The sequence below is a fragment of the Acomys minous genome, assembly GCF_964271855.1.
Source record: "Acomys minous genome assembly, chromosome: 13".
In the NCBI taxonomy this organism is placed as follows: domain Eukaryota; kingdom Metazoa; phylum Chordata; class Mammalia; order Rodentia; family Muridae; genus Acomys; species Acomys minous.
The window spans coordinates 54839039-54889874 of record NC_140495.1 but is presented as its reverse complement, the minus strand read 5'-3'; the positions used below and the strand labels follow the sequence as shown (position 1 = coordinate 54889874).

Genomic DNA, 50836 nt, shown 5'->3' with positions numbered 1-50836 from the left:
GGGACAGCCAGGCGGGGGCTTCAGCAGCTGCGCGGAGGACCTTGACGATGATGGAAGACAAGGGCAACCCAAGGAAGGGGAGAGCAAGACTCACTTCGGTCCTTTCTGGACTCCCCAAGGCAGGGCCATAAAGGGCAGAGGTGAGTGAAGGTGGGGCTTAGTATTTGCTTAGCTGGAAGACATGGACTGTGACATCACTGACCCTCAGGGGTCCCCGTGTGGACACAGGGTGAATTCACAAAGGGAGAGGGCGGTTGTGTCTGCTCTAAGAACAGGCTATTGAAAGTAAAGTTCCCCTGATCAGTCACCAGGTGGCGAAGTAATTCTTTGCCTCTTACGTCCTGCAGTCCTGCAAGATCTCCAGGTTTGGAAACCCCTGCAAGTTCCTTAGAAACCCCGAGAAGGCCAGCTATTTATCTAGACATGGCCGGGAGACTGTGAAACCACCGCGAGACACGGAGCAGGCAGAGAAGGTCAAAGCAAGAGGAGAAACCATCCCTTCCCCAAAACCTCCCATCTTGCCGGGAGGATCTGCCAGTAGACAATCGGCCTCTGTGGGACGTGAAAGCGAGGGATGCCATGGCACAGCCAATTCTCTAACCCCATGGTGAGCCAAGCATGCTTTGGAATTATCCAGTTCTACATGGGAGGAAACAGAGGTAAAAACCAACCCCTCATCCTCGTAAGGAGGAGAAGCAGTGACTCGAACCAACTCCATCTCCAAGGCAATGTTAAGACTCTAGAATGGGGGAAGTTGTCATTTTACTGACTGGAGTAGGTGTTCCAGCGCGTAGAGAAGCGGGTGGTCTGGCAGAGAACGGTGCCCAGGGAAGGAGCAAACAAGGAGCAAGAAGCTAAATGGTGCTTCCAGCTTGGACCAATAACAGAAGAACTGGCCGCTGCCCGCCAGCTCATTTCATCACCATTTCTGGGGATAAACCTTAAGGTAGAACGAAGTTTAGTACCACACCAATTGAAACCAGTCTCTCTGATCTCTCTTCGGCATCAGTCACAGTTGTGTGGCTGTGACCACAACGTCTGGGGAGAACCCCTATGGGAGGAAAGAGCAATTGTAGCTCACAGTGGTGATGGAGAAGGCATGGTGGGGTAGGCGGCCTGTGGCGAGGTGTGGCGTCAGGCTGTTCTCATCACTGCAGAACAAGGAGCAGGGAACAGGCAGGAGTGACTTCCAAGGCCACCCCCAGTGATCGGGGCTTCTGCAGCTAAGCCCCACCCCCGAAGTTTCAGTACCTCTGTCAAATCACACCAACAGCTGGGGGTCCCCAGGCTATGAGCATGTGGGAGACATTTCTTTTTAAACCATAATACTCCCAAAGCCTGATTCTTCAGTTATATTAGTACTCTTGTTTCAACATGCTGGCATAGCACTTTAGCATTTGTGACTCCATCTCAATTTTTATTCTGTTTTTTTTTTGGGGGGGGGGGTCCAGCGTAGGAGCTCAGTCCAAAACAATAGCTCCCAGTAGTTTTTATTTGATAGTTCTTTTGTTTTGTTTTGTTTGTTTTTTGTTTTGTTTTTTGAGACAGGCTTTCTCTGTGTAGCCTTGACTATCCTGGTCTCAAACTCACAGAGATCTGCCTGCCTCTCCCTCCCAAGTGCTGGGATTAAAGGCATACATTACCACCGCCTGGCTATTTGACAGTTCTTTAGAAATTAATATATTCCTGGGGCTGGGGCTGAAGCTAAGTTGATAGGATGTTGCATGCATGAGGCCCTGGGCTCAGTCTCTGGCATCACACAAACCTGCTGTGGTCCGTCAGGCATGAGGCCCTGGGCTCAGTCCCTGGCATCACACAAACCTGCTGTGGTCCGTCATGCATGAGGCCCTGGGCTCAGTCTCTGGCATCACACAAACCTGCTGTGGTCTGTCATGCATGAGGCCCTGGGCTCAGTCCCTGGCATCACACAAACCTGCTCTGGTCCGTCATGCCTGTAAACCCAGGTGGAAGTAGGAGACTCAGACGTTCAAAGTCATCTTCACCTACACAGTGAGTTCAAGGCCATTCTTAGAAACAGCCAGAAGCCTCCCAGAGCCCCTCACCTACCTTCCCTTTAGCTCCTGCACCTGCTCCTGCCTTTCATGTAACTTTTCTCTGTCCACACACAGAGCCATGCCACAGGAGGAGACAGGGTGGCTGGCAACTCTCTAGGGAATCCCCTGAGGGCACACCCAGTCAAAGTTGGGGACTTTAAAATGTGAACTTCAGGTTTCCTAGGAAGCCAGTCCTAGTGACAGATACACACAGGGAGCCATCTCAGAGATACAGTATCTTTTGGACCATAAGACACACTTTCCCCCCAAAAGTGGGGAGTGGGGTGGAATTAGGGTGTGACTTATGGTCTGATTGCTGTTTTTACTGTTTTCCTTGGGTTTTGTTTTGTTTTGCTTTGGTTTTGGTTTTTTGAGACAGGGTTTCCCTGTGTAGCCTTGGTTGTCCTGGACTCGCTTTGTAGACTAGGCTGACCTTGAACTCACAGCGATCTGCCTGCCTCTGCCTCCGGAGTGCTGAGATTCAATGTGTGGGGCACCATTGGCTGTTTTTCTTGTTTTACTGCTCTGAAAACTGGGTGTGTCTTATGGTCAGGTGCATCTTATAGTCTGAAAAATATGGTAAACACAGAAATTGTCCAAGGATGGTGTGCATTATGTAGTCAGTCTGGGAACAGCAGATGCTGACAATGGCCGCTGACTTGGAGCTTCTCCACAGGCTGAGGCCTACTTCCTGTTTATAAAATGCAATGCCTTGAGGGCAGGGGCACTAACTTGTTTTCCACTGTAGACCTGTTCTATCTCTAACCTTTCTGAATAGGTGTGTCTGGAGAGGAGGCCGGAGAGTCGCTCTACTCTGGCTGCAGGAAAGCAAGGGCTGGGTGAGAAGGAGGAAGAATCTTGGACATGGTGGTACACACTTGTAAGCCCAGCACTCCAGAGGCAGAGGCAGGCGGATCGTTGTGAGTTCAAGGCCAGCCTGGTCTACAAAGTAAGTTCAGGACAGCCAAGGCTATACAGGAAACCCTGTCAGAAAAACAAAACAAAACAAAACAAAACAAACAAACAAACAAACAAAATACCCACAAAATGGAGGAGGAAGAGTGTCTGGGCTCATTCTGGAGATAGCCTGCTCCAAGGTGTATTAAACAGGGCCTTTTTCTAACACTGGCCTGTAGGAACAACAGTTGTACTAAAACTAGTAAATGTGCCGAGCGGTGGTGGAGCTCCTTGAATCCAGCACTTGGGAGGCCGAAGTGGAGGATCTCTATGAGTTCGAGGCCAGCCTGGTCTATAGAGGCAGTTCCAGGACAGCCAAGGCTACACAGAGAAACCCTGTCTCAAAAACCAACCTCCCCAAACAAAACAAAGCAGTAAATGGAGGGATTGAGATGAGATGGCTCAGTCTAAGGAGTGCCTGACACACACACACACACACACACACACACACACACACACACACACACACACACACGGACCTGGGTTCAGATCTCCTGCCTCCATGAAACAGTGTGCTATGGTGGCACACTGCCTGCAACCCCAGTACTGGGGGGACGGAGACCAGCAGAATCCAGAGCTCACTGGATCAATCCAGATCAGTAAACTCCAGGGTTAGTGAGAGACCTTGTCTTAAAAAGCCAAGTGGGGGGGGGGCGCAGGGTAATGGCTCGGCCTGTAAAAGCGCTTGTCATGTAAACATAATGACCTGGGTTCAAATCCCCAGCACCCAAGTAAAAATCTGGGGCATGGCCATGCTCAAGACCTTATACCTGTAACCCCATTTCTGTAGAGGCCAAGATAGGAGTATCACTTCACTGCCAGACACATTGCATGCGCACGCGTACGTTCGCGCGCTCACGAGCACACACACACACATGCACACACGCATGCACACACACACATATTCAAAAATTAAGGTGGAGAGCACTTAAAGAAAACACCTGACATTGACTTCAGGCCTGCAGATGCACACACATACATGCACACCTGTTGACATATGTACAGACACAAACATTTCTACATATAGCCTAAGCACACAAATTAAAACAATTACGTCAAGACTGAAAAACCTAAGAGTGGCTACAACAGCATTTCTTTTTATTTATAGATTTTGATTCTTTGAGAATTTAGTATGTGTTTACAAAGAAATATCATCATACTCCCTGACCCCAACTCCTCTCTGTCATCTCCCCTGGGATTTCCAACCCCCCAAGTCCACCTCTCAGTGTCATGCCCTCTTCTCTCCTCTTGCTTTAGTTAAAATGAAAACCCACTAAGCCCATTTAGTGCTGCCCATATATGCGCAGCTATGGGTGTGGCCAGTGGCCATGAGCCCAGAGAAGACTGATTCTCCCTCCTCAGCAGTCAGCTGCCACAGCTCCTCGGCTAGGAAGGCGGCCTCTCGCATTCCTGCCACAGTTGGGCTGGAATTTACAACAGTACTTCTAAGTCAGCAAATAAATTTCATAAAACTCAGGGCCTCGTGAAGTCGTAGCAGCCATGATCGATGGCAGAGATCCCATCAGTTCCAGGGACCCTGAAGGATTGCTTGAGGCTAAGGGTTCCAGATCAGCCTGGGCAAGATGGCAAAGGTCAGTCTCAGCAGAAAAAAAGTCCCAACGAAAGTCATCTGTTCATTCTTCTCTTTCTGTTGGGAGGTTTTCATCAGATGCATTGTAGTGGCCTCTGCCTCCTTAGGAATCTAGCGATGTTGGTTTATAACAGTACATAAAAACAACTATGGAGAGCACTGCCAAGCACAGAAGCCACCCTAGGAATGAAATCGTCTTTGAAGAAACAGACACCCCTCGTTTGAAGATAGGCTCTGTGCTCCACATGCATCCCACAGGACAGACAAGCCACAGTTAAGTGTCCCGCAAGCCACCTGCTATCACAATAGTATGAGCATCAGTAACTTATCCTAGAAAAGTTTGCCATCAGTACATACATCACTGGCGACAGCCATGCTATTAAAAATGAAACACAAGACTTGCAGGAATCATTTCAGGGACACATTTCAATCCTAAAACAACACAGTCACCAAGTCAATATACACCAAGGTATGTGGACACCAGGAGCAGAATTTCACTATGTGATGCCTTCATGGTTGTGGGAGGCCGTGACGAACACAGAGGGTCTGGGTTTACTTTACATATCTCACTGGCAGAAAGCAGACTACCCCATTGTGGTATTTACAGGATGATTACTGGGAATACAGTGAGAAACCTTATTTACAGACCGAATACTTAGAGGTTCTCAACATGTACACGTCACAAACGTGAGGGAATTCATCTCTTCTAAACATCCCATAGGAAATCTGTACGGCATATCCAGGCACATCCATGCAGGTTTCTTTTCCACGTGCTGGGGTCACGCCCAGTGCTTCATGCTGATTGGAACTCCGAGCCGCACCAGGCTCTTAGTAATCTGTGTTCAGTATTAAATTGAATACGTTCAGAAAACTTCTAAAAGAGGGGCTACAAGGCTCCCGCAAATGTGTATATCAGTGATTAACTGAAGAACCATCTTCTTTCTGCCCTGTTTGATATGGTGCTCAGTTCTTCATTTTGTTGGGGACTCACAAGCGAGATGGCAAACATGACTTCTTCCCCTGCGTCTTTCCATGGCGTACTCCCCCCGAGGCAAACTTAGATGCTGACATAGTTGTAGATAAAGAAGCGGATGCAGTTTTAGGAATAAAGAGTGATGATCCTGTGCTCATTTTGCCCAGTTTCCAATTTATTATTGATTTAGGTCCAGATATGGATACTTCCGTGACCGTGAGACTCCGCCGTTACTCTCGTACAGTTATGTTCACCCGTGGCCTCCTTCCCGAAACCCCCCTCTTCCCTCTTAAAGTTTACATTTAGGATGTTACATGAATGGAATTATATAATGTGCACACTCTCGTGGCTTGCTTGAATCACGTAGCATAAATTTCTGGAGATTCACTCAAGCTGCTGCTTTATCAATAATTAGCTCCTTTATATTGATTGCTGTGTAGTAAGTATTCTATGGTATGCCACACGTTGTCTCGCCAGCCACCAGATTAAAGGACATCTAGTTGACTCCATGAGAGAGGGAGTGTGTGTTTTGAGACAGGGTCTTTCTACGTCGCCCTGGCTGTCTTGAAATTTGCCAAGTAGACCAGGCTGGCCTTGAACTCACAGAGATCTGCCTGCCTCTGCCTTCTGAGTGCTGGGATTAAAGAGGTCTCCCATCATGCCCAGCTGATTCCGGTTTTCTAATGTTAAGGATAGTGTGTGTGTGTGTGTGTGTGTGTGTGTGTGTGTGTGTGTGTGTGTGTGTTATGCTGCAGTGTGCATACAGAGAGCAGCTGTGTGAAGCCAAGCCTCTCTTCCTATCACTCTAGGTGGGCTTCAGGAACTGAGCTCAGGCCACCAGAGCAGCTGGGTGGATGCATGCCTGTACTAGCTGAACCTTCCTTGTGTGAGCGTGAGCTTTCACTTCTCTGGGACCAATACCTAGTGTGGGTTGGTAGGCAGTTGCATGTTTACTGTTTTAGGAAGCAGCCAAGTGGCTTTCCAGTGGCTGGTTTATTTCATTGTTGCCAGCAGTATACAGCTGTCTGCTTTCTTTATACCCTTGCTGTCTTTTGCATATATTCCCAAGGCTAGACCTTTGCCAGGTGTGTGGTCTGCAGACGTTCTGTTCTGTCACTATCATGTGTCTTTTCATCCTCTTAACAGAGACTTTTGCATAAGCAAACTTTTAAATTTCAGTGAGGTCGAATTTGCCAAAATTTCCTTTTATGGATTGTGCTTTTGCTATCAAGTGCAAAAACACTCTGCGGAGCCCTTGTTCCAAGAGTTTTCTAGTTCTTTCTATAGCATCACAGGCTCACATCTGTGTGTTTACAAACATGAGCTCCTCTGACTTAGTTTTTCCGTAAGGTCTAGTGTTAATCCAGGGTTCACTATTAGCGTCCACACACTCCATCACATTTGTTAAAGGCTGTTGCTGACTTTTAAAAAAGCAGATTTATTTGCAATTTTCTGTGTAGAGAGTCATGTCACTGTAAATAAGGATACTTTGATTTCTTTCTTTCTAGCTTGTACACATGTAATTTCTCACATGTAATTTCTTTTTCTTGTCATATTGCTATGTCTAAAATTTCTAATTCAGGGCTACAAATTTTAACTCGGGAGATTTGCTCAGACACATTTGCCTGCATACGGCCCATCGGACTCAAGCCCATTCACTAGCTGTAAATATTGTTCTTGCTGTCCAGCCTATCCAGATTTAATTTCTTATAATTTTGATAAATAGCTGATTAACACTCCGTAATGTTTCTAACTGGGATCTGCTCTTCAAAGCCTTTGAGGCACCAGGGACCCTTAAGGAGCTGAATGATAGCATGCTACATAGCGAAAGAGATCAGTCAGATGAAGTGGGAGGCAGCATCACTTCAAGGACTGATGCCCGAGGTTGACTTACGGAGTGCCTTTAACGTGTACTTTGTTCTTCCAGTCCCCCACCTTACTCTAAATTGGGAGTAGCGATAATTTTAGGCTCTAAAAGTAGGAAATACCCCAAGCATAGCTGCCCTTCGATTATGTATTAGAAATAACGATTGTTGCGAACTCTCGTGAATTGGATTCTGTCAAATAAAAAGAGATTATTAAGCTAAGGAGGTTTTTTTAGTAATAAGCACTTAAACATTTTGACAACACAAACTCATGACTTATTTTGTTAAGAAAAATTATTTTGCTGTACGAATGTGTATATTTTATGCATTAATGATGTAATTCTATGTTATACAACATACCTGATTCATTGAAGAACATTTCTAGCCATTTGTGGAAAGGTAGGAAACTTGGCCTTGGTGATGCATGTTCTGGTCCAATCAGGCCTCAGCTATGTACACAGCCTCAGTCTAGTATCTTCCAAATGCCAGGAACTCTACTTGTAAAGGGTTTGTTGAAAGACCTCAGAGCATGCGCCCTAGCCCTGCACCTGGCACTCCTCGGCAGTGACAAAGGACCTCCAGTGGAGCTAGTCACTCTCCTTTATAATCCAATCCTTGCTTGACAACAACCTGTGCATCTCAGTGGCTCATTTTTACAGCTGGAGTGCCCCATCCAACATATGCAGTGAGCTCAGGAGTCTGAGCTTGGGGTGCCGAGCCCCAGTCTCCGGGTGTGAAAGAGACACTAGGACACGCATGTCACTGGGTAGTAGGGTTCTGTCGAGGCCCCAGGCTGGGCAGTGAACATGTTCTCTCAGGGACAGCTCCTTCTCTCAAATGTTGCCTTTGCTTTCCCAATTGTGCTCTCGCCCCAGTTCGATGCATCACGTGGAAGGCGGGGCTTCTTATTTTGAATGTCACCTCTCATGAATGGTAGAGAGGCATTTTCTACGAGAAATGTTAACAGTGGGGGATCTGGGACGCTTGATGCCAAAACTGCCCCATTCTTGCCAAAATTCTGCTGTAGTCTGCTCACACAGAACAGGCTGTGCACGAAAATGCACTTTCTTTCTCCACATGCTATACTACAGTGGGGGGAAAAGGCTCCCCAAGTGACCAGTATATTCTAGAAAATACATCTGCAATTCAGTGACACAGTGAATAACCTTCAGACAAAACGCCTTCCACCTCGCCCTGAACCCACAGCAACGCTACCTGATGCACAGGCAGCTTCCATCCAAGGCACTGCTTTCAGATAGTAAGCAACACAATGTTCTCATGATACAAGGCAATAACATGGTACACACAGGCATCATTTTTCTTTTTTTTTAAAGAACAGAATAGAAACCACCAATTTCATTTTGACAACCATGATTCCCAAATGGGCGTGTCTGGATTGCGTATAGCGTAAACAAAAACTTTCTACGTGAAGCTCCTGTGTGGACCGTGTATCTGCCAAGGACCACTCCAATGGGCTCCCTGTTCGTCTTCTCTCGGTCTCAAGGCAGCCAGGGGCCCTTCAAACAAAGAGACGGCAGTCAGAGACTGTCTGGCTTCTTCACTTCAAAGGTCTTCGCTTTAATGCAAATCCCAGGACTCTTGTGTTACTGTCAGGCCTTTCTGGGGGCTGCTTTGAAGTACTCCTCCCTTGGAATGTCGGACACACCTCCGTACCATTTCTGAAGCCAGATGTGTTCTACCCACATCTTCATGAAGAACCATTCATACTGGCGGGGCCACTTTCTCATCCCTGGATGCCTGCAGAAGCAAAGAGAGAGCACAGTGAACCTGCCATTGCCACTGGGTGCGCCTCAGCCAGTCCCAGGGGACCTCCTACCTCGGGGCCTGAGTCAGCGGGGCCAGAGGCGGAAGCTGATTGGCTGGGGAGCAGAAGCTGGGGGAGGGGTGCCCGAGGGAGGCAGGAAGTTGTAGTAGTTTCTATACGGAGTGTCTATGAGCTCTGTTCGGGAGCCAAGACTCTGAGGTGTGAATCCCAGCTCCATGGCTGATGAGTTCAGATGGCGGTGCTGCCCCTACGGCCATCCCCTCTCCATTCAGTTAGGTTAACCAGTGGAAACACCAAGAAAGACCATGTGTGCTTCTCTATGAAAGGTAACGGAATTGTGAGCCCGTGAAATGTGTTTCCTCATGAGGAGATTTCCACTCCTGCAGGAGGCTGAGAGCCAGGCAGCACGGACAGAGAGAGCCTCACCTTGCCGGTGCTATACTGACACGTGCCTTCCAAATACATTGTAGTATCTTTGGAGGCAGGGGCTACAATTTGTTTTGTGAAATTTTATAAAGATAAAAATCTCCTTCACATTTAAAGATGTTATAAACACAGGTCAAGGACCAACTGCAACCTAGAAGAATGCCTGTAACCAAACAAATGTCTCCGGTAGTCTTCCTAGAGAGGTTTGGATGTCCCCGAGGCACAGGTGGGGCTAGCAAAGCCCATTTGCTTTCATTACAAAGTGCGTGTGCTGGTTGGTTTTTGCCAGCTTGACACAAGCCAGGGCCATCTAGGAAGAGGGGACTTCAATGGAGAAATATGCCTCATCAGATTGGCCTATGAACAACTTCTTCATTAAAGATGGATGTGGAAGGGTCCAGCCCACTGTGGGCAGTGCCACTTCTATGTAGGTTGGTGGAGGTGGGGGGAGGGAATAAAAAGGCAAACTGAGCAAGCAAGGAGGAGCAGGCCAGTAAGCAGCATCCCTCTGCCATCTCTGCCATCCATTTGTTCTTGTCTATTTCTAGACAAACCATTATTATTTTTTTAATGATAAGGTCTCACTATGTAGCTTAAGCTACCCTTAAATACACTATGTAGTCCCAGCTGGCTTCAAACTTTGAATCTTTCTGTCTTAGTCTTCCAAAGGCTGGCGATACAGGCATGGCCCACCACACCTGGATTCAGGGAAACCGACTGTAAAGCATCTTCATACCTTGAAAACATGGCTTGCTTGGCAAACTCCACCTCCCCCGGGGGGACCATGATCATCCGGCCAGTGAGTGTTAACCGGGCACATCGGGGATCTTCTGGGTCGACGATGTTTTTTCTGCACAGGAAAAACATCATTCATATGTGAGGACAATGGTCCCGCAAGAGCCTGGGATACCAAGCTGTTCATCAAACACTTAAAATAGCCACAATGTCGACTATGCCACGTAGGTTTTTATGTCATCTGTAACTAATGTCACATATTTTGTCCTAGGCAGTGTGGGACTTGTGTGTATGCTGGATGCCACCAGGGTAGTTACAAGCTCACATACTCTAGGCTAGGGTCCACATGCCATGAGGATGGCGTTTGTTATTGTTACTGTGGTAGTTCAGCCTGTGTGCTAAGGACTTGGTCACCAGCTTGGTGATACCAAGAGATGACAGTAACCCTAAGAGCTGGGAGGGGAGGGTAACTAGCGTTGCATGGCAGTGCCCCTACTCAGTGTTGTCTGACAATTCAAGGTGTGTCTCAAGGAACCCACAATCAGAAAAGCCCTGCCTGTATCTGCAGCTGGGGCTCAGCTCCATCCTCACTGCCTGAGGCAGCCTACGTAAACCCATGTGATGTCTGTGTACACTTCACTCATCTAAGTATGGTGAGTTCACTTTGGGCCTTTGGGTCATCGACCTGAAGGCTCCTGTGTCATGTAAACTATGAATAAATACCATGTGATGCTATCCTCTCCTTAAATTGTTTGTTGTTGTAGGGGTGCCAGTCATGAGCCTTGTGGCAGGCAGGGAAAGGGTCATCCTGAAGCTGGGTTGGAGGTGGTGGCAGTGATGGTGGCAGCGGCTGTGGTGGTGGCGGTGGCACATGCCTTTAATCTCCGCACTTAGGAGGCAGAGGCAGGAGGATCGCTGTGAATTCAAGGTCATCCTGGTCTATAAAGCAAATCCAAGACACCTGAGGCTACATAGAGAACCTGTCTTGGGGAAAAAAAATCAGCCTGACATACCAAAACCAAGAAATCACGGGGCTAAAGGAGATCAAATCCAGTTTTATTTATGTGTCAAATAGAGCCACAAACCAAGAAACCAAGGCTGAGCGAGACAGAAAGAGCGTTCTGAGAGGTCAGCCACTGGAGTGGGTCTCGAGTTCAGCACTTGGAAGCTGATTCATATGAGGGTGGTACTGAATTTTGTCATGTCTTTGGAATGTGCAGGTTAGGAGGAAAACTGGTTACCCTGGTATTTCTCAAGCCTTGAAAGGCATTGTTAGGTTCCAGAAAAGCGTTCCTCCTGGCAGATTCAGCTCCAGACAGTGTGTCTGTGTGGCTGGCTGGTCAGCAAATCTCTTAAGGCTCAGGAAAGAGCCATTCGTCCCCTTCCCATCACTTCTCGCCCTCTCTCTTTGTCTCGTCTGTAACCATTTTGATTTATTTTAATAATACCCACCATGCAATCTTGTTTGAGCACAAAGTTTCATAATCTTTGTCCTTTTCCTTCCTTCCTTCCTTCCTTCCTTCCTTTTCTTCTCTCCTCCTGGTTTTGTTGTTGTTGTTTTTGTAAACCCCTGCACATATTAACCTCAGTGCCATTCTCTTTGTGCCTTCTGGAGTTACCTTTAATTTAGTGTTTTACATCTAGATATGTTTTTGTATTTTTGTTATTTATAGGCACCAGCAAGCAACATCTTGCTCTCTGTGTACCTAACCCAGTGTGCATATATCAAATTATAACCCTGTAACTTGATGTTTTCTACTCAATTTATGTCAAAGATTTACCCGCCTTGACAGCGGGTACTCTAATTATTCTTGTCTTGCCTGCAGTAGTCTACGGTAAAAACATTCATCAAATTTATTTATTCATTCTATTTTACTTGGCCCATTTTCACTCTAACTTGGGTGTGGATGATTCTGTGATGGTTGTTGCTGCATGAGACTACCTGGGCAGAGACCTGAGCGTTGCCACTGCTTGGCACAATCTCTTTAGCTTTGCGAAATGTTTTTGTAACTTATATTCTGAGCAAGAAAGACCTTGTGGTTATTTGTTCTCTCTGACACCTGACATTAACAGAATACAGTTCTTTTTCCCAATTGAAAGTTTCAGTAGTGTTTTAGTTGAATCTCCTTGATTGTATATGAAGTTAAACATATAACATGTTTCTATGTTTATTGCCAGTTAGGCTTTCTTTTCCTCATAGTTTCATCCCTGTCTCCATGTGTCCATATCTATATATTTATATAGAACTTTAAGTCTAAATCGAACTATTTAACATGTAATAACCTAATTAGGGTTATCAGTTAAAAGAATTGCCTGGGCCATACTTACAGGAAGAAAAACATTTGCTGTCTATTAGGAATTCAAATGTGTACAGCCAGATTTTCATCACCAAGCAAAATAAGATAGTGAGGGACCGTTCACGTTGGCCCATGGCTTCAGAGATCAGTGTGGCTGACCCAACGCTGTGGGTCCAAAGGAAACTGAACAGCGTAGGTGGGGGACGAGGCAGGGGCCTCTGCACACTTCACGGTGGGTGGGAAGCAGAAAGGGACCGCAGGGAGGCATGGTGATAAACTATTTACTCCTCTGTGATGGCTGTTCTTATTGCCAATCTGACTACATCTGGAACTAACTAACATCCAAGTGGCTGGGCGTACCTGTAAGAGAGTTCTTTTTTTTTATTATATTTTTGGTTGAGAGCCTAGCCTTGAACAGCTGAACCATCTCTCCAGACCAGATTTCTTTTTTTTTTCTTTTTTTTTTTCTTAGCTAAATCATTTGAAATGGAATGATCCAACTTTAATTCTTATCTTTTGAGGTAGGAAGATCCACCTGTAATCTGGACCACACCTTCTGCTGCAGCTTATAGCAAGGACACAGAAGAAGGAAGCTCGCTCTCTGATTCCAGTGTATCCTGAAGACCAGCTGAGACATCCAACTTTGTGGACTGAACTACTGAACTCTTGGCTCCTTTGTTGGTGGATAGCCGTTGTTGGACTAGCAGGACCACAGCCTGTATCTGTCTGTCTGTCTGTCTGTCTGTCTCTCTCTCTCTATATATATATATATATTTCCCCCCCCCCCCCATCCGTTCTGTTCCTCTAGAGGTCTCTGGCTAACACATCCTTTAATTATGCTTCATCTTCTAGAGTTTTCATTAGGTACCAAAATTATGCTGTTAATTGGGGACCGAGTTTTCACACATGAGTCCATGGGGAGTATTTTATATCCAAACCATGCATTCTGCCTGGGCTCCAAAGGCTCATGGTTATCTCTTAATATCAGCACGCATTTAGTCCACCTTTAATATTCTCCAGCATCTAAACAGTCCTAGCATGGGTTAAAAGTTTGAAGCCAGAGTTTCTTCTGAGACTCAAAGCAAACTTAGTTGCAAGCTTCTGTAAATTCAAAAGATGTTACATACTTACAATATACAACCACACAAAGTAAACACTCACAGTTCAAAAAGGAGGAGTCGGGGAACAGAAAGCACGGGCCAAAGCAAGACCTACACCCAGCAGTGTAAATGTTCAATCCTACAGATTCATGTCCACCTCCTGGGCACATGGTGCTGTGCAGCCGGCTCCCTAGTGTTGATGTTGCTCTCTCATGCTGGCTGTTTGCTGCCTGTAGCTTTCCTTAGCAGATGTTTCCTGTGGGCTCCAACATCCAGAGTGGGAGCCCAGGGGTCAGCCTCAAACCTCTATTCATTGCTCTTTTGGGATTGCTGGAAGTGATTCCATCTCCATTACATATTTTTGGGCCTTTTACACCTTCCTTGGAACTCTGGGTATAACTTCTGTGACTCCATCACTTTTGTAAAATCAGGATGTAGACAGACAATGCCAAGTTCTACTATCTCATCCCGCAGTAGCCAGTCCTTCTTGGACCATGTCTTGCTGGGCTCTGAGTGCCTATATAACTGAGCAGAGTGAAAAGAATTCTGGGAAAACAGCTTCCTGAAAGGCCCTTTGTGAACAGAGAGTCCCGTGGCCCTCGTCTCCAGACTTTCAAACAAGTCTATTCCTTTACATCTTTAGGCCAGAAATGGACAGAGTCGGGCCAACTCTCCTGATGCTCTCAAGATATCTTTACTAGTGTTCTGATGCAAAATACGCTATTTATTTATTTTTTATTTGGGGCTAATCTGCCCTGCAATGCTGCCTTCCTTACCCCCAAACTTGAAAATGTCTTTCCTGTCTAAACAGCAAGTTATTCAAATCTTCCTGATCTCTCTCTTTTTGCTCTCAAATCTCATTATAAATCACCCAGGATTATAAAAAACACCCAATGTCTTAGTTATGGCTTCTATTGCTGTGATAAAAACACCATGACCGAAAAACAAGCCGGGGAGGAAAGGGTCTATTCGACTTATGCTTCCAGATCACAGTCATCACCAGAAGGAGTCAGGACAGGAACTCAAATAGGGCTGGAGGCAGGAGCTGACACAGAGGCCATGGAGGGGTGCTGCTTACTGGCTTGCTCCCCATGCCTTGCTTAGTCTGCTGTTTTACAGATCCGGGACCACTAGCCCAGAGATGGCACCACCCACAATGGGCTGGGCCCTCCTCTGTTGATCACTAACTGAGAAAATGCTGGATCTCATGGAGGCATTTCCTCAACATGGAGGCTCCTTCCTCTCTGATGATTCTAGCTGTGTCAAGGCGACACACAAAACCAAGCAGCATATCCAGAAAAGCCCACTGCATAGCCTGACAGCTGGAAAGCCTCCTGGCAAAGTCTCCAGGGAATGGACAAAAATCAGATCAGGTCTTTGTCACAATGTAACCCACATAGACTGCAGTCATTTCTGAGCAGAGTGCTTGCCCACCGGAAGTCAAATGCGCACAGCTTTGCTGCGGCATTCATCAACCAGAACCGCCGCTCAGCTCCGCTCCCGGTGCCCTCCCTTTCTCTAGACTGCATTCCCAAACTTCTAGATCCATCCAGCAAACCAGTTCCAAAAGCTTCCAAATCACACACCAAGTTTTTAGCATAGTTTTTCACTTGGCAAAACAAGTTAAGGGAAGAAATATTTACTTTGCTTCGTGGCTTCGGAGGTTGTAACACACTGTCCGCTACATCTATTGCCATGGGCCCAAAGGGATATTGGCTAACATGGTAGGGGGCATCTGATGAAGCAGGCTCACCTTAAGAGAGACAAGAGGCAGAGAAAGCCGGGAAAATGCAGCAACAAGGTCTGTCTGTCCAGGACATGTTCCTAGTGACTGACTTCCTTCAAGTAGGCCCACCTCCTGAACTTTCTTTTTATTTCTAGATAGAGTTTCTTTCTATAGCCTTGGATGTCCTGGACTCCTTATTTATAGACCAGGATGGCCTCAAACTCAGAAATCCATCTGCCTGAGTGCTGAGATTATAGGCATGGGCCACTGAACTCTCTCTCTCTCTCTCTCTCTCTCTCTCTCTCTCTCTCTCTCTCTCTCTCTCTCTCTCTCTCTCTCCTCCTCCTCCTCCTCCTCCCCTGAGACAGGGTTTCTCTGTGTAGCCTTGGTTGTCCTGTATTCCCTCTGTAGACCAGGCTGGCCGGCCTCGAACTCACAGAGACCCGCTTGCCTCTGCCTCCTGAGTGCTGGGATTACAGGCGTACGACATCAGCCTGGCTTCCTCCTGAACTTTCAATCTCATTCCACTGTGGTGCTGCTTTCTGGGGACCAAGCTTTTAATGATGTGGAGGATGCTTTACATCGAAACTGTAGTATATGCAAAACACATACTCATCCTTTAAACAATGTAGTTCTGGGAGTTTGTTTGTATAACCACCACCGCCTTCTGATTTTAGACCACGCATGCAGCACGTGTCAGTCACACTGGGTGATGAATGTAAACCTCATGGGGAATTGCAAAGCCCACGTCACTATAAAGAAGGGCAGGGAGGCTGGGGCCTTTCCCTGCCAGACAGGGAGCCACAGCACAAGTCACGTTCCGTAAAGCAGTCTGTGGGCAACGGCATGACAACAAGCGACAGACAAGAAGGGCTCAGAAACAGACTTCACATCGGATGCCTGATATTTGACAAAGGGCGAAACACAAACCAGCAGGTAAGGTTTTATTTTTCAATAATTAGTGCTGAAAAAAGTTGGCTACTATGTAGAAAAATCTTTAAAAATAGATCATTATGAGCCAGGTACAGTGGCACACATCTTTAATCCCAGCACTCTGGAGGCAGAGGCAATCAGATCTATGTGGGTTTTAAGCCAGTTTGGTCTACGTAGTGAATTTCGGGACAGCCAGAACTACATAGTGAGACCCTATCTGGATGCCCCCACCCCACCAAATTTTATGTCATTATGCACATAGAACCAGTGATTTAAACGTGTGAGGCTAAACTACCGCATTGGAGATGAAATCTGCTGGGTAAGGTTGAAGTCTGACATCGCTGGATTGCCATTTGTGCTCCTGTTTAAGATGGCGGACTCCCTTTTCTCAGCAGGGTTCTTACTCCACCTGATTTGGTAACCTTGGATCTTTGTAGGGAGTGTCACATAGCCCTCGGGGAAGATTACAGGCCCAACTCTTTCCTGGTAAATGTGGGCCTTTGTCTGCAGGATGCTCCCTCCTGGTAAGCTTCATGCTCGGACAAAGGTGAGAGGACCCCCTGCTGGCAAAAGCCCCCCCACGCAAAAGGTGTCAAAAGCTGCCTCTTTGAAGAAAAACATATCAAAGGTGCCCTGGATACAAGCCCCGGGAAGTGTCCTGGGAGTGTCTCCTGCTATTCAAGTAAGCTTAGTTAAAAACCCCAGGGGCTGGAAGGTTGAGCAGCACACCCCATCCCTTCCCCATAGCGCTCTGCCCTTTTTCCCTTTAAGCTAAGTGAATTAAAATCTAGTTGTTTGACTCTTTTGTCTTTATTTTAATAACGCATAGCCAGGCCTTTCGCAAGCCAGAGGCCCCCTTCCCCCCTCTGGAAGGGACGCAGAATTCTCTTGTTCCAACCCGGCTGAGAGCAGCTGAAGGTCTCCTTCGCGACTGGTTCTCAGGACGGAGCATTCTTCAGCTAGCCTCCAGAAGGCTGAGAAAAACTCTGTGACCAGATTCTCAGCCCTGCCTCCCGGACAAAAGAACCCACAATAAGGAACTTCTTCAACAAGCAGAGAGAGTTCTGGAAGCACCCCAGCCTAAGCGCAGGAGAACCTAGCCTCCAGAAAACGACTTTTAATTGTATCATCCCCTCACACATAGGATAATTAAGTACTGTTTTCTCCTTCTTGTGATAGGACCCCTAGGTTACTGCATCATTGTATGGAGATTAAGTATGCTGGCACTCTTAGCCCTAGCGAATCAGATACATTCCCCACTGCCCGAGGTTTATGAATAAAGGCTGACTCATCTCTTGCTCACCGTTCCTCCACCAAGGCCTTCGGAGACTCCACTTATTGGGGGAGCGCTCAGTGGTCAGGCAGCAATGGCAGAACTGCTGGGGCCTGCTGCTATCTCAGTGCTGAGCCTCGGTGAAGCACTGCCAGGTCTGCCTCACCAGACATGCCTGCCAGCGCATGCCGTTTTGAACATCCTTTCGAGACCTGCAGTCTCATTCTGAAAGAGCTATCCACTGACAACCCGCTGAGAACCACTTCCCTGGGGGAGGCTCAGCACTCCAGGCTATGCGCCTCTTCCTAAAGTGTGCTAGCTACTCCTGAGCAAGAAACCTTGGGACCTTTGACCTTGAGGTCCCTCGGTTTTTGAGTTCTTGTCCATTTCCAGAGATAAGCAGTGCCGGGCCCAGCCCCCTGGACGTGGAACCCAGGCCACCAACCTGCCACAGGATGCTGATTGACAATAAGGGAACTATATCATGTTTATTGCTTTAGACTGGATTTCTTAAGACAGCATGAATAGGCCATGCAGATGGAGTAGATTTCTTAAAATATAAACTTTGTCACTGAGAGGATGACTCTGTGCGTAGGAGGGCTTGCTGTGTGAGAGGACATGCATTTCATCCACGTAAAGGCCGGGCATGTCGCCCATGCCTGCACCCCAGCACTGGAGGGCAGACACAGTGCATCCTTGGCGCTCACTGGCCAGTCAGCCTGACTGAAATGTGAGGCTCAGGTTCAGCAAGGGGCACTGTCTCTCAAAAGGTGGAATGGAATAGAGAAGACAAGCCTTGTTTTCCTCTGGCCTGTGTGAGTGTGTGCAGGTACACACTACAGCCACACATATACATGTGCACAACACACACACACACACACACATACACACACTAACTAAAGTTTCCTCCTAACAAAGATCCTTCTGCCTCTACCTCCTGGGATTAAAGCTATCTGCCATCACTGCTGGCTCACAACTTAATCTTTAAAAATCTAATCTTTGGCCAGGAAGTGGTGGCGCACGCCTTTCATCCCAGCACTTGGGAGACAGAGGCAGGCAGATCGCTGTGAGCTGGAGGCCAGCCTGCTCTACTAAGCGAGTCCGGGATAGCTAGGGCTGTTACACAGAGAAACCATGTCTGGAAAAGGAAAGAAAAGAAAAGAAAAAAAAAAAAAAAAGAAAAGAAAAGAAATCTAATTTTTTGCCTGGGCATGGGGTTGTGTGGAAGTTATTTTTATTAAACAGTGTTTGTTTTTCTTAGCCTCTCTCTTATCTATCACACAAATAATTGAGACTCTTTTATAATATAAGGCTTACAACACAATCTGAACAGTTTAAGTCTGTTCTTAACCCTGGATGCTAGCCTGTCTTACTCCCAGCAAACATCCCTGCAATACTGGCCGTTTGTAGCTTTCCTCTGCTCTAGCTCCTTCCTCTTGATCTTCCTTTGCCTCTCCTCCTGGCTTCTTCCCTAACTCTTTGCCTCCACCCCCAAGATGGCAGGAAGTCCAGCCCTATTCTACCCCCTGCTCATCGATTGGCTGTAAATTGCTTTATTGACATAACAGGGGAACAATTGGGGAACAGAGTTTATACAACATTTAGACAGAAAATCAGAATTTAAACTAAGAATACTCTTAGGCCTACAGTGCTGCATGTCTTTGTTGTTTGTTTTCAGAGACAGGGTTTCTCTGTGTAGCCTTGGCTGTCCTGGACTCGCTTTGGAGACCAGGCTGGCCTCGAACTCACAGTGATCTGCCTGCCTCTGCCTCCCAAATGCTGGGATTAAAGGTGTGTGCCACCATGCCCAGCAGTGTTGCATGTCTTTAATCCCAGCACTCAGGAGGCAGAGGCAAGCGGATTGCTGTGAGTTCGAGGCCAGCTTGGTCTACAAAGAAAGTTCCAGAACAGCCAGGGCTATTACAGATAGAAACCTTGTCTCAAATCCCCCCCCCCCCAAAAAACAGAAAACAAACAAACAAAAACAAAAAAATCTAATCTTTGGGCTGTGGTGGTGACACATGCCTTTAATCCAAGCTCCTGGAGTGCAGAAGCAAGCTGATTTCTGTAAGTTCAAGGCTAGCCATGTTCTGCACAGGAAGGTCCAGACTATCCATCCTTTGAGGGCATGGCAACTAAAGCAAGCAAATAAAGACACACAACACCTAGGTTTATGACATCAAACCACATAATTTCTGTAGTCCTTACAGGTTATACTGATGAGGTTAGCTACATGAATAGACTTCTTTTTTTCATTCACAGCTCTGCAAATCCAGATGGGCAGCTAAGAATTGTGAGTGCAGCTTGCTAACAACTTAGTTTCGACTTCTGTGTCTGTGTGAACTATTTTGACATGTAACTTCCATTCTCCCCGACAGTCTAGCTGGTACTAAGTCTGTATTCACTCTGTGAGATGTTGGAGCAGATGGCACCCAAGGAACCACATGCCAGGTTATCCCCTGACTTGACGCTCGTTTGCACATGCGCAGTACTGCAAGCCAGGCAATTGTAACTGGGTTTGACCACTTAAATGTGCAAAGCAGAATGCCAATGTTGGCAGGAAGTTCACACCACACAGTTAACCTCTTGGCCATTAGAAGGTCTCACTAACTGCAGTAAGGCAAGACTTATAAAATGTCTAAGAAGCAGCGGATTGCACCCCAGCACCTTTACTATGTTTGATAAGCAGACAGGCCAACAGAGACCGGGTGGAAGGTGCCAGTTTTGAGTTCTGCTGTTGCCTGTATAGAGAGAGTAAGAAACCAGACACACATTAGAAACAGAAACTCAACCAAAAGGATACAGATGCTACCCTGCATATAGCCAAGGCGGCCACTAGCGGGCAATCTCCAGCCCTGGGTGACTATACTTAATTGACGATGACCACATCAATGGAGTTAAGACACGCATGTCCTTTGGGAGGTCAGTTAGTGAGTGCTCCCAACTGCTGAGCCATCTCTCTACATCCAAAATCTAACTGCTAGGTCCCTTGCATCACCGAGGGCGTGGCTGTGTTTGTGGCAGATGTGGGTCGCAGTGAGAGTAGGGAGGATTAAATGAAGAAGCAATGAATGCTACACAATGTGAGCAGGTATCAGTCTACACAAAATATTGAAAGCATTTTTTTTTTAAATTCAGGTTTAATGGAGACTGACTATATTTGTTATAGGTCTTCTTCCAGGAAAACCTGGGGCAGAGGGGAAAATATACTTTATATTTTTACAGTCTTTTGTTTTTTGGTTTTTCGAGGCAGGGTTTCTATGTGTGTAGCTTTAGCTGTCCTGAACTTGCTTTGTAGACCAGGCTGGTCTTGAACTCCCAAGTGCTGGGATTACAGGCATGCACCACCAAGCCCGACTATTTTTTTAAGATTTATTTATTATTTATTATGTATACAGTGCACATTAGATCACGTTATAGATGGTTGTGAGCCACCATGTGGTTGCTGGGAATTGAACTCAGGACCTCTGGAAGAGCAGTCAGTGCTCTTAACCGCTGAGCCATCTCTCCAGCCCAAGCCTGGCTATTTTTACAGTCTTTAATGATGTCCTGGTTTTTATTGTCAGGGAAATGACAATAGAGATGCTGACATCTGCCATAGTGAAAGCCTGGCTTCACTTAAATCAGACAATGGCTGGATCTTGTGGGGTGTGCACATTGGTTCAAATCTCCTAACCTAGTCAGTCAGTTGTAACTATTTATCATGGCTATATTGTATCCATCTGATGTAGCACGCCACCAACAGCAGCAACAGTGCTGTCAGCAGAGGGGTATCTCAGAAGGCTTGCATGGTTAAACCTAGTGTAAGCTAAGAAAGGTCCATCTTCAGGAGGACTGGCCCCCAGAGCGCTCTTGGATGACAATCTCTGAGTCCGTTGACTGCCCTGGCTGGGTTTGTAGTGTCTGAGGACCTTGGCCATACCACATTACTTGGCCCCTTGGGAATTTGAAGTCTAAGTAGCCGAGATCAAATGCAGCTACTATGGTGTTCACAGGACCAGATTATACTAAATCCCAGATTACCCAGGTTCAGAAGCTTGGTTGGCAACATTCTGCACACATTTCTATGCATCAATTGCTTGGAAAACTGAATTTCCTGCCATGGGCCAGGGGAGACACTTGGAAACTTATGTCTGAGCTCCCTTGGACTTCATAGCACACACCTTGTGCCTTCGCTGATCTCAACCTGTATTTTTTCAATGCAGTGACCCATGGGCTTTTGAGTCCTTCCTAGTTAAGTCACTGGTCCTGGGGAGCCTTGGGGACTCTGTCATATCTGACAGCTCATCGTAACACGGATGGCAGGTATCATAAACCAGCTGTCTGGAGGCATGATTCACCCCCACTCGTTCTCATTTATTCTGTTAGCCTTGAGAAAGATGCCTCTGTCAAGCCACGTACATGTTCAGCTTAGACTTAAGGAACTTGTCTCTACCTGCCTCGAAGCTTTTCTTTATCATGCTGTTGAGTTCTCACAAGAGAGGGTCATAGTGGCCATGCCCACGTATTCAGACAAATTGCTGCTCGGGAGAACACTGTGTTCCATCCAACAATGTTATTTTCTGTGGTGTTTTCAACACTGCAAAAGTCTAGTTGCTGGGTTGGGAATTTTTCTTGTGGGCCAAGATAAAGGCATCGCAGAAAGCATTCACAAGAAAAATGAAATCCACTCAGCACTCTGTTAGGACAAAAACAAACAAACCCTGAGACACACATGAGAAAATAAATACAACCAGCAAACAAGAAACAGCTTTACATACATTCCAAGTAATTAGAATTTGTCTGGGCGAGAACGTCATAAGCATTGTGCACAATTAAAGCCAATTTCTTCAACTGAAGCTCTCTTGAATGAAGAAATGGAATTATCCCTCTCAAGTAAGTCATCATAGAGTAGTAAAACACTATATTTAAACGGGGAGTGTTTTTCTTCTCTACTGCTGGTAGTTAAACAGAAGAAAAAAGAAATTATGTATCTAATGTAAGTACAGGACATTCCATTTGCATAGTAGGAAGCCCAGCTCATCTTGGCATCATTTTCTTTCTCTGTGATTGGCTGCCTATGAGGCCTCAAAGGTGTTCACATCCTTATCTCTGGGCCATGTAAATACCTTAGGTGACAAGAGAGAATTGAGGTTGGTAATCGCTTGAATACGGAGATTTTTCTGGGCTGCCTGGCCCAGTCCAAGATAATAAAAAAACAATGCTGACTCTTTCTTTCTTCCTTCCTTCCTTCCTTTTTTTTTTTCTTGGTTTTTTGAGACAGGGTTTCTCTGTGTAGTCTTGGCTGTCCTGGACTCACTTTTGTAGACCAGGCTGGCCTCGAACTCACAGCGATCCGCCTGCCTCTGCCTCCCGAGTGCTGGGATTAAAGGCATGCACCACCACACCCGGCTTCTTCCTTCCTTTCTAATACTAGTTTATTAATATCGAGTCTCACTACCTAACCTAGGCTGGCCTTGAACTTCTAATCCTCCGGCCTTAGCTTCTTGAGTGTTGGGATTAAACAAACAGGTCACCACAGTTGGCTATATTTTTAAAGTAGGAGAAGGAGGAAGTGCTGAAGTGATGGAATGTGAGAAAGACCCAGCTGCCACTCTTGGCTTCGAGTATGGTGGGGGCACGAGCCGTAGAAGCTAGGAAAGTCGAGAGACTGGCTTTTCCCCTGGAGCCTTGAGAAAGGAGCAGAGCCCTGACAACACTAGATTTTAGTCCAAAGAGACCTGCTGTTGGATTCTGACCCCAACACTATGATATATGAAATCTGTCCGCTTAAGTCACTGAGCTGTGGTAGCTTCCTACAGCAGCATTGGGTGCCACTAATGCATCATGCAGAGGACCTTGGCTTGCAGCTGCACTCATGTTTGCTGGCATCTGTTGTTTCTGAAATAGCCAGCAAATGTAATACCAGCTATGAGGGCAGACACTGTTCACTGCAGACACCAATGGGCACTGCAGCCAGGAGCAGCTGCTTTTGTGAACAGGGCAGGAGGAGGCATTGCCCCTTTCATCAGAGCACATCTCAAACACTGCTTCTTCACCCGCTCCTCGCTTGCCAGGTTCAGGATGCAACACACTGAGCCTGGATCCTGCTGCGTTCTCAAGTCCCACACTTCGGGAAGGATACAACACACTGAGCCTGGATCCTGCTGTGTTCTCAAGTCCCACGCTTTGGGAAGGATGCAACACACTGAGCCTTTCCCCAAACTTTACGTCCAGAGGTTAGGAAATTTAAAGGTCTGTTTTGCTTCTATGTGTTTGTATTAAGAAAAAATAAAAACCAAGGAAAAATGTTACAGGAGAGAACTTTGGGGGTTTGGGAGTTGTATCATTACACACAAATATGTTAAACAAATTATATTAAAATATTATATTCCGTATTATTTGGATTCTTTAAAAATATTTTTATTTGGACGCCACCCCCTCTTTACTTCATGCTCTCCTCTTTTTTGATTACCCACTGAGTCCAGTTAGCTCTTCCCACCTCAGGGCATGGGCGACATACCACGGGTCACAAGACTGAAAAAAGGCGACTCTCCTCTCCCTCCCTCCCTGGCTGCCAACTGCCAAAGCCGTGCTGGGGTATGGACTGGCTTGATCCATGTTGGCCTTACGCTAACAAGCACAGTTGCTGTGCTCTCATGAGCAAAACAGCCTTGTTTGGATTTTTGTTGTGTTTAATCCCCAAGGATTCGATTTCAATAGACTGGGAAGTGCAGTCCTGTCACTGGTAAAATCATGGTCACTGTACACTGGTTTTCACCTACAGAGAATTCTCCACAAAAGGCAACCAAGAGTCTGTGGTCTGTCTTTGGTGTCACAAAGGTCAGGAAAGGGCTCTTTTTGCATTTAATGGGTAAAGACCAGCAGTTGCCTCTGTTCTACAATGCACGGGATAATCCTACAATGAGGTGTCCTGCCAAATGCCAATAACCCCCTGACACAGCAGGCCAGGCTTTGCCGAACCTACCAGCCAGGCGGAGCGTGAAGAACGGTGTAAAGGAGAGTTAGGGTTTTGTTGTTGTTGTTTTGTTTTTATCTCAAAACTAGTGACATTTTGGGTTGGTGTGTGTATGTGTGTGTGTGTGTGAGAGAGAGAGAGAGAGAGGGGGGGGGGGGGGAGAGGGAGACGGAGAGAGAAAGGCAGAGAGACAGACAAAGACCCAGAGAAACAGAGACAGAGAGAAAATAAGAGTAAGTGCTGTCCTGTGATGTGCAGACTATTTGGAGGTTCCTATAGAATCTACCAACTAAGATGGTAGCATCCCCTCCCTCTTACTCAAGTTGTGGAAGCAAATTATTTCTAGGCATTGCAAAATTTCCCTCCAGAAGTGCCCACCAGCCTCTTGCTTGAGGACCACTTGTGCAGTCATAGATTTGAAGACTCAGTCGAGGCTTCATACTTTGTTATAGACATGTGAGCATCATCTACCACTGGGAGCAAATGGAGGAGAAGGATTAAACTTGGTCTAAGGTCAGGAGAAGAAGGCATGGAACTGAAGGCAGGAAAGTCAGCTTGCAGGGAAATAACGCGCAGTTTCCTGGGAGTGCAGAGAGATACCTGGGGATCTTGTTTGCAAACTGAAAGGTGACGCAGGAAGCATCCAGTCGGCAAGCTCTCTGAACGCAGGGCCACAGGGAGAGGAAATGGGGTGAGAGCGGACCCCAACTTCAGAAGGAATAGGTGCAGAATGTGGTCAAGGATTTTAAGAGTGACACTAAAGATAGATTGCAAGGTCTAACCTGGGCAAAGAGAAAGGGGAGTTAGATGGTACAGAGAGATGCTGATGTGGGTAAGGGCCTGGCAAGCTCTGAGAGTGTGGGCATTGACAGGTGTTACTCTTCCAAGAATGGTTGTAGATAGACGGGTAGAACCCCAGGAGGCCTGGGTGTGCTGCCTTAGATAGCACATCTGGGATATAGCCCCGGGAGTATAGAGCTATATAAAAATGATAAGACAAAAAGTAGATTATTGAATCTACTTCTCAACTCACAAATAAGGTTAATTTTAATTCATTGACATAAAATTTTGTATATTGATACAAAATAAGTTTAATTTTGATACATTAAAATGAAATCCAAATTTAATATTATCTTCACACATTATATTTCTACTCTAATATGAGGCATTGTGCATCTACAACTCAATTCATACATGGTTGCTATTGTAGGCTGTTTAGGATAATTAGTAATACAAGTCAACTGTTGATCAATTCATAGTCAAGTATAAAAATATACATACTAGGTTTAACAGATATGATTCTATAGATAGATATGGTAAAATAGTTAGATAAGGTCTTCAAAAATCTTAGAAACCTACAAAAAATGACATTGAAAAATGTTTTTATTGTTTTAAAGATTCTTTGACAATAAGATGGGTTAACTCCTGACGGTACCTAGCCTAACACAAAGAAGATGATGAGCATTAAAGAACTTCCTTGTGAAGATGGCGTTAAATGTGACTAAACAGTCACGGGACAAAAATGTCCGTTTCTTCCACAGACAAAATTCTGCCTAAAAATGGGCAAGGTTGGATACAGGCAGAGTTGACGGGCAGACTCTGTCAAGACAGGGTAAACAAGTTCTCAATGGTTCCTGCTTCACAAATATGTCTGTCAGATATATTGGGCCAAAAGGCTAAAGATGATGCTCCAACGTTGTAGAGAGTTTTGGGTGACTATTCAGACTGTAAACTGTCTCTGTCATTTTTTTCATTTTAAAAACTGCTAACCTGCACTTCCCTTTTACTCAGGTGATTAAATATATTCCTTCTCAAGTCTCTGATGGGGTTAAAGACCAAATAATTAATTTTAAAATTAAACTTAGTTGTTTAAACATTAAAAAGATACTTTTAAGTCTAGATGGATAGTTTTAGGTTGATAGATTTGAACTTTAATAGATATTGATTTAGTAGATAATATTTTCTACAAAGTTGCCAAATACATTTTGATTAAAAATTATGTGTGTAAGTCTTACCTATTGGTTTTTATAATTTTTCATAAATATACTTACTGTTTATTAAAAAAATGGCCTTTTTTATTTAGACAGAAAAGGGGAGATGTTGGGGGATGGTTGATGTATTTTGATGCTAATTACTGCTTGCTCTCTGTGTGACCCAACTTTTGCTGAATAAAAAGCCATCCCACCTGTGCAGGGCAAAGGAGATTGGTGGTACTAGGAGAGAGAGGAATTCTGGGAAGAAGAAGAGAGACCACCATGAGGAGGAAGAAAAAAGATCACCTTGAGGAAAAAGAGAGAGACAGATCTAAAGGGAGGAGAGGAAGGCTGCCATGGGTTAGCTAGAGGAAAAACACATGGCTGGTGTGAATAAAAAATCCAGCCCAGATAAAAACATGAACAAGTATATGAGATTATAGATAAAAGATAGCTTAATAAAAGTTATTAAAAACAGATGACATAGGATTGAGACAGAGATCCCATGCCTGAGGCCCTACTATAAAAAGTAGTTTAAAAGATTGATATCTGCCCTGCCCCAAGTTAACTAAAACTATTTTAAAATATAACAAGTGTCTATGTCTTGATTGATTGCTAGCCAGGCCTACAGGTAATACAGGTAATACAGGTAATTTTAAAAAACAATAGCTGGGAATGTTCTGGAGCAGCTGTGGAATGGACACACATGATGCTGAAGGTAAAGAGAGTTACAAAGGATGCTGTTAGCTCTCTGTGGTTTGGCTTTCTGCCTTTGGAGATAACCTAGAAGCACACACACCCTGTCATGGCTGGCCTGGTCTTGTAGACGTCTACAGACAACTCGTGTGTTATATACCCAGGCTGGATGTGTTTAGTTAATGTGTACTACTCTACTGAGTTATGATGTCCAGAACTGATCTTAACACCCTAGCAAGCGCATACCAAGTCAGCTTGTGTATCACACGCCTTCTGCTCCACTCTTTTAGGGAAACAGAGAATGTGTGTGTTTTATTTTAATGTAACTTTACTTTATGGCACACCCACACAATGCTCCATCCTGTCCTGATTAGTGTCACGTCCAAAAAAACTCCATTTCCCCACATTCTGGTGGTTAGACAGAACCCAGCATTTCTCGGGAGCTTGCGAAGCCGGTTCCTCTGTACCAAAGGAGCATTTCCCCTACTGTTGGCAGAGGGGCAAATAAGTGGCTTCTGTGGTACTTGCTAGCAACATGCACGCTGGCCTCCGGGCTCCCTCAGTATCGCTGGTATCTGTTACACATTTCAGAGTCCATGGTAACACCCTAGCTCTTCTCACCTCCTCTCCTACCAGAAACTCCAGCTCCTGGGTCCCTCTCTCTGCACCCACTCATTCTCCTTAGAACCCTGCTATTTCAGCCGTGCGCTCTTGGTCTTCTCCAAGACGGACTTAGATGGCATCTGTACTTCGGCCTACTGTCCATTTCCCATGTGGGGTGAGGAGACACTGCTCACATTTCTTCAGAGTGTCACACGCCAGAGGCAGAGACAAGTCCTTCAGTGATATGGCCACTGACAAGCTGGTCATGCTTCTGTAAACAACCCCCCCTCCCGTGCTCTGTAAGGAGAAGGGGGGGTCTCCCTGGGAGGGGGAAAGTAGTAAGCACAAGTGGAGGGGGACAGGAGAGGGTAACGCAGGGAGGTGACATGATCAAAATACACTTTGCATGTGCAAAAAAGTAATAATGAAATCACCATTATGTATAATAATATATATTAATAAAATATTTTTAAAGGAGAATTTCTCTTTACAAAGGCTGATTTACAGCTCCCAAAAGCTGATGTTAGTAAAGTCACAGAGAAGCAACTGAAGGAGGGCCTGGCCTTTTGAGGTGACATCCTCCTCTGTTGATGGTCAGTTCTCAACAGTCTGACGTGGAGTCACTCTTTTGTGTTGTCCACAGACTACCCCCCCACCCCCGCCTCTGGCTTTTTCAACTTTCAACATCTGTCCATTTATGTTTAGGCTGTTGCTGTGGTTTCCACAACTCGGCTCAAAGTTTCTATCTGTGAATTCTCGGGCTCGGAAGCTTGAGACACGCACACAAAGGATACTGTGCTCCCTTACGTCTCCTTATTGTCTGGGGCTAGAACCTTCTCTCACACCTCATCAAGTGTTGTGACCCAACAGACACTGCACAGCCACACACAACAGGGTCCAACAGGAAGAGCTGGAAGGAGAGCCACTTCCGGGGGCGGGCAGGAGGGTAAAACCACTCTCCTGTGAGGGGTGAGTCACCCCCCAAACATCTCCTTGTTTCCCTTTGTGTGGCGTGCTGTTGGATTTCCGCGTTTCTCTCGTTCCTACATGCTTGGACCATGGCAAGATTTGCCATCACCAGCTAATACTATATGTAATAGAACCATGTAAACTTTTATATATTTTTCCATGTGTGAAATAAAATTCCCCACAAAAGCAGGGTTTTAAACAGGGGCATAGGTCTAGCAAGCCTGGCTCATGGAATTCCTGATGAACAAATAAGCCCCCGACCCTGACCCAGATGCCTGGAGGTTGCAAAAAGAGGCAGTTTGACTTTGTTCCCACCCGCGGTTTCTAGGCAGCTGAAGCCATGACCCCCCTGCTCTCTACCCCCAAATATAGAAATTGCTCTCCTACTCCAGACTGCACATTCCCCTGTACCCTCGGATCTTGTACCGTGGGGCCTCGAGGGTCCCCTCTCAGACCAAAGTCTGCTCTTGCCGTTGAGGTCAATGGAGTTTTCATTCTTTTGTTTCCCTCTGCCCAGGCTCTGTCAACCTAGCACAGAGCTCACCTGACATAGCTAGCTGTATTTCACTAGCCAGCGGCCTGTTTTCTCCTTCTGGAGCTGGGAACACAGGTAAGCTGTGATAACTACCCAGCTGTGAGTTCTCAGCATCCAAACCGGTCCTCTTGATTACGTGGCACACGCTGGAACTGCCGGGCCATTTCCCCAGCCCTATGTCTGTATTTTAAAACATTTAGACTATAAGTAGGCACAATCGTGACACCCCCAAAATATCAAAGGGAGGCGCTGCATACATTAAAATGAATTAGCATGTTTTTGTCCTCATTTGCAAGTGCATTTAAATTAGCACCCCTATCTGCGATAGCTCCCCCCAGAGATGGTCACATCCCAATCCCTGGAATGTGTGTGCTGCCTCTGGGTCCACAGATGCGATTAGGTTACACATCTGGAGAGGGACAGTGACGCTGTATCAGCCCATAGATGAGACATAATCAGAAGAATCTTCACAGAGGTGGGCAGAGTGGTTTAAAGCGGGCAGTAGGATCTGGGATGACAAAAGCGAGAGCTGCAGTGGTGAAAGCGTGGGGCTTTGAGCAAAGGACTGTGTATACTCTGCTGAGAGGAGCAGGGGCGTGAATTCTCTCTTGGAGCCTTCAGAGGGGAGCAAACCTACGGACTCCTTGGTTCTAGTCTGGTAAGGCGCACTATAGATGTCTTCATTCTGAGTAGAATAAGTCCGCTGTCTTCAGCCCCAAAGTTTGTGTTAATTAACACGAGACCATGAATCCACCATTCCTCAGTAGCCACCTCAAATAGTCCATACATTCCACCACAGAACCTTATACATGACAGATACCCATTGATAAGCCACCAGTCGATGGTGAATATCTGCTGTGTTGTGTAAGCTACTCAGCCTGTGGTCTTTTGTTACAGCAGCTGAAAGCGTCAGGCATTGTCCCAGAGACCGAGAAAAGGCAAAGGGGAGAGTGACGTCAGACTACACGTGTGAACCACCTAGGCCTTGACTGGCATATGGAAGAGTTTTTATATGTTTGAAAGGTTTATTAGTGTAAATTTTGTACACATGTGTATGTTTGTGTGTGGGCATGTGCAGGTGTGTGCAGGTGCCCTTGGAGGCCAGAGGCATCTCCTCCCCCAATCACCTGATGTGGGTGCTGGGAACTGAACCCGTGTCCTCTGGAAGAGCAGTACCACTGAGTCATCTCTCTCCAGCCTAAGAGTTTTAAATTTTATCCTGAGTGAGAGCACTGGACAAGTTCAAGCAGGATGACAGAATGACGAGAGGGGCACTCTGGAGCCATCCTCTGACTTTAGGATGGAGAAAGAGTTGGGGGGGGCTCATGGGGACCCAGGGATGCCAATGTGGAGCATGTACAAAGGAAAGAAGTGATGATCGGACCTGGTGCGGAGGAGCGGTGAGCAGTTTACAGGTGAGTAGGGTCATCCTGCCGCCTGTTACAGGAGGGGTAAGACGCTAAGGGCATCACATGACAGGGTGGGAGAATACACAGGCAGAAGAGGGCTATGGGGATCTGAGGTGAGCCTGAGTTCAAGGTGTCAGAGTATCCAGGAAGCAGATGGAGATGGGGCGAGTACTGTTTGGGAATAAGATTTCAGAAGTCATGGGCACATATTGGACATTGTTTGGGGTGGATGGCTGGAGTAGAGAGAGATGTAGAATGAGAGGGTACCAATCACTTCCAGGCCAACGTTGGGATGGTCTGCCGGCGTGTATCTCTATGGGTGTGTTTACAGTAAGCCTCACCAATTACCTCAACTTCAGTGTAAGTCTCAGGATGAGACTTAAATGAAATTCAAACAACCTGAGTCAGCGGAGAAAACACTGTAGCAGCTGAGTCTGTTGGTTTTGAGATGCGGGTGGGTTCCCCCTGTGGGTCCCCCCCCTCTCCCGCCCTTCTCCGTTTCCAGGATGCAGCTTGACCTGATAAATCTAGAATTAACCGGTGGATGAGCAACTGAGGCGACAACACCCATCCTGAATGTGGGTAGCGCCGTGTCAGGGGCCAGGCTCCAGACTGAGTGCAAACGAAGTCAAGTCGAGCACAGGCATGCAAGCACCGACGTGTTGTTCTCTACCCCTGAGTGTAGATGTGATGGGGCATCTCCAAGTTCCTGTGCCTTGCCCTCCCCACAGTGATGGGGTGTGACCTGGAATTAGGAGATAAGAAAACCTTTCTCTCGCAAATCGTTTTTGTCACGTATTTTGTCATAGCAACTGGAAAAGAAGCCAAGATGTTATGAGGGGAGGCAGAGGTGCAGGTGGGCTGAAGGGTCCCGTCATCTGGGACTGAGCCCCATCTCCATTACCATTTGGTATGGGGATCCCCATGCCAGTTCCTCACACTTGCGGTGCCTCAGTTTCCTCATTTGTTAAAACTGATCACAGCAGCTCCGTCACGAGCATGCTGTACGGCCACACCAGTTTTTATGCTGGTTGCTTAGAACACTTCACACGTCACGTATGTCATGTGATACTCAGAAGTTTGGCAGAGTTAACAGGGCTCTGTGAACTCATTTCTCCGTGCTTCTGCCATCCTCAGACCCGCAGGGAGGAAACAGCTGTGAGTGACCATTTGTTAGCACTGAGCAAGGGGCCACACAGTGAGACAGTTCATGCCCACAGTAGCCTCACAGCCAGGGTTATTTCTACTTTCAGGTAAAGGAAACAGAGAACCAGACAAATCAAGGTACTTATAGCAAGGCAGATATTGGTCGATTTAGCACTCAGATCAATCAGATCAGTCAAACATAAACCAGAAGCCCATTCGTCTGCTGCAGCCATTCCCAAACATACCCGTGCATCAAGGGTGCCCTGGCCACTCTCTCAAGTCTCTTCAGAGACTGCTTGAAGCAGAACTGGGCATTTCTGAGTGGACTAAGAAACTGCCAGGCTCAGCTTAGTTTATACTGCAGTCTAGCAAGATGGTTCTAGAAGCAACACTGATGACTCCTGAGGGCTGAGCGCAATCCTGTTCTAAAGCACGTCCTAACCTGGCAGTTGGAATTGAGCTGGGAGCTCTATGCTCACACGCAGGGCCACAAGGATGCTTCAAGCCCACAATCACTGATCTGTGGTTTCCTACCTGCCCGGCTGCTCACACTGTAGACCCTGACTAGATTCCACCCTGACAGTTCCCCCGAGACATCTTCTACTTCTTGTCCACTCTGTCAGGCAGGTCTGGTTGCTGAGTCCTGGCCACCCTAGAGCCCTCATGGCTCCTTAGCCTTCCTCAGAATCAGAACAGCATGGTGAAGGTGCATTTGGACCCATGAAGCCCCCAGGATGGTTTAGCTCTTTAGTTTGTTCTGCATTGTAATAGAGCAGAGTTGTCCCTGATCTAACATGTGTGACACAGGCATCTATTAACGATGCTCCTCTGCATTGCTCATTGAACTACAAATCCTACTGTTCACCTTGTTTAGAGATGTGCAGTACATGAATTGAAAAGGAAATTGCCTGCTATCTTAAAGAAAAGAAGGCAGTTTTAGTCTCTGTCATCTCCTGGGACGTTGAGGACTTCATGTGTTCCAAGTAAGTGCTCTGCTGTTTGTGGGTCTGAGGCTGCTTACTTCAAAGCACTTGGCATTCCAAAGTCCCATGTTTTGGGGTATTGTGTCTAAATTCTGGGGCTACTCATCTGCCTTGTTATGAAGAGGCATGGGTTTAATTCCTAGGATGTTGTTATTGGTTTTTTGAGACAGAGTTTTTTTCTGTGTAGCTTTGACTGTGCAGGACTCACTCTGTAGACCAGGCTGGCCTTGAACTCACAACGATCTGCCTGCCTCTGCCTCCTGAGTGCCGGGATTACAGGAGTGCACCGCCACACTTGGTTTAGGATGCTGTTTTTAACAAAATCTCAATCGATTTTACCAATAAAGATTCAGAAGCCAGATGTTGGGGTGAAAGCCTGCTAGCTCAGAGAGGCAGAGAAAGCACACAGCTGACCTTCCTATGCAGCTGACATCCCAGAAGGCAGCCTCTTCTCTCCAGCTGTCTTAAAAGCTTCCTTCAAACTGAATGTCCCTCCCTTCTACTTCCTGTGCATCTCCCTATCTGTCCTCCTGACTTCCTCCTTACCTTTCATGGGTTTTTTCCTATGTTCACTCCCTGTCAGTCTGCTGTTTGTTCCACCTCATGACCTATGGTTGACTTTATTTATCCCTGTTTATAACATTCAAGCAGAAAGGTCTTGGATTAACATGTGTGCTAAGGCTGAGCCACACCACAACTAGAAACAGGTTTTCCCAGTAAACAACTCGATCTTGGGTTCACAGTGTAATCAAATGCCATGCAACACTAGGAGGCTCCACACACATGTGTCAGAGCTCACTCTTTTGAATCAATCACCAGTAACAAACAGGGAACAGTTAATGTCTTTAAATCTTATTCATATATGTCAAGCATATAGTAAGTGATCATAACTATCATCTGAAGGAAAAATATTATGTTTTAATCATACTGTCTAATATGTTGCTTTGTATACAATATATTTAATAGGTGTTTAATTGAATGTATTATGAGTCCAATTAAGGTTTAATTCAGTTTTACTATCCCACCCTGTTTTTATATATTATTGGAGTAGGAATTTTCTCCCACAAAATTTTTTGAATCTGATTAATTAAAATCTGGGTTTGGTAGAGGGGTATGGGTGTGAGTGTTCTCTCTCTCTCTCTCCCTCTCTCTCTCTCTCTCTCTCTCTCTCTCTCTCTCTCTCTCTTTCATGCTGGGTTTTGAGCCTAGGGCCTTGAACATCCCCAACTAAAGCCTGTTTTCTTACCCAGACATTTTATCATCATTTCTACACTCTAGGTAATTTATTCTCCTGTTAGGAATATTAGCTTGATGGGAAAGGCCTAACATATAGAAGCTGAAGAGACAGAAAAGTTGTTTTTCCACCCTGGCCACTCAGTACTTTCCAAGATGGCCTCAGGGCTGTTGTATTCTATCCAAGAAAAACCACATCCTCATACCTGTCCTGAGCACCTGACAACATGTGATGTCCCAAGCTGAGCTCTTGCCCCCTCAGGGATAAAATAACTAGTAACCAATCATTTTAAAGACCAACTAACCAATCATGTTTGTACTAAGTTCTGCATCTGTAAGGGTATTTAAACCCGCCACCATTACAGAACGGGGATCTTTCCATCTCCCTGGAGTATGGTGGACCCTGACGCGTCAGCTTAATAAATTCCTTTGCTTTTGCATCGACTCTGGACTCTGGCTTCCAGGAATAGACTTTGGTGATCAAAGCAAAGGGAAGCACCATGTGTGTTGGTGCATATCTACAATGTCGGCTACTTCAGAGGCTGATGTGAAGATGGCTGAATTCCAGTCCAGCAGGCTCTCCCTCTCTCTCTTTCTCTACACACACACACACACACACACACGTGCACACACACACACACAAATAAGTTTTATAAAAAGAGGGAGGTGTTGACTTTTTAGTGCTGGAAATATGGTGTAGTAAGCGGGGCACCTAGTATGTGCAAAGACATGTTCAAACTCTAACACACACACACACACACACACACACACACACACACACACACACACAAGGACATTGGCATTGACCAAGAATAGAGTGTTAATTGAATATTTAGCAATTTTGTGTTTCTTCCAATGACTGAAGAAAAGAAAATTAGATATAAGCAGGGGAGAAAAATACACTTACGAATCCTATGTCTGAGAGGGACCATATCTAGAATATGTATAGAAACCTTGGAACTAAACAGTAAAATAATAAATAGCCCAGTCTTTCAACCGAGTGATGGGTATGAATGATTATTTTTCCCAAGAAGAGAACAAACGCCTACTGGCCCTCAGGAGAGTACTCAATACCACAGCCCTCGGGAAACTGCAAACCAAAACCACTGGGCCATGTCACCCCCACAGCTGGACAGATTGAATTTAAAAGATGGGCAATAACCAGTGTGGGCCAGGGTACTGGGGAACCAGAGCCCTCCAACATGGCTCGTGGGGATAGAGATTGGTATGGCCACACAAGAAGAAAGCTTGGCAGGTTCTCAAAGAGCTGGCCATGGAAGCAGAGGATGGCTTAGCAGTCCTGCTCCTCGGTATGTACCAACGAGGCCTGATGTGGATGTCCGTCCAGAACCTGGACATCAGAGGCAGGCGGATCGCTGTGAGTTCGAGACCAGCCTGGTCTACAAAGCAAGACCAGGACAGCCAAGGCTACACAGAGAGTCCCTGTCTCAAAAAACAAAAAACAAAAAACAAAAAACAAAACAAACAAACAAACAAACAAAAAAACCCAGAACCTGGACATCAATGCCCATAGCTCCATCATCCACGACACCTGTCATGTGGGGGACAAATGTCTATCAAGCCATGCAGGGATGTATAGAGAGAGACAAACATGATGTAGCAGGACAAGAGAGGCTATTTGGCCACTTAAAGGAGTGGATTACTGAGAAAAGCTGTAAAATCATGACCCTTGAAAACATAAAGGTTGGGTTGGAGAGATGGCTCAGTGGTTAAGAGCACCGACTGCTCTTCCAGAGCTCCTGAGTTCAATTCCCAGCAACCACATGGTGGCTCACAACCATCTATAATATGATCTGATGTGCTCTGTATACATAATAAATAAACCAAAAAAATATATATATATATAAAAGAAAACATAAAGGTAGTTAAAAAAACCACAGTCACAAAATATCACATATTATATACTTCCACTTCTGACATCCAGAATAAATGAGTTACTTAATTAAATGTCAGAACAGAGAAGGCCATAGAGACGGAAATAGATGAATAATTGTGTGGGTTTGAGGCCCTTCAATAAAACATTTTCAGCCACCACACAGTGCTAGATGCCTCTGCTGAAGCATCTACATTTACAGGCGTTCTCACCTCGTCTCATGTTTGAGTCATTCCTGTTTTAGACAGAGACCCTCTGACCAGAATTTGTGAACCAGATGTGGAGTAGCCGTGAGGAGATAGAAAGGAAGAGTAGAATAACACCAGAGGAACTTAACGGCTAGCTGGGGACACCTGGGACTGAACGTCACAGAGAGGGGAAGTGGCTATCGCTTGCTAAGGGGTGCACCCACAGATACGTGTAGAAGATGGAAGCAAATCCTGGACACCTGCCCAACAAGCCCTCTCTGTGTGGAGTCCTTGCACACTCTTGGATAAGCTACCGAGATGGGCTTAGCTCCAGCACCCCAGGAATGCTCAGGCAAAGGAGAGGAGGCCACAGGGCTCTGTAGGGGAAGACAAACTAATCTGCTTCTGAGTCTGGTTAGGGCTGGACCCTCAGCTTTAAACGCGCATGTCACGTCCCTGGTGGATGCAGTCTCCAGACAGAGTCATCACAGCCATTGTCAGGTGCGGGACTTTCACCTAGGGATCCTCCCGAGGCTGTCCGAGGAGTTAGTTTCAGAGTTGTGCTCGGGATCAGGCTGAAATGAGGTCTACACCAATTGCTCGCATTTACTCTTCTGTTTCTTTCCTGGAACAGGGTCTTGCTATGTCGTCCTGACTTATCTGGTGTTCACTATTTAGCTCAGGCAGGCCTCCAATGGTGGGAATCCTCCTGCCTCAGCCTCCCATGCGCTGGGGTTACAGGAGTGTACTACCCACCTTGCTCCACATTTTATTATTATAAGAACAGTTAAGGGGCATCTACATGAAAACAAGGCATGGCTGCCCCCATGTATAACCTGCAATTCCAGGGGTGGCAGGCAGAGAGAGGTGGGTTCTGGGAACAATTTAAAAAATGTGTAGAGTGACAGAAGAAGATTCCCAGGACTCCCAGAATCCTCCTCTGGTTTCTGCATGCATAGGCAGGGTTTGCACATGTACGTGTACACACACACACACACGCACACACACACACACACACACACACACACACACACACACACAGAGCTAAATGAAGAAGGGGCCATAGTGACCACTGGTCACTGTCATTTCTTGAACTTCTTTTCAATTTCACAAAGGAACCATTAAACTCAGCACAAGGTAACTCAGTCAGGATCGAATGGAGTCTGAGCCCTGGCAGCATCTGCGACAGGAGGAGGGAGGGGAAATGCTTCTGAAACCTTGATGACGATAGTCACGCTCACCTAGCATTTGTGCAAATCTCTCCAGTGTGCTTTGACCTCAGGAAAAGCGTCTATTAACTCTTTGGTTCCCATAGATATCCCACTCATCAAAGTGGACTGACTCACTATCGTCCAGAAGAATATAAGACCACGGAAGGGCCCTCCTGGTCCAGAGGCCTGCTACCCTGCTCACTAACAAGATGCTACGCCCACAGTTCAGGTCTGCTGACTGCAGAAGGGAGATGCTACAACAGAGTCTGTGCTTCTGAGACCCTTTCATTGTCAGTCACCACTGGTTAGATTTTCACACAGCCAAGTCTAATGTCTGAGTGTAAATGCCTTGGGGCTTGGGCACCTGCCCATGCACACATGAAAGCATGTGTTGACTGGTGCCCATGCATGTTGACTGGTACCCATGCATAGTTGCATGCATGTGTTGACTGGTGCCTGTGCATGCATGTGTGCATGTGTTGACTGGTGCCCATGCATACATGCATGCATGTGTTGCCGGAAGAGAGAAATGAAGGAAGGGTTGATTGTTTCCAGGGTCTCTTTAAGATGGAGTCTTTTTCAATTTACCATCTTACCCTGGGCTGGGAAATAGATTCTTGGCCCTAATTCATTTAATTAATTAAATGAAGAAGCTGCAGCACCCAAATGTAAACAGACTAATTAAATAAAACACCTGAAATAAGCTAATGATTATTAATAAGGAAACATGTGTAGGCTGTGATGGCTGGCAAGCAGAAAGCAGTCCTCCCTTGATGTTTCTCAGACTGAATCCTTCCATGTAAAACATGTAATTATCAAGTGCATGCTGAGTACAGTGAAGGCACAACATGCACTGACTGACTGTGCACGCATGCCTCATGCAATGAGTATCACAGTCAACTTAGTCAGCTTACACATGCCGACACCCAAACCATCTCACGACCAGAAGCCCTGGTGCTGTTGGGCATCTCATTTCTCTCTTCACAGTCTACTCTTTGCTGCTGTGGGTCCAACTTCCTCAGATCCCACATGTATGTGACTCATACACTGCTTCTTTTTGCCAGACTCTCATCTTAATTTCAGCATTAGAAAGGAATTTTAGACTCATGAATGTCCTGTGTTGCAGGACCTTTGATCCCCTTGTGCTCCCTGAGATTGTAAACTATAAAAACCTGCCTCGGATCCCATTGTGATCCCCGAGATCGTAAACTGTAAAAACCTGTCTTTTGTTTGGTGCGGTTGAGCCCTAACACACACCTTTAATCCAAGAGCTTCCTGTACACGTGATTTAATAAAGTTCACCCTAAGTCAAGAGGCAGAGCAAGAAATCAGCTGGTAGGGCTTAAGGTGTAGGAGGGACTTTGAGTTGAGAGGTATTTAGGACAGCATGGAGAAGGAGAAAGGCCTCTTGGCTTTTAGCTCTTTGACTCCTTGGCCTTTGGCCTTGGGGGCTTTTTGAGCTTTGTGCTAGCAAGCCTTTAGCCTTGGGTTCTTTTGGCCTTTTCCTTCTGGACCGTCAGCTGAGCTAGTGAGCCATTTGGGCCTTTCCCATGGGGACGTGAGCTGAAGAGGAAGGCCAGCTGGGCGCTTTCTCTGGCTCTCTGAGCTAGCAGGCTTTCACCCCAGCATCTGGTTTCTGAGTCTTTATTGGTAAAACAGAATGTTTAGGGTTATAATTTAAACCTACAAGGCTGTCATTAGTAAGTCTCTTTTGTCTTTTGTAATTGAAAGACACTCTTCTCTCAAATTTTGGGAGCTTATACTTTATAATACACAACCATTATAGAATACACACACAGTTATCCCTTGGAACCCCTGGGGAATTACATTCATGATGTTCCTGGGGTGCCAAAATATCCAGGTGCCTAAGGCCCGCTATAGAGTAGAAGTATTATGTTATAACTTATTTATATTGTGTGTGTGTGTGTGCGCGCGCGCGCATATTTAAGCACATGTGTGGACACAAGAGGACAACTTGGGGGGAATTAGTTCTCACTGGATGCCATATGAGCCAGCGATCAACCGTAGGTTATAGGCCTTAGCTACAGGCATCCTGATCTTCTAAGCCACCTTGGTGGCCTCTAGAAGTATCTTAGTAGTGTTAATATTTGTGTATCATCCCTCACTCCCCACACACTTTAAATCATCTCCAGTTCTTTATAAAGCCGAGTTGATGTAAATACTATGCAAAGAATTGCTGTGCCACACTCTTCAGAGGATAACAGCTAACAAACACCAGTTATGTTCAGTGCAGACATGTTTCTTCTGTAGGTTTTTTTAGGGAGGGACAGGGTTTCCCTGTGTAGCCTTGGCTGTCCTAAAATTGCTTTGTATACTGGGCTAGCTTTGAACTCACAGCAATCCACCTGCCTCTGCCTCCTAAGTGCTGCTTCTGCAGTCTATTAAAACTACAGCTGAAGACCTCACAGAAGGGCTGTGCTGCTGTAACATCCTAGATGGCTGTTCTCACCCAAGATTCACACTGCAATGTCTGTTCAACCACAGACTCAACGGCCCCCAGATGCACCCCCATGCTCTCCTACATGCCAAGGGCCCTCAGATGCACCCCCACATTCTCCTATATGCCAAGGGCCCCCAGATGCACCCCCACATTCTCCTACATGCCAAGGGCCCTCAGATGCACCCCCACATTCTCCTACATGCTAAGGGCCCCCAGATGCACCCCTACATTCTCCTACATGCCAAGGGCCCTCAGATGCACCCCCACATTCTCCTACATGCCAAGGACCCCCAGATGCACCCCCATATTCTCCTACATGCCAAGGGTCCTCAGATGCACCCCACATTCTCCTACATGCTGAGAGAAGTCTGAATAGGCAGCATATTTAACTCTGTTCCAATAGCAACTTTTCTTAGCCACAAGGATGCAACAAAATGACCAATCTAGCACTTTTCTACTCTGAATGTCATCTTAAACATGCTTATTTATTTTTATGTATATGAGTTCTTGCCTGCATGTGTATGTATGTGTTCCACATGTATGCAGTGCCCAGGAAGGCCGGTAGAGGTCATCTGAATCCCGAAACTGGAGTTAGACACAATTATGAGCAGCCATGTAGGTGTGGAAAATCAATCCTGGGTCTTCTGGAAGGGAGGCCTGTACTCTTAACCACTGAGTCATTTCTCAAGCCCCAAATGTCACTTTCGAAGGGTAGGGTGAAACACACAAATTAATATGCTCTGGCCAGGACAATTTCACCCAGCTAACCTTAGTAACTTTACTATGACATTAAGCAATAGAGAGCAATAAAAAAGAAATTGGTAAAGTATCTGACTAGATGAGGTGCTATAACACAGGTTCATTTTACAAACTCACTTAAGAACTCCTCACTGGGATGGAGCGCTATCTCGCTACAACCTTAAGGACCGGAGTTTGGATGCCAACACCCAGGTAACAAGTAGATGTCCCACAGATGCCTGTAACTCTAGTTCTGAGGATCTGTCACCCTCTTCTGGCCTTCACGTGGTTAGGCATGTGCACCTGCGCGCGCGTGTGCGCGCGCACACACACACACACATGTAAATAGGACAATAAACCCAACAATAGCAAGAACCGTTGTGCGCCTCCGAACATTTGCCTCACAGGAGGACGTGTGCCTCTTCTCCATCCCAAGATACCGGGTTCTTCCTCCTTTGGTTAAAGGAGCTGCAAGTGCAACGTTTCCTTCATGGCTCCATTTCCTGAGGCTCTGGAGCCTGGATCCTCAATCTCTTTCACCCATTTATATGTAGATGCTTATTTAGATGTGTGAGTGTGTGTCCTATGTACACAGGTGCCCATGGAGGCCAGAAGAGGGTGTTGGATCCCTGGAAGCTGGAGTTACGATGGCTGTGGCCCAGTGCATGTGCTGGGAACCAAACTCCAGTCCTCTGCAAAAGCATTAACTGCTGAGCCATCTCCCAGCCCCTGGACTGAACCTTTTAATACACAACTGCTAATAGACTGAAATACCATTTTGAGTGGCATGCTGTAGGGCACCCAAGTGGAAAGTGTTCCGTAGCTACCTGCCAAAGTACTTCTGCTAGCTTTGATCACAAGGAGCCTTTGGGTCAGAGTTTTAATTTGATAAAACTGCCTATAAATAAAATATTAAGAGAGTTGGCAAAGCGAAGCAGCAGGCAAAGCGATCTGTTCCGAGAAGGAGCAAATGCCCAGCCATATGATGCCCGGGAGGGTTCTGTTAATTTCCTACATCAAAGAGTTTAGCAGAGGAACGCCAGCATCTGAGCGGGCACTGAGTGGGCACTAATTGAGCGGGCACTGAGTAGGCACTAACTGAGTGGGCACTAACCGAGTGGGCACTAACCGAGTGGGCAAGGTGGTGATGAGTGAGCAGAGAGACCAACTGTGGTCGGCTGAAGTTCTCAGAGAAAAGTTGGATATGTGAAAGGCCCTACCGGTTTGCTCCAGTTTGTGTGGGTTTGAACAGGTCCCCAAAAGTTCTTGGTGCTTGGTCCCAGTGAAACAGTGCTGGGGGGAGCAGGATCTTTAACTTGTGGAACCTAGTACAGGGTCATTAAGTCACAGGGACTCCACCCTTGGAAAGGATCAATGCTAGTGGTCTGGTTATACAGGGAATGCTTTTTTTTTTTTTTTAAATAAAAAGAGCATGCCTGATCTTTCTTGCTTCCTGCCTTACTGTGCAGTCTTTCCTCTGCACATGCTCCTGCCACAATACCAACCGCCCTGATGCGATGTAGTCGGGCTGACACCAAGCCAAGTCTCTAGAACAGCGAGATAAACAATCGCCTTTTCTTTCCAAAACATCAAGCCTCAGGTATGTTGTGACAGCATTTCCCCTGCTCAACAAGCATCTGCGTTACCTATGCAGTTTTATCAAAGTTCTGTTCAGCCTGCTCTTGCGGTAGTCCCAAACCTGCATCCCTCTGCACTGAGGCCTACTAGCTGACGGCCTTCTTCTCCTGGCTTGTGTTCTGTTGGTGGAGGCAGAGATCCCCACCCAGCCTGTGCTGGCGCGGAGCTTGTGGGAGTCAGGGGAGGCCAACAATTGAAGAAGTGCATGCCAAGAGCCACAGGAGATGGCTACAGAGCCAGACTTTCCCCTCCTTTCTGAACTTGGCTTATGGTCACTCTTCTAATGGCTACTGTAGGCCTGTGAGGGCCCTGGGATGGATCAGCTGAAAGGTCCCGTGGTTTTGTCTTCTGCTTTGGACAAAACAGGGAAAATCTACACCCTCCCACTGCGCACAGCTGCAGAGGACACCAACAGAAACAATGCAGCCACCAGGTTCCGTCTGCATGGCGGCATGTTTCTCTGAGCGACTGGTGCCTTCACTATCGTCGCTATTAGGAGAATTGGAGGACATGGGCACTGTGGCACACACTTGTAATCTCAGCACTCCGGGAGGCAGAGGCAGGTGGGTCTCTGTGAGTTCGAGGCCAGCCTGGTCTACAGAGCAAGTTCCAGGACAGCCAAGGCTACACAGAGAAACCCTGTCTTGAAAAAACAAAAAACAACAACAAAAAAGAGGGGGGGGAGCTGGAGGTTTCTAAATCCCCTCCCCAGTTCCCAGAGCTGCTGTGAAGCCCTTGACAAGGAGCCCTGGTCTCATCAGTGATGTCTCCAGGCCCTGGGAACAGGCCAGGGGGAGCTTGTTGGTCTTTCTAAACTCTACCAAGGTGCTTGTCTGGGATGCTGCTTTGGTGGCAGCTTCTACCAGATGCCTTTCTATGGTTGGGTGGCTCCAGGGGCTCCCTGCTCAGCTTATGCACTTGGGAGGCTTTGGCACTTGTCTGTCTTTTGATGCAGCTTTTACTTATTAAGCCCTTGCACTTGATGGTGTATCAACATTCCAGGTTTCAGGAGTGACGCCAAGTGCTCACTGGGAACCTCACATCTGGGCCTAGTGGAAGACAGAGTCTCACTTCATAGCTCCTGCTTGGAAGTCTGACCCTTGCTAAGGCAGACTTAATTTATACCATGCTTCAACACTTCAGAAGTTTAAGTAGTGTTAGGTAGTGGTGAACACACACACACACACACACACACACACACACAAACACACACACACACACACCGCGCCTACAGTGCACAGCAGGCAAGAGCAAGTGACTGGAGAAAGCCACTCTAACACAACAGCCCTCCTCCAGCCTCTATGGACTTCGCTTCCTCATCGCTCCAATTCCCAGTCCTCTGCCTGAGGCCTGTGGTACACAAATCTTGTGCAGCCAAGTGTGACTGAATTATGTGGCTTGTCCTCCAGAGCAGGTGCGCTGTGGGTTCTAGGATCAACACGTACCAGCCTGACTGCTTTCAGGACACCAGAACTAGGGAAAACACTACATTTAGGAAATTCTCCTGAGAACGCATCTCTAGTAGCCCTGAGTTTGTTGAAGTATCAAAGAGTGCTCCTTCCCTGGCTTCTGGCCATAACCTGGGGAGACAGCGGAAGTCCTGCAGTTTGAGTCTCTTACTGCTCAGGATAGATGGTGAGTGCGGGACGGGACAGCAAAGCCTTTCCCAGGATGCATTTGATACCCCAAATAAGAACAAACAGGATGGCTGGCTGTTCCCAGCGCTGTGCAGAGAGCAGAGCTTCAGAGGTGGGAAGAAGCCTGTTCCTGCCAGGGGTTAGCCTGCCTTTCCCTCTGGGCTAATCCCCAGGGTGGGGAGAGGCCCTCCGCAGGAGCTCAGTGCAGAGTCTCCCTGGCAGCAAATGACTTGGGGCTTTGCATTTTGAAATTGGATGACAATATCTGAATGGATGTTCTACTTTCGCTTAAATGTCTTCCGAAGTTTTTTTATTTCATAGAGTTTTGGAGAAAGTATTATTAAAGGCTGCTGGCTTGTATCACATGCACCCATTGGGGAGAGAGGGAGGGGCTATAAATGAACTGAGGGGGAAAAAAAGTTCCAAGCCTGCACGTGCCAGGGAGACAAGCTGCTGGGGCGCCTTTCAACTGTCTTGCCTGCCTGCACATCTGGATGTCAGCCAAGACTCCTTGGGCTGGGGTCATAGCTTACTTAGTTGGTAGAGTGCCCACCTAGTCTCCAATCCCCCAGCACTGCGCTAGCCAAGTGTGGTGCATCCTTAGCTACAGATTAGGTTCAAGGCCAGCCTGTGCTACCCGAGACCCTGTCTCAAAAAAAAAAAATTATCTCACAGAAGGCACCTATCTCCAAGGCTCATAAACACTCTGTAGGGCAGAAACGATGATGAACATCAACTTGTAGTTGTTCAGCTTATGAATTTTCATCTTTATGCTGGTTTCAAAGCGATATACATTCAGCAAAATCCGCCACTATATGTTTTGCTCTTTTCCTAGGCTGCGGGAACAGGAAAAGCCTCTGTTTTCCCTTTGAGTACAGTATTCAACCAGGTACACTGTCAAGCTTTCCGTTAGAAGACTCTGTCCACCTGAGATCAATGCCACTGCTTGGAGAGAAGAGAAAGCGGGCTAGGCTGAGCAGGGGTGTTGGTAGGCTAAGTGTAGCACACACATTCCAATGGATAAAAATTTCTATTTATAACAGGCTCCCTGGACATACATGTGTCCCCACTGGAAGTCTAAGTCCATGCACCCTCCCATCTTACAGATGAGTAAATGGCAGGTGGCTTGCTCCAAATCACACTGCTCGGCCTGCAGGAGAATTCTAAAGGTTAACATGCCAGCTTACACCCAAGGATCTGTTACAGCAGCTATACGACCCACCTTTCGCCTCTGCCCAAACGTGTAAGAGCAAACCCTCCCTCCTCTACCTGCAGAACTCTCCTTCAGGTTCCGGCAGCATCAGCGAGGCTATGGGGTTCTTCACCAAGTCAGCCACTGCGGGGTCTTTGGCTGTCACGTAGAAGAAAGGGGTCCCTGTGCTGTTGTGCAAAGGGCCATCGCTGATGGCCAGGCAGCTCCCAAAGGGCAGTCCTTGGATCTAACAAACGACACAACAACAATAAAAGCTCCTTTAGTGGCAGAACTATGGGTGACACATGCTGCGGCAAAGCTTGTCTGTAGCACTGGGGACTTTGCTTGGACCACTTCGTGTGCCACAGAGGATTTGACGGGGAGCACAGTAAGCTAGGTGCTCCCCATCTATGTAATTCACCCAGTGATGGTTTCAGAATTTCTCCAGGGGAGATGCAGGTAAGAGCATTCTGTCTGGAAGCTAAAGGATTATTCTGGAAGCTGCCTCCGCACAGCGAATGCACTCATCTTTTGTTTATTTTATTTTTTGGTTTTTCGAGACAGGGTCTCTCTGTGTAGTCTTGGCTGTCCTGGACTCACTTTGTAGACTAGGCTGGCCTCGAACTCACAGCGATCCACCTACCTCTGCCTCCCGAGTGCTGGGATTAAAAGCGTGTGCCACCATGCCCGGCTAGCAAATGCACTCATCTTAGGGAGCATTCATCACGTACTTCACTCTCTTTAAACTGTGGGGATAGAGTTTGATTCATTTTAATAAGCTGCCTGGTCGCTGGATGACAGGAATTATTTTATATTGTTCCAGCTAAGGCAGTATTTCTTCATTTACTAGTTGTATGTTATATCGTGAGTGATAACTTTTCCGTTGTTGAAGGTAAGGGAAGTTGGTAAGCGAGATGCCCTCTTGGCTTAAACGGAAGTCACAGAAGCACGATGTGCTGACCTTCGCCTCTGCTCATTCCATGTCACGTTTATGTGACTTTGAACAAAAGCATTCAAGTCTCAGCTTCCCCACACTCGGCCACATCTGTGCTGTCACTTACAGAGGACCGCCCTGTCAGCGAGGTCTTCCCAGCCCCTGACATGGTGTGCAGGATTCTGAAAGGAAGGGTTTTAGTCTTTTAGAACAACGAAAGTTTAACGAGTTCTCCAAATGGTACTATTACGTCACCCACAGATTCCATTTTCAGGCTGTCAGGAAGCGCTCAGCGGTTCACTCAAATGTTTTCGGAATTGACTAAGTCAACACTGGAAGGAGAAGCTAACAAAAGATCTGTCAAAGGTCACATTGTCTTCAACACAGGGGCAGTAGATGGCTTTTCTTGTTTGGTGGTTTGAGGTTTTGTGACACAGGGTCGTGATACGTACCACCCAGAGCTGGCTTTGAGAGTCTCGTCTACCTGCTGTCTTAGCTGCACTGCTGCTGGGACTACAGGGACTGGGCCACCAAGCCTGACTGGCACGAGGCTTCTTTTCTTTGTCTTGAGTGTGCTGAGCGCAGGGCGCCCGTTCACAGTGTGTACCTGTGGAGGTCAGAGGTTATCCTCCCGGCCTCCTGCTGCCATTCCTCAGGGTCCAGCCCAGCTATGTTTTTAGACAGGGCCTCTCACCAACTGGAAACTCCCCAGGTAGGCTGGCCTAGCTGGCTAGCAAGCCCTAAGGAGTCACCTGTCCCATTCTTCTCAGTGCCCCAATCACAAATTAATGCCCCCACGTTTGGTACTTTTCCTTTACTTAAACCATGGGTTCTGGGCGTTGAATAACTCTGATACTCAAGCATTCTACCGCTGAGCCATTTTCCTAGCTTCAGGTGGTAGTTTTTTGTTTTTGTTTTTTAATTGTCTGAGATGATTTGTTTTAAACCAAGATTAGCCTCAGATTTAAACTTCATATTCTATTAAGATATATGCTAGAAATGTAAAGACTATCTGAATGAAAGAACACAGAGAGAGGACAAGATCAAAGCCATTATTAGGGTAAAGCAGTCATTAAGTAATTAAAAATATTTATTCATTTTTACTTTATATGCATTGGTGTTTTGCTTGCATGTATGTCTGTGTGAGGGTGTCAGATCTTGGAGTTACAGACAATTGTGAGCTGCCATATGGGTGCTGGGATTTGAACCCGGGTCCTTCGGAAGAGCAGTCAGTGCTCTTAACTGCTGAGCCATCTCTCCACCCCGATAATTTTTTAAGAAAAAAAAAACACGTTCAAGGTTGCCTACTGAATTACTTAATTTTATAGATGGGAAAGCAGGGTGCTTTGGCCAAGCTGGGGTTAGAGAGAGACTCATAGCTGAGGCAAGACTCCATGCGGTGTGATGTTAGCCCCTTCGTGCACAGATTAAACAGGATCATGTCTGTCTCTCACGACTAGAAGCTTTCTGGAGGCTGTTCGTAAGGAACGTGCAGCCTCTGGCCCTCTCCTCGCCATTCTGGGTGGAAGCAGGTTAACATGTGAACACAGCTTTGTGGACGGAGGAACTGCAGCAGGAACAGCTACCCTCCAGCAGTTACAATTCGCCTAAGTCGTCTTTCTGAAAAATCTGAGTCCATATATATACGTATATATATATATATATATACATATATACATATATATATATATATATATATATATATTTTTTTTTTTTTAGTGTAAATTTCTACCAGCGTGTGGAGTGTGGATGGTGTCTTTCTCCCACGCCTACTTGGTGTGGGAGGTGCTGCCAGAGTCTGTCTGCAGGATAGCGCTTTGAGACCGCAGGGGCTGGATGCAACTCATCTGCTATTCCAAAGGCGATCTTGTCTGCTTCACGGGTTTCCGGTTTGTCGCTGATTGTCTGAACGTCTCTTTGGCCATGTTAAAACAGGGATCCAGTCTCTAACCACCAGACCGTTTCCCAGGCTCGCCTGGTCCTCCCCGCTCACACGCCTTTGGCTGGAGGAACCAACTCGTGCTCAGTTCGGTGCCGTGCCAGCTATTCACAGGGCACCTACTGTCTATGCACCTGTGAAACCCGAGTCGCCCTGTGCCCCGGGAGAGCACCCCGGAATTGCCCGGCCATAGCGTGATGGGCACCGCCCCCGAATCCCGACCTCTGGCTTACCTTTTCGTGGGTGGACGAGGTGGCCAGACAACCCCAGGAGCTAGCGTGGGCCAGTGAGCGGGCGGTGCCCGCATGCACCCTGGGATCCGGGGATGCCGCGGATGAGCCGCTCTCCCTCCGGTAGGAGAACATGCCACGCGGGGTCGGTGCGGGCCTGGCGCGGGCGGAGCCCCGAGGCCGCAGGTGCGTGTCCTCCTTGTGCGCCGAGGCCGGGAAGCTCTGCTGCCAGATGCTGCCCGAGTCCTCCAGCAGCGCGGGCAGCGCCTCCTCGGTGGACGCGCTGTCCAGCTCCTCGTCTACCTCGTTGGTGACAGCCCAGGACACGGAGCTCACAATCACGTAGCCGGCGGCCGGGGACAGCAGGGCACTGCAGCACAGCAGCCAGGATAGACGGGTCCCTGGCCGCGCAGGGCGCTCCCCGCCGGACAGCGACATCTTCTTGCAGGCGTCTCGCCCTGTGGCGGGGACCGATGGCCTAGCGGCGGCTGGTCAGACGCGCCCCCCTGCGGCGGAGCGTGCTCTGAAGCCCCTTCTCCCCGAGGTAGAATTCTGGGGTTGGGGTTCGTAATCAACCCCTGCGGATGTTTCCCTACTGCCCTACACCCCGCTGCGAATCGCCGGCCGCTGCAAGACCTGACTCCCCTCAGCTGCGCGCACCGCCTATGCCCGACGCAGACTCCAGGAGTGCCGCTGGATGGCTTGGTTTTCCGCAGGATGGCAAGCGTTTTGCAGCCCGAGCGTGGGCGTTCACAACTCAGGCTCAACGCACTCCTCCGCTCCACAGCTGTGCGACTCCGCCAAGCTGCTTAACTTCCCTGTGCCACCCCAGGACCGGCAAAGGGGGCTCAGACAGTGCACCCTCCTCAGAGACGTGAGCCACAATACACCCACACACATCCTCACTAAATCACCCAGTCCGTGGTGTCATGCAGTTAGCAACACAGGCTAATAGCGCGTTTGAAAAAAAAAAAACATCTTGTTCTAGTAAGAATTTAATAAATATCAAGAATAACTTAAAAATTAATATAATTTCTTACTCTTCTTATGGCATCCAGACTTTGTCCCACCAGGAAACATTTTCTGTGGCTTGTATTCCCAAAGTGCAAGAGTCCTGCTCTAAGTGGTGTCAAAAGAAAATATCTTGAAATATGGTTTGGGTTTTCCTCAGTAAACCCAGCTGCGATACCTCCTGTACCCCAGCCGGCTCCTCTTCCTGGATGCCTGGGTGCCAGAGCACTGTGCCAGACTGGACACAGCTGGTCTCTCCTTCTCTACGGGGGGGGGGGGCGCGGGAGGGGGTGGGAGCGCTCCTCTCCTCTCCCTGGTTGCCGCTGGCTGCTCTTCCTCTCTCTCACCCTGGCTCTCTGTCTGCTTCGAAACATTAATGGCTTCGGTTTCTCGGGGAGACATCTTGTTTACTTTCACTCCTTCTGCCTTTGCTTTGGCCGCTCTCTCCCCTAACCTCACACGCCAATGCTCTCATCCCGTGTTCCTGGGGAGATGTGTCCGCAACATCGTCTTGAGAGGCAGAACGCTTAAGTCTCTGAAACACCAGCCTCTGCAGCCAGGCATGATGGCGCACACCTGTTATCCCAGCACTTGGGAGGTAGAGGCAGGAGAAGCCCAAGTTCAAGGTCGTCTTTAGCTAGTCAGCAAATTTGAGACCAACGTACACAAACTACCAACTCAAGATCAAACACAAAACCCTTACTCCTCCTCCTCCACAAAACATGCCTTCCGGATTAAAAATATTCCAGATCCTGCTCCACCGTGTCCTGATTGTGGGATAGTGGTATGTCACCTGACATTTCTGTCTCTGTGGCCTTGTCTGCAAAATGGTGACTGTTACCCCTCCCTTACTAGGGTTTTGGATGTCAAGCATGGCGTCTCTAGTGTCAGGGGGAGTGCTTATCCTTACCCTGCTTGCTCAGAGGGAAAACAAGGGGAAGGAATTGGACGGATGTAGCAGTCTAGGGAGAAGACCTGTGTATGGTGGCCCCAGCTCCTGCTTGGCTGTTCACTGCAGGATCAACCCACCTCCTCCCTTCTCCGGCTTTCGGCTGGCCAGCTTCGCAGGAGGCATGCGCCTTCTTCGCCTAAGCTATGACTGGTGGAGTGAGTCCAACACCTGCTTGGTCAAAATGCTACAACAGGGGTGAGCCTTGGGACCATTGTCTGAAGGACATTAGCCAATCAAAGGACAAGCTCTGCAGGATTTGATTTGTCTGTGGGATGAGAATGGTCAAATTCATCAAAACGGAAGGTGGAGTGGAGCCTGCCAGGGGTGGAGCTAAGGGAACCAGTTATCTTTATCATTATCTGTCATGTTATCCTTCTTGTTATCCTATTCTGCTTTCTGATTCTTGTATTTTACTGCCCCAAATAGACCCAGACTCAAAGCAGATTGAAGGAGATCACCAGTGAGGACATCGGGTGTCCAGTCCATGGCAGTAGATTTTGTCATTGGATCTCCAGGGATCTACCAGGCCTGTCACTCGAGAAAATAATTTCCCTCAGATTCCTTGCATGCCTGTGGGGTCCAGACCAATT

The 50836-nt window shown here is 47.0% G+C and overlaps 1 protein-coding gene across 1 annotated transcript; it reads right to left on the bottom strand.

Moving 5' to 3' along the window:
* Nucleotides 1–4087: 4087 nt before the first annotated feature.
* CREG2 (cellular repressor of E1A stimulated genes 2) lies at nt 4088–50233 on the bottom strand. The gene is made up of 4 exons (XM_084752271.1): nt 48287–50233; nt 45258–45427; nt 10389–10502; nt 4088–9198 (listed from the first exon to the last, which is right to left on the bottom strand). The coding sequence occupies exons 1-4, from the start codon at nt 48719–48721 to the stop codon at nt 9051–9053; spliced, it is 867 nt and encodes a 288-aa protein (XP_084608397.1). The 5' UTR covers nt 48722–50233; the 3' UTR covers nt 4088–9050.
* Nucleotides 50234–50836: the final 603 nt, after the last annotated feature.

What these genes read in the sequence shown, in the direction of transcription:
- CREG2 (XM_084752271.1), bottom strand. Translation starts at nt 48,721, where the DNA reads ATGTCGCTGTCCGGCGGGGAGCGCCCTGCGCGGCCAGGGACCCGTCTA. An exon ending in CCTCGTCCACCCACGAAAAG is followed by an intron (nt 45,428 to 48,286) that starts GTAAGCCAGAGG and finishes GTCGTTTGTTAG; the next exon opens with ATCCAAGGACTGCCCTTTGG. An exon ending in AAGCAAGCCATGTTTTCAAG is followed by an intron (nt 9,199 to 10,388) that starts GTATGAAGATGC and finishes TTGCTTCTGCAG; the next exon opens with GCATCCAGGGATGAGAAAGT.